The sequence below is a fragment of the Anopheles nili genome, chromosome 3, assembly GCF_943737925.1.
Source record: "Anopheles nili chromosome 3, idAnoNiliSN_F5_01, whole genome shotgun sequence".
Lineage (NCBI taxonomy): Eukaryota > Metazoa > Arthropoda > Insecta > Diptera > Culicidae > Anopheles > Anopheles nili.
The window spans coordinates 57,857,600-57,918,996 of record NC_071292.1 but is presented as its reverse complement, the minus strand read 5'-3'; the positions used below and the strand labels follow the sequence as shown (position 1 = coordinate 57,918,996).

Genomic DNA, 61,397 nt, shown 5'->3' with positions numbered 1-61,397 from the left:
CCTGGTGCGAGTACGGCGACGTACGGTCTGTTGCGGTTGGTGGTTCCTTTTTTTTTTGGTGATGAGGACCCGTGGCTTATCGGAGTGGATTTTTCGGAACCGGTTCGGTCTTAATTTTTCCGTCTCCTCTCCCCATCGTGCTTTTTCCACTCTTTCCGGGTAATCGCTTCCCGGCTCGACGCCATCATGGTCAGCGGCTCCCGTGCTGCTTTGGGCTTTGAAAAGGGAGGAAAATAGCCAGCCACTGCCTCTGAAAGCACGGATTCGGTGTCGGTCTCGGTGGCGGAAGTGTTAAGAAATTGATTTTTAATGAGAATAACGCCCCCACCCGCGTGAAGACCGATGCCGGGCCGAGTCCTTCCTGTCGATGATGATTTCCATTTTTGCTTGCACCCTTTAGTTGGGGGTGGTTTGGGAGATACGGCCACTTCCGGGTGCTGGGTGCCGTCCCGGTGCGGGATTTCTAAAGCGGATTAGTTTCCCGCGGATTTGGAATATTGAGTAACACGCCACGCAAATTGTATTCAAATAAGTCTCACCCGAGCCCCTTGCTGTGGATTTTCGAAACGGGCGCGTTCCGGGTTTTCATTTTTCTTTCTTTTCGGAGTTGAGTAAACGTTCCTTAAAGCGCTCGGGTCTCGTTTTTTATTGTTGTTGTTGTTGTTGTTGTTGTGAGCACCGTTCCAGCCGGTTGGACGAGTAATTCGATCACACAAATGACAAAAAGACCGACCGCTTTGTCGCATCGAATCCGCTCCATTTTGCTCCATTTCCCGGCATGACAGTTCCCATCCCCACGACGATCCTCGCCGATATGCATGCCACCCAGCCAGCCAGCCAGCCAGGGAGCGTACGCTTACAGCTTGGCCGACGGGGTGGAAAATCTTCTTATGTAAAATTGCGAACCGCACCGGTACCGGAGGACCACGTACTCGGTGGCCCATTGGGCAACGGGGGGGGGGGGGGGGGGGTTGGAAAAATCGCCCACAACCCGGACACAAAAAGAAAAAAAAAAGACGGACGTGGGACGAAGGATTCATTTGCGCAGCGACACCGGCGGCGACGTAACAGCCCTTGGGATCGCATTCATCTCAGGACCGGCCTGTCAGGTGCAGCATATCCAGTGCTTCGGCGATGGCATTGTCGTGGGTTTGTACGAATGTGAATGCATGTATCGGATTGCAGTCCTGCGTGTACGTGAGTGAGCTGGGAGGGTGAACAATTTGCGCGTGCCGATAAACTGATATCCCGCTCGCTCGATAACCATTGCCAATTGGATTGGGTGGCAATTTCGTTTCGCACTCGAGTGGCTTGAAATCCTTTTTCCGCTTGAAACCACCATCGAAGCGCTGCGCGAGCACCAGAGCGTGGGGGTTTCCTTTTTTCCTCGGAATTTCACCCTTAACACTCAAAAAAAAAAAAACAAAGAGCTGCATCTTCACGCCAGGAAGCAAGCATCCGTCTTGGAAGCCGATCCACTTCCGACAGCGAAAGATCAAAGCACCGGCCACTCTGGTGAACGCCGTGCGAAATGCAAAACAATCCTGCCAAGTGGATCGTGTTACCGGTGGCAATAAAACTTCGGTTCGCTGCGCACATCGCCCCCATCGCTGGTGGGTGTAATAAATGATCTACCCGGCGGTGCCACGATCCTGTCCTCCCTTTCTTTCTATTGTTTTGCGCGAGGAGAGTTCTTACGCTTGCTTCTCGATCCCGCTCCACAATCGACCAGCTAACGATGATTCATTGCACTAATCATCGCCACCGAACGCGCTGAAATGTGCCGATGCACCGGCGCCACCGGTCCCGGGACAAGCTGCTGGTGATGGCTTACGAAAAAGCTTTTAAGGTAGGGGGTGGAATGAAATATCATTAATATAGCTGACATTTATTTAACCTAATTTCTTTTGCAACCCCTTACGCTTGCTCACCCACCGTCTGCTTTATTTCTCTCTCGCTCGCTCGCACGTACGTTGTTCCCATAAAACGGGTTCTCCAGCGGCTACATCAAAACTCCGGGCTCCGATACACGCTTAAGTGGTGGATGTGGCCGAGCGTCGAAGGGCAACAGTAGTCCCTAGCAGAAGATAGAACAAAATAGTACCCAGGGTTTTTTGGGTGGACAGTCGGGTGGGTGGGTGGGTCGAGGCGGTTGCCATTTTCGTCCGTTGGCTGCACATTGTGTGGTGTGGAGGGCAAAAGTTTTCGATTTGAAACCTCCGGTTGTGGGAATATGCAGCAGCAACAGCAGCAGCAACAGCAGCTGAGAAGAAGACTCAACAGCTCTGGCAACTCCAGCAGCAGCATCAGTGGCAAATAAAATGGCTTCACGGGGTCAAAGGTGGGGCGCACGTGGGAGGAGAAAGAGTGTCAAGTGAGGGAGAGAGAGAGAGAGAGAGAGAGAATGCAATGAAACATGAAGCGCGACGTGGCAAGATGGATGCCTTTATGCGGACATCGAGGCAAGTCGAGGCGGGCCACTTGCCATCCCTTGCCTCATCCATCTCTCGCTCTTGCCTCCCCCCCCCACCAAAAAACCCCTTTCTCTAGGATGGTTCGGGATGCGATGAAAAATAGTGTTTTGTATATGATGGTTTAGCAGCTTCCGCGAGGTGGAAGGATGGGCACAAGGTTGATGGGTGGGAACAAGCGAACAAGACAGTCTGTTCCAGCGTGAGGGTGAACAAGCGAGAGAGAGTGAGAGAGAGAGTGGGTCGCAATAAAGGGGAGCAGGAACGGGGAACACGCGGAAGGTCGATGATAAATGCGAACCGAAAAGCTATCCATTGCTTTTTCGTTTCAGCGCTCCGCTTCCTGCAAGTGTCCGCACCGGAAGCTGGAGACTTCCGTGGCGTCAGTTTTCGCTTCCTTGGCTCAGGAGAGAGTGGCTTAGGGCTTTTGAGGCGGGGGGGAAGGTAAGGGGATACCGACGCGGCTGGAAGGAACTGGGGCGTGTTTTTATCTCTCCGTCGCCTTCCATCAGAATCGAACGCGAGATCGAGATCGCCGTTTGTCGTCCCGCTTGCTTGCGATGAGTTCCACTTTTTGCTTGAATTTTCCCACCGACCGACCGGAAATACCCCCCCCCCCCCCCGAACTCGTTCCGTAGACGGAGAGTTTGTTTTCGCCCAACCGATTGACCGAAGTGTTTCCGGCTCGTCCACCCCATCGGAACCTGGTTCGCCAGACGGCGGACGGGAAAACGCGCGGGAAAAACCCAACCTCCAAAAGCACGAAGTTGTGTTTCGTGGCGACTTGGCGTTTTTTTTTATTTCCACCACGGACCACTTATGCCGTCGCTTGTGTCGCCGTGGCAAGGTTGGGTGCGGTTGCGGTTGGATTGGTTGAGGCGCCTCGCAACATCCGGAGCACGGCGGTGACGACGGCAGCAATTAGGTAGATTATCGATAGCACCAGGAAGTAGCCACCGTACACTTTGAACTGGTCGCGGGGGTCCAGCATCAGGCCGCGCTCGGAGATCGTCGCTAGGGTGAGCAGCGCCTGCACGCCGATCGCCACGAACGTGTTGATGCCGAAGATCAACCCAAAGCTGTCCTCTTCCAGGTACTTGGCCACGATGGCGCTGCATGATGGGGAGGGAGGGGAGCAAAAAAAAAAAGAACGAGAAAAACAGTGAAACGAATCACACGTGAAAATAGGGCTTGCTTTTTTTCCCACCCCCACGACACGGACTGGGGTGCTTTTAATTCCAAACTCGAAACGTGCCGAATACAGTGATCGAGTTACGTCTGTTGCAGTCGCTTTTAATTGATTTCGAACAGTTTCCTATTCGACCGGAGGGGCCATGGGTTGCATGAAGTGGTTTAGCTGCCGGGCAGGAAAAAGCATCCGCTTTCCACGGGGGTTCTACGGTCGGCGGTGATAAGCGAACGGTTTTTGGAGTCACGTTTGCACCGGCTCGAATGGCGTTTGAAACAAGTGATTCACTAATTGGAATGCCGTTTGATGGATGGCGATGGGGCAGATAGGGATTTTTGTTGAAAAAAATGGGCAAATGTCATGTTACAGGCACTCTATAGCAATAAATTTGTTAATTTGCAGTGAACTGCAACGGTTCGGTCGAGCATAATTAGTGATTTATTGATGGTTGATGAGTTGCAATAAGATCTACTGGATGTTTGATCCGTTTAATGGACCCCAAAGGGTGTGTGGAAAATAGTTTTCACTCTGTGAAAAGGGTGCACTTTGGGAAACTCGAAGTACTAACTTGAGCTCTATGGTACTCGGAAAGCAGTGACTGTATATCAATGGAATTATATCTCTTTCTGCATATAAAGCATCAGATGGGTCCGTGAAAACCGAGCTCGTTTCATCTTCGGGTCTCCAACGTCGGCGTTGGCAAAAGTCGCGAAGAAACATTTATACAGGCATCGTAATGAATGCAAGATTTGTTCATATTTTGCTCGCATTTTTCATTTGTTTGCATTCGTCAGAATAATTCCGTTGAATAAATGGAGATTTTTTTGTTCGCTCCCCATCGTTTACTTGTCGCTCTGTAATGACCTACGTCTTATGTATTCTCCCCCTGCGTTACCAGCGGGGAAGCAAGTTCGCAAAGCTTCCAATTAAGAATTCGGGAAAATTAACTAGGCCCGCTCGCGCCATGTCGTATTTGCGTGGCCGAGGCGAAAAGTTGCGGAACGATTGCGAAAACCAAGCGCCTTAAATTAAAACATTCGCCTCCACCGGGACCATTTGGTGACGAACCGGAGTTGGTGGACGGATGGTTCGGGAGAGTGGTGCGGGGGAGGAAAAAGGACAAAGCAATTTGCATATTGCTTACGGTTTTTGAGCGAAAACGCTTTTCGGAATCGCTGGTCATTGTGGATGTTGTTTTTCAATTGAGCGAATGGTGGAATGAAAAATGTGTGCTGTAGACCACGACGCATTTTGGGAATGATTTTTGATCCTGCCTTTCTGCGTGGGTGTGTTTTGTTTGCTCCACCAGAACACCGTATAAAAAGTACTAAGCCGATGGTTCCGTGGGCGATTGTCGGCCATTTTCGTGCATCAGGCTACTACGATGCTGTCAGAGCTGACACTGAAGACAGATGTCAGTGCCATGAATTTTGACAGATGATCACAGGGACATACAAGTACATAGAGATCCGCTGGCCAGATGTATTTTTATAAAACACCTCCGGGAAAGATTGCTCACACGACCTACCTTGCCATCGTAATCATGAAGAGATACAGCGTCCCGAACAGGATGTAAAGCGCGTACGCGACCCACACGTTGGTGGCGAACCCGGAGTACAGGATGAGGCCGCCCTGCAGCCCAGAGCACACCGTCAGAATCCAGAGGGCCCACTGTTCGAAGATGCGATTCGCTACGTACCCGGCCACGAGGGCACTAAGTGCCCCAAGCAGGGTGAGTAGCGCCTCGGCACCGCCATTAAACAGCGTGTCCTGATCCTGGTCGATTTCGTGCCACAGCAGCTGCACGTACACCTGCACCTGGATAAAGCCAGCCATCGCTAGCGCCCACCAAAGGCTCCACTGGACGACGGGCAGCTGGCGGTAGGCACCGATCAGATGTCGCCATAGCAACCGAACGGCTCGGGACCCCGAGAAGCGCACCTTTGGCCGTAGCTCTGCATTATCGGCGTTTTTTGCAACATCCATCGTGTCGGTGTTCGTGTCTGCAATGGGAGTTGTCACCTGACTGCTAGTGCTGGCTAAAATATGGCCGAAAAGACGAACCCTTACCCGTGGGTGCACTGTTCTGGGCTGGTTCCGGTGCACCACCATTCTCCTGAAGGTCCTGCCGGTGCGATGACGTAACCGAAGCACGCTCAACCGTGTACGGTTTTCCGTGCTCCTCGACCGCCGGTTGTTTCGCCGACTCGCGGGAATAGAAGTAAACACTGGTCTTCACCGGGGGCAACAGAAACGACCAGAGCAGAGAAAATGCTTGCGCTGCAAAAAGAAAGCACTTGTAGCTGGAAAGAGGATAGTGAAAAGCAGCGGGGCTGCCCGGCTGCAAGCGCCATTCACTCGGGCGAAGTACAATGGAACCCTGGGTCGAACACAAAACAGATTCCCTCGAGCTTCCTGAGCGGGGGAAAGGATGAGCATTCGCCGAGGGTTGGAATAAAATGTTGGCCGCAGTCCACCGGCGCAACAAGCGCGAACAAGGTGGTCGGATGCAGCAAAACACACGCCAGGAACACACTTTATCACGTTCATCACCGGCAGGCGCTGCGGGTTTCTTGTCCCGGTGTTGCCCCGTGGGATAGGTGTTGACTTGGCTCTTATTGCGCGGCCCGGTCCGCGAGATTACGGCGCGTGGTCCGTTGAATGGGAAGCGGTTCCTTCCGCTTCACGACAAGGGCGTATTAAAATCGAACAACAGCCACCGCTCTATTATGCGGCGTGCGCTGCTCCGTTTAATTATTGTTCGTTCTCGCGATCGGCTTACGAGCTCCCGAGTAGTGGTGCGGGAGAACTGTTGTTACGTTCAAAGTCTAAATATTTTAACTTCCAGGGAAACTATCTTGCTATAAATCTCTTGTAAGGGTAATTTTACAACTTCTTAGCGGAGCAGCTGCACCGTGTTAGGGCACGGACATGCCACCGGAGTATGGCTTTCGTGAGACCGAAATATTTCTCGAACCGCATCCCAAGCTGCTCAGCTATTTACTCGGGTGGTTTTTCCATTCATAATTTTCAACCGTATTGCTGGCTCACTCCCTCATAAGCAAAGCACACTGAAGTGGAGTGGTTTTTTGTCTTTTCCCATCAGATCGGTACCGATTTCTTTATGATGAAAACAAAAAAAAACTTAAATCTCTTTCCGGGCAGGACACGTCGGTTCGCCTGCGGGATGAAAATATTGATTTTCTGGTCCGGTGTTACACACGAGAACCGCAACCGGGCGCGCACCGGCTGTGGAGCAATCTTAATCTTTGATGAAGACATCAAAGTGACATCGGACGGAGTGGCTGCTGTCGAACGAACTTAGAGTTGATTGATGGCCAGCGGTTAGTAGCAACTCGGCTGGGGCATGGGAGCGTTTGCACGGACGGGCGGGGTAGCAAAGATATCGATCAATCAAGAAAAGATTGGAATAATTGTGAAGTGCTTGCGGGCATCGGACCGGATGGTGCCACCGCTGTTGGAAGGAGATTTTGCGGATGGGAGAGAGTAAGAGCTTAGCCGGATTCGGAGCCGTCGTCGGTGAGCTTAAATGGATATAAATGAATGGGATCTCGTGTAATGGTGCGTCCATTAGGGATGCAAACTAGCCATTGGTTGTGGCCATGTCCAGGGGCCGATCGGACGTTGCATAACAATTGTTGTACGCTCGGTGGGAGTGGGCCAAGCGGGACGCAGGCGAAGCTGCAGAAGAGTTCCATTTGATTGGCCCAAACGAGGTTAGGTGAAGCACAAACCCGTCATTGGGTCGAAATTGTTATGTGGGGGAGTATGATTGAACGTTTGACCTCGTAATGGTTCACCCTGAAGAGTCTTTTCACGTGCAATTATGTGTGTCTGACCCGTGCGGCAATGCAAACGAATCGATACAAATTAATATGTAATCAATAAGGGTCGTCTTTGGACGTTGTTCGAGCCACATAAACTCCACCCATATTGTGTGCTCCTTGAGGCCATGTTGAGGAGCTACGTAGATGTAAACAATGGAGACGCCACTAATCTCAACTTAATCTAAGTAGGCATAGAAAGCTTTAACTGACATAAGCTTTCTAAACAAACCACTATCATTGCACTCTTTGAGTGAGGCGTATAAACTCCGGGGTTGTTTTCAATCCACTAGGATATGCTCAAAGTTTCACGAGCTAAAATTTACAGTTTTAAAACAATTTGCTACCCATAATAATCACTCTCTGGTTCGGCTGTGGTATAAAACCCACAGCATATTTGCTACTCCTTGGCTACCCGGCGGCCAACATTTCCCACCTGTTATGGGTTTTTGCTAGCGGTCGTCGGTGGCTCGGAAACCACCCAAAAAAAACCCCGCGCACTACTTACTGCCGAGCGTAATGTAATTCAGGTCGCGTACATTCATGGCCCCGGTAGAGACGAGCACCTGCGAGATGACGCCGGACAGAAAGCGCCCGAGCAGGATGGCGGCCCGCGTGTTCCCGGTCACCTGTTGATACTTCTCTCGGCTGATCTTGGCGTAGATGTACGTGTAGTAGGCGACCTCCGAGGCCATGTAGGCACCGTACAGCACTTGCACAACCTGCCGCGACGGGGGTGGATGTGGTCGGCATTTTGCGAGAAGAGAAAAAGGAAAACCACGATGAGCGATGGCGGTAACGATGCACGATTCACAGCCCACCGAGGCGGATGTGGTTGAGGCTGTGCCGAGAGTTAATGTACCGAAGCAGCCAATCCCTTCGGGATGGAGGCTACAGCTGCTGAGCCCAACCGAGGGAAGCATTTCGGGCTCGCCGATCGGCCAACATGACGGATGGGTCGTGCCAGGTTCGCTTGGCCCACTTGTTGCGGTTGAGGACGCTGTGTGGTGCACGCTTTATGCACGCTTATTGACCATCATCGAACCGCCCGTTTTTGGGGGGGTGCACCCGGGTGGAGGGCTGGTAATCAGACGGGGGTACTAACCTGCAGGGCTGCTAGTGATTCCGTCCACAGCAGCAGCGACCAGATGACGATGCCCAGGCAGGCGGAAAACACAATTATCGATTTGTATCTGGTTCACAGGACGCGAACGCAGGACGAGAACAGGATCAGGTGCCATTGGGTGGCGGTTTGGTCGAGAAAAGAGAAAGCAACTAGAGTGTCAAGAGTGGGAAGTAGTCCGGTGGAGAAGAAAAGCTATTACGCACCGCTGAAGCGTGTGCGAATGGGACAGGGACCCGTTAATGAAACGTTAATGTGATAAAACGTGCGCCTCTCGCCGCATTCTAGGCTTGGGGTTGAGGTTTGCGGGGTGCTGCTACCCGTCAAGTGTCTAAAGAAGAGAGGAAGATGGCCCCATTTATGCTCCCCGAGTGTGCTAATGAAGGTTCGTCCTCTTTGCGCTGCCTCTCTGGCTCTCCCTTCACGCCAATCGCCGGTCACCATCCGGTTTCGGGTGGGAAAGAACGTTCACCAGAATGGCTGCCGGAGCATGAAGCCGTTAGCGCAACGGTTGACACCGGTAAAAGCTGTCCAAAGCCGCTGTCTCTGGTTCTGGTTGCCGTTAAAAGCCGTCCTCCCGTCCCCCCACGATCGGGAGGGTAAATTGAGCGAGGACTTTACACAAACGCACACAGGACGTAATGAGTTCGTTCACGAGGATGGTTTTTATGCGCCAAATCGGGCAATGAGACGCGCCAGCCGGACGCGGGGTGGGTTCTATCTCTAAACTCAGTGGTTTTACTCCAACTCTCAAGGTCACCCGAAGAACTGGTTGTGCGGACGTGGTTTTTAGTCTGTGAGCTCGGAAGCTTCGAAACCAGCAATTTACTGTTGCAGCAGCGTTCGGCTGTTGTGTGGTTTGATTTTTAATTTCTCCACCAACGGTTGGGGGTTGGTTTGCTACGAGAAGCAAGAGCCTTGCATACGGGGTTTGTGAAGAATCGGTTGCGGAAAGAATTTTCGGCAACCATTTCCCGCTAGCTTCAACGACAATACCCCAGCTCAAAAGCTTTTGCCCCATCCCGGAAAAAGGTCAACCGAAAGCCGGACACGTCTACGACGCGTTCGGATTAATTTCCACCCTCTCGAGGTGAAATTCCTCGACATCGTTCTCACCTCCCCCAGTACAGGCCAAAGCGAGTTGAGAAGGGGTTTCCTTGACACACGCTTCGTTACGTTGCGATTGTGGCTGAAATTGCATCAACATTCTTGCAGTGAAATTGATTGCGTCTCGAGTGGACTTCTTCCCGTACCGAGTGGGCCAGGCCCGGCGTTGGTTCACGGACCGGCGGAGAAAAATGTCCGGCTAACCTATCACCCCCTGCAAGATGGCATTTTGCTCTGACAGCAAGTGTTGGCTCACCGGAACGAACCGGTTCCATCTCGCCTCGACGTGGGCCTTATTCATTTTCTTTTTTCGCCAACACTTTTCTCAGCACCCGCGCGAAGTGCTGCGAGGCGAAAGAAGCGCCGCTTCATGCTTATCTTAAATATCATAGCTAATCATTATCAAAAGCACTCGGTGGATGTTTTCCCACTTAAGCGCGACGGCCACCCCCCGCGCGGTGTGACCCAAGTGCTCTCAATCTCAACCGTCTGGCACTTTGGCGGAAAGTTCTGAGTGTGTAATTAAATAACTAAATAAATTCGACTCCATTTGCGGGCGCTGGCCGGCGCGCCGTTCCGCTGGTCTGTTTGCGTTGCATTTAACGCCCTTGGCCTTAACGGCTCGAGGGGCGTGTGAATTGGACGGGAATAAACGATGCTGCTGTCACCGGAAGGGAAAATCAATTTATTCTAGCTGCTTGCTGAAGAGCGACTGCCCATCACCGCCGGGCGTTTGGGGGCGCGTCGCCATATCGGGCGCTGGCATCGAGAAAACTAGCCCCGAAGCCGAAGACGAGATAAGTGTTGGGGAGCGATTTACGCCCAAACCACCCACCTCCTATGGCTGTTTGTGCCATCGAGTCGCGTGGCATCGGAAAAAAAACGAAAGACAACAACGGGGGAAGAAGAAAACTACGCGAAAGCAATCCTCAGAGTTAGAACTTTGTTTACGTTGGTTGGTGGTTCGTGAAATTATTTAAAGAGTTTATGGCTTGAAGTGTGTTACGTCTTGTCTCTCCCCCCTCCCCCTTCCCCACTCCCACATCACTATCCCTGGGTGGAAGTTTTTTGGGCTCGCTGAGAGAGAGAGAGAGAGAGAGAGAGAGAAAGAGAGAGAGCGAGAGAGACTTTCATGTGTCGGGTTTGAGTTTGTTTCGCCATTTTCCACACCCGCACACGGTGAAGATTTCCGTTTGCCTCGGAAACGGAAGGAACTTCTCTCCTTTCTTGCTGCTTCCGGGATGGCACACACACACAAAAATTCCCCCATCCCACAAGACACGCACCAGACTCCCCACACTTTAGTTTATGACATTTGGGAAAGCGGCGGAAAAATGACGCCGACCCCCTACCGGTGGGGTGAAAGTTGTCAGTTTAATTTGGCAGTTTAAGTGCTGTTTTGAAAACTGCTTCAATCGGTAAAATGGCACTGGAGGGTGTTTGGCACAGTTTTGGGGAGAGGGACCGACAAAAAGGGGCATCGAAAAAAGCGTGTATGCTAATGGAAGTTCGTTGCGTCGGCACGGCGCGTGTGAGTGTACGTATGAATGGTGCGTTTTTCGCCAACCCCCGTTGCGAACGTGGTCACCACGCAACCGGGAGTGAGTGTTGTGTGTTGTGCGCATTTGAGGCACGAAATTTGAACTTCCGGTGGGTGGGTGACTAACTTTCCCCATGCGGCTGAAACACGCCACCAAAGGGGGACGGATGTGTTGCAAATCTCACCGCCTTCGTCCTTTAAATCAATCCCGTATTAATTTGTTTATTAAAGTTAGCGGCAAGTTTACTAGAGGCCGTCCGATGGAGGGATCGATTTGGAAGGCATTTTTGTGTGCTGTTGTTGTTGGTATTGCTTTTGCGTGCTGACAGGAGCGTGCTGTTGCCTTTCAATTTGTGTTATTGCATCACAAGGGTTGGCTCATGGTCAAGCAAAACGGTGGCCTGCTTAGATTTCACACAAACTTTTCCGTACTGTCACACTTCCCTTTGAACTAGGTGGCTCGAAGTTCCTTCCCCGGTTGCCGGTTGAAACGAAATTGAAGCCCCGTTCCGGCCGCAAAAGTCCGACGGTCGAGTTAAAATGATATTTTTGAAGTGTTTTAAAGTTTTCGACCCATTTTGCGAGTAGCCACCACGTCCCGTGCCGTGCGGTGGCCCGTGAGGCTGACACAGCGTTGCCTCGAAGCGCAAGCAAATAAATCGTGTTTTCCACCACATCGTGTAGGCCAAATCCCTGCGAGTGGCATTTATCCACCACAACGTCGAGCCATCGCGCAGTGTTTGCCATTTTCCCGGCCCGCGCACATACCTGAGAATATCCGTGAGCAGAAACACAAACACCAGCAGCGCGACCTGGCTGTACGTGCCGATCGGGTAGACATCGCGGTTCAGCTGTTCCGGCTCGATGTCCCGCCACTCGCCGGACAGAAACTCGGTGACGAACGGTTCGGAAACGCGCAGCTCGCGGAAGAACCCAAACACGCACAGCAGCAGGGACACTCTTAGCCACGGTTGCATCCCGGTTCGGTTCCGGGACTAGCGGCCCGGTGCATGCGGTCGTGGATCGTGCCGGAGATAAATTCCGATCGCCGGAAGTGCTAAGAGTGAATTTGCTACCTCCTAGCGACCGGTTATGCCGTGGGGCCACGTTTCACCGTGGTGGTTTGGTGAAGATTTGTGACCGTGGGGCGAAATTGGATGGCTGGCACGACCGGGTAAATGGATGGGCGCCCGGATGGGAGGAATTTTTGTACCGGTTCTGGTGTGACGGCACCGGCGAAATGGCGGACCACAGCGCCCACAACCACGGGGCACGATTTGTGACTGAGTAGACCGTGGCCATGGTTCGCCCGTGGATGCGTTTTCTTATCGTGGGTTGCCGCAAACCCCTGCCCGAAGCTGGTTGAATGTGTTTTGAATGGCCAGAAGAGGGGTTGGATGGAACGATCGCGTGCTAATCATGTGTCGGGGAGGAGTGTTGCATATGAGGCTGAAGGTGGCGTTATCTAAAATGGCGGTATCTTGGCTCTTGCTGTCCATTACCGTGATTACTTTGCTTGCTCTGTTTTTTTATGATTTCTTCTTCGACAAGGTTTTTCTCACGCTTGGCCCACTTGTCGATCGAGGGGGCAAACTGAATAAAGCACGTATTTGCATCGTGTGAGAGTGTCGATTAGTGCGCCCGAGAAGATCGCGTACCGTGGGGTGGTTTATGAGCGCGAAAGAACCCATGTGTGGCAAAAACATCATCTCCATCGAGCCAGCTAGCACCTCCATCGCTTGGCCAGTATACAGTTGTGAAATGAATCCCTTAAGCCGGCACGCTTATCAGCGTTGGGTGTATCATCGGGCTCTAAACGATGGATAATTGAATTTTTAGCTCCACGGTAATGAGTGTTTACCCCACGGTGGTATTCGATAACGAGCTGCATTGGGCGGTGATGGCGTCCGGTCGATAAGATAGATATCTCGTCGTGAGCCGTCACATGTTTTAAAGGAGCGTACAATCGCCATGCCCTCTGTCTGTGTTTGGAGAAAGTTAGATACAATATCTCTTGTTTCATTGTACGCGGGGAGGCACGAAATTTAATTTCCGTTTGTTTTATTGTTCAAAAATGTACACCAGCACGATTGTGCAGTGCGTGTGCAATGCGCTTGCATGGAACTCAAATTCACGGCGTAAATGAACTCACCCGACTTCGAACTCACCAGTGGTAACTCACCGCTCGAAAGCTCACCGGTGAGATGCTTTTGTTTGGTTCAAGCTTGCACGCAAGCCGCTCTACGATTGTACGCAAGAAAGTTCGTACTTTTGTTGCAACGAAACCGTTAGTTTGTGTGCGCAATACAGTTGATTTTGAAAAGAAGGATATTTGATTGAATGCAGAAATCCCAATTAAAATAACCTTCCTTCGCAAATGAATACAACATTGCGAGTGCATCTAGCTTTATGAGTCGTTCGGTTTATTCTTGCATTTGGCATTAACTACCAGCCCAGCTGTTTTATGACCACTTGAACGATCGCTGCAAGACCAAAAGTGGCATTTCTGCTGTCTTCAGCTAAACCCGGATCGTTAAAAAGACTACCGGGGTGTCCCGAACACGACCCCGCGGGGAGTCGATTAACGAAATATTCTTAAAGCCTTAATGACTCGGCGTCTTGGGGTCGCATAAGTCGCTGCCGGAGCCTATCACGTCGTCTGTATGCATGCAAATCGGCCATTCTACACGCCCCACGAAAGGGGCACGCGATCGCAAGCTGACAGCAGGCGGGCGGGGGCTTCGATTTATGAATTTTAATTAATCACTTCGCGAACTCACTGCGCTTTTAATCCCCCAAACGATCCCAGACGGTTGGGTGGACGCGAACCGAACCGTAGGAAGCATAAACGGCGCTGCTGCGCTTTCGTTTTGGACGATCGCGAAACAAGTTCCAGCCTCCGGTTTTCAGTTGCGCGCGAGAACACGCAAACGTGAGCGCGCGCGCTCGCGATCGATTCGCGTGGTCCATTTTTATGAATTTATGTGCGACCCGTCGCGTGAGGTGAACATACTGCCTCGATTGACGGACGGGTTCGCGTCCAGCGCGATGATTGGCACAACAACAAGCCCACGGTGGGGCGCAGGCAGCTCAGAGAGGAAGTGGCACACTAAATTGATTTTAATTCACCGCGTCACCACGGCGCGATTGCATGCAAATTGGTTCGTCAGTCGCCCGGTTCGGGCCCAGTTCGATTGGCTTATTTTACTTTCTAATTACGGTTGTTGGTTTTTGCTGGTTCGCTTGCTCTCGTGCCACCGTTCTCGCACGCCAGCGAGATAAATGATAAGATCGTGTGTCATAATTTAGTGGCTGTCATGTTTGAAATGTCAACGCTTGTCTGATACTACTGGCCGGAGACGGTTTTGGCCCGCCGAGGGAACTTGTTTGCACAAGGCCAACCCGGGGCAAGATAAACGGTTAAGCAAGGATGTCTGGGAAATTGATTCATCGAGATATTATGGTAATTGATTGACAAGCCGCAAATGAGACGAAACGATATAGTCTGTCTGGGAGCATTTTTAGCGCTTGCTTTACGAGGGCCGGAAATGATAAATGGGATTATTTCGTCCCTCTCAGGAGATCGTTGTCACCCGAAAAAAAAATACCCAGTGCACACGTGACGTCATGTTTAATGATCTCTTGTCTTTCTTTCTTCCTTTTCAGACGATCGTTTCTTACGCTCGAGATCCACACTAATCAGTGACCCTGCTTCGAAACAACCACGATGCATTCCGGCAGTTCCGGGCGTCTGTAATTAGACGTCTATTTTAGAAACCCGACCCGACGATTCGTCACCCTCCCAATTCCGGAGGCGAGTTGCTCCGGGTTCCGGTGAACTAACGAGGATCGCGCCCTTCCAGACCAAGATCAAGCACCCCTCGGTATGGAGGACGTGTACGAAAATGAAAACCGCTCGCCCGACGCGGACGGGCAACCGGGAAAACACTTCAACGGGAACAGCGGCAAAAGCGTATCCTTGCGCATCCTTTCGATGCCATCATCCCCGTTGCCACCGTCACCCGCGGCGGGTCTTCGTCCGTCCTCACCATCAGCCGTGTCCCTTTCGTCGGCACCACACGCCCGGGACACGCGCCACCGTCTGGCAAAGGATCGTGTGATGCGAAAGACGCCCAAAGTCAGCACGATCGGGGCCGGTGTGGTGGCCCTTCCAGGGAGCTTTCCCACCGTGGCCACTATCGGCGAGGGTGCGAACGAGTGTCCTACGAGCCCGACCGAGAACAATGCACTCGCCCTGTGCGGGAACACCGCCGTGAAGAAGTCCAAGGTGGACTTTGTGCGGTTCGATTCGACCGAGATTCACTACACCGAGAATGAGGAAGTGCGCAAGAAGATTTCCGACGAGATCAAGAGGTACGTGTGTGGGTGGGCAGAAGAGAAATGCAATTTTTTTAAACAATATTAAATGCGCTGTATTTGAGCTTGTACGCTTATCCATCGGTCGTTAGTGGGCTCCAGTCAAAAAAGGGGTAACGGAGACGGGCTTGCGATTAACACTTAGCTGATGATCTACGGATCCACCAACGTGTAGGTGGACGCCTACCAAACGTGCGCGATGATAATTATGAGTGTAATGGTAATGAACGCGTAATGCCTACCTCCGAGGGCCCTTAGCGCGCGCGAGAGAGTAGAAAAATAATAAAAAGGGTTATGTGACATGGGCCGAAACGGACAGGGCTGTTAATTTGCTCGGCAAACACAGTAAACGTGGTGCGAGGCCCGATGTTTTTGTGGGCTTTGCGTTGTGGCGTTTAAATGACGCATCACGACGCTGGCGTTTCGTTTGTGATGCGATTTAAATGGCCGACATTCCGATTGCGCGCTCGAGAAGTTTGCACATGCTTCAGCAAATGTTTTGTGTGCTTTCTCGGTGGCTTTCGCAAACAAAGGCGGGTTGGGGGGGGAAAAAAAAACGGGTGCTTAACCGATGAAGTGAGCTTTCTTAGCAAGGGTGCTTTCAGATAATTGCTTGCGTCCAATTTGCTTGCGTCGTTTTGCGCTCATTCTCGTGCGATGTAAGAGCGGAAATTTGGTTCCCGCAAATCGAGCAAGGGAAAACATGCTTTGCATCAGCACAACGACACTTACGACGAGCGCCGTAGCAATCGATCGCGGCTTACCGGTTCCGAGGGACAAAAGGGAGAAAGTAACACGAACAACGAAAAAAGAATAGACAAACATCAGGGAGAGGAAAAACCCGCTGGCCTGCGACAAAAATACCGTTCCAAATTTAGGATCTCCAACGGCCACTGTGTATTTTTACCCGCTTGCCGGTGCATTTGCCGGCGGGCAGTCGGATGGAAGTTGTTTGCGTCTCCCCGCGCACGGGGTGTTTGTTGGGCCTCGACCCCGAAAACTCCACCCGGACCCATTCTTCCCCACCCCTTCAAGCGGTTCCGAAGAAGTGGTGAGGAAAAATCGAGCGGAGGAACGAAAGCAAGCAAAACACCGTGCAAAAGTGCATTCTTTGCCGGGAAGTTTCTCGTGACCTTTGCGCAGGTTGCCGGTTGGTTGGAAAGCGTCCGGCGCTTAGCTCGACCAACAGGGCCGGCGATCCGGCTCCATAAAGCATTCCACGGATGGATGGGGCTAAAAATTGCACCCCAAAGGTCCCGTTCGTGGTGGGGTTTGGGTTGTAAAATAAATTTCACCGCTCAAAGCACCTTCGAAGCACCGGACACAAACACACACACACACACACACACACGCGCGCGTGGTGAGTTCTCGGTCAGGTGGTTTTTTGAGAAGCGATTTCGCATTCGCGGCACCGACGAATGACGTCACTTGGGAAAACATTCCAACCCGCGAGCGCGATGCAAGCCGGACGGTTTGTCTGCCACATGTGGTCGGGTATTGAGTTTCTCTCGCCTAACCCAGGGTGCACGGGGGGTGGGAGAAGGTGCACGCGGGGGAGGGTAGCACATGGCCGTTGGGTTTAAAAATAACCGCCCGGAGAATGCCGGTTACCATAGCGAGTGGAAAAGCAAGCGACGAATCGTGAGAAGTGAGTGAGCGGGAAAGTCGATCGAGGTGTGAGTGAGAAAAAAGAGAGAGAGAGAGTGAATGAATGAGCAGACAAAGTGGATGAAAAAAACAGCGTGAGACCGCGTGCGTTTTGTTCGATCGGGAAAATGCATCCGAAAGGGAAAACGCAACGCGATCGACCAACGTGAAGATTCCGCCGCGTTGGTGTGCGAAAGGTGAACCACCCTGTACCGCACGGGGTAGAACAAAGAGAGTGTGTGCGAGAGAGAGAGAGAGCCTGCTCACCGAGGAAAATCCTCTGAATGGAGAGCGGGAAAACCGAATACACCGGGTTATGGTGCACTGACACGATTGCCATTCCTACGGCGGGATCGATTGGACGTGTAGCTTAACCGATTGTTTCGGGACGCAAATTGCATGAACAAAAATCAAAGAAAACACTTCGTTAAAAGCCTCTTGAACGGACAAAAGAAACATGGAACGGTTGCACGAAGAAGGCCTTGCCGCGATGTTACACGTTCACACATGTGGCCTACTTAGCTGGATGTGCAATTTTCGATTCACCGCGACAACTAAATCAACATGACAAAGAGAAAGAGACAAAGCGGAACGTCAAAGAGAGCGAAAAAAACATTTGCGTGTCTAAAGCCCGGTTGCATGGTCATTTGAGGCGATTCCACACATCGCTAGAAGCTTTTGGCTACCGTCCATCCTCCCCTGAACCGCGCGAGGAAAATCGAATGGAAAACCGCGGGAGCACGCTCACAATCTCACCCTCCGGAGAGCGCGCGCGCTCTCTCACTCTCTCTCTCCCTCTCTCTCGCACGCGGTCTCTCTCTCTCGCGCGCGCGCTTATGCTTCGTGCTGCCGCCGCCACCAGCGTGGTGGGCTTTTGATCGGAGAAGGCTTCGCCAGTTGGCACGCAGGATCCGCGCAATCATTCGTATCGGATCGGTTGCCCAGAAGACGCGGTTTGGCTGTTGCGTGTTTGCCGAGCGCGCGTTACCGGTGCGTACGAGCGTATAGAATGCGCTGCAAGGACGAACTCGACGGCGTTTGCAAACACTCCGGTTGAAAGTTTGTTGGTTTGTTTGGTGCTACTGAGTCTGGTGCCCGCTGTCCTGCCTTGCCCCCCTGTGCCAGCAGGTTCGTGTGGTTCCGCTCCCGTGTCCGGTTTTTCCCATTTCCGTTCCGCGCGTTTCCGATCCCACCCTCTCCCTTGCATCCTCTCCGGTGGTGGTGCCACCCACCACCGTCAAGATCGCTCTGTCTCCGGTCTAGACACTAGCAGGCTTTAGGTTTTCGTGCCACCGGTGGTGAGGTAGGTGAAACGGGGCTCGGAGAGGGATAGTGAGGGGGAATACGAGAGTGAGAAATGGAGTGACAATGATCACTTGAAGATCGAGATCAACAAAGAGGAGCGTGGAACAGCGTTTCCATACAACTCTTTTACCCTGCTTACTCTGTGACTCTCTCTCTCTCTCTTTCTCTTACTCATACTCCCTTTCACCTCGTCACCGTTCCGATTCAACTGACCCGATCCGTGTGCCGTGTCCGCCTGCAGCTCTTAGTGCAATTCTTTGCTTCGCAGGAAGAAGCAGGCGCCTCCTTTCGGCGCGATTTTCGGTGGTGGTGTGCCACGTGTGCCGCTGCGTGCGTACTGCTGCCCGGTGTACGTGTGTCCCACGTGTAGGTGTGCATGTGTTGCCCCGTGTGTGTGTGTGTGTGTGCGCGAGTGCAGGCAAGCGAGTGTGTGTGGGCGTGTGTGCGGGTGAGCTTCAGTTCAGAGGTCAATGTGAGTTCGCCCTAGAAGCGGAAAAGTTGCAAGCAACCACGCGGGGGCAAGTGGAATGAAAATTTTCGGTCCCAAATCTATCACTTCTACTACCACTACTGTTACTACTGCTGCTGCTGCTGCTGCTGCTGTTGCTGTTGTTGCTGCTGTTGTTGCTACTGCTGCTACTACCACTACGATTGCTGCTGCTGCTGCTGTTGCTGCTGCTGTTGCTGGCGACAACGCGATCGCCGAGTGTCATCTTTCATCTCAGCTACCAAGCGAAGGTGTGTTAGTCTGTGGCGATCTGCGAATGTGTGTTTGGTTGCGTATGTGTGCCGAAGGATGCTCTGTTGCACCGGAAGAACGTAGCGTTGCGCTCGAACGCTTTTCTTCTCGAGGCCCTCCTCCCCGTTTTCGGTTGACACAAATCACAGCCGCGAGTGACGGGGAGACAAAAACACGAAAAGCTATTTACACTTTCATGCCCCAAGTGTCCCGAGAATGTGTGTGTGCGTAGCGTGTGCGTGAGTCATTGACGCTGAATGTGGCGAGGGAACAATACCGGGCCAAAGTCGAACACGTCGTCGGCCTGAGCGAGGACGGGGAGGACTTATTTATTTTTCTTTTCTTTCCTTGTCTCATGCGCGAACGATGGATGATCTTGCATAATACGCGAAAACCGTCAATATTCCCGGTGGGGGAATTCCTGGCGCAAAAAAATAAAAAAAACAAGCGAAACCCCTCCCGAGTACGATGGGTGGGGAGGGAACCATAGCGAAGTGGAAGAGTGGGGGTGGGGGGCAGTCGTGTTTAACACCTGTTCGACCCCATTCCCTAACGCAACCAGACGAAGTCGTAAAGCCACCACCCAGGGCTCCTGATAATCGTACAAGTACAAGTACCCTCTTGCGCCCGCTCTTCGAAATCGCAGACGTTCTCGCGATCCAGTATGGTGAGCTGCGATCGAACTTGATCGTGACAGACCCGAAGCCGGTACGTGAGGTAATGCCGGCCCTGTTCCGGCCCCTGGGCTGTGCCCTGGTGGAGGACGAGGGCACTGTAAAGACGGCGAGAGCGTGCGCGCGGTGGCTAACCTTCAACTTCACCTGCCAATTTCGAGACGTTCGCCGTTGCGAAACGGGTTTACTGTCGCTCAGCTGGTAATGACTGCCGCCAGGGGTGGAGGTGCCTTAAGAAGGGGCGAGACCGCGGGCCGATTACGCCCTATGCGCGGAACGCGAGTGTTGTGTTTCACCCTTGTGCGCTTTGTTTCTTCGCGCAGAGGGCTGAAGTTGCCGAGCCAGCCGAGAACTAGCTGGCGGGGCAGATTGTGGGTCCACCGTGTCTGCTGTACGGTGTCGGAAATGGAATGGAAATGGTTCACTGGTGGTGGGGAGTTGAAGCTCCAGACGCACGGGATGGGGGATGAATGGTTACCGCAACGCTGCAAAAGTCTCGACAATGGTAAAATGGCACGATGCGGCACGGGCGAACACAAGCGATGGTAAGATTGCTTGCGTTCCCTGGTGTTTGATGGCCCAGGAGCGATTTGGAGCTCTGCGGAATGTTTAGCATACTGTGGAGCGGATCACGTTTCAATGCATTTCGAATTATACGGAGAAACGATCGGGAGAGACGATCGTGAAACATTTTGGATGTTGGGCGGGTTGCATACACTCCAGGGGCCATGGGAGAGAAGAACGTTAACTGATACGTTTTGATACGTAATGATTTATCTTATCTGTGTTGTATTCTTGATTTTATATACACGACAAACGGACTTTAAATGTTCTAATGTGCTAATTGTAATAATTTATACGATTGTACGTCCGAGCTCCTTCACGTGGTTTGCCACAAGCAGTTCGATTCGCATCATTGGCACAGTGATGGTGATAAAAAATATATAACCCTAGATAATGTGTTGACCGATGTGAAGAAACTGTTGGGTATTGCTTTTTTTATTCACTCTTTCGAATATCGAACGAACGGGCTCGTTGCTTAGTCAATAAAAAAACCCCACACATCTGGCAATGATCATTGAATAGCGAGTGAGCTCATACCGAGCGGGCATCGAACCTTTAGGCAGCAGTAACGATATACATTTTTTTATAACAATTTCGTTTCGTTGGGATGAAAAATTGCGGCTACTAATGAATGGTTCTCTTTTTAGACAAAAAAAGCTGTGCCGTAGTCGTAGTGGTATTCGTGAGCGTAAGCACCTCTAAAACCATGCTAATCTAAACGCTTCCGGGCACTCACCTTTAATTATATTAATATTAATAGCCCTCGATGTAAAGCATGAAGAGGTCAAACTTTTGCTGTTAGGTCGTGAAAACCGTAGGCAAAATCCATCTCTCATACCCAGTATCTCCTAGATTTCCGAGCCGGTTGAGCATGGAAGGAAATTTTCAAAAGGTTCCTAGAACATTCCATCATCCTTAATTATTCACGGCTGGGCATCGTGTTGCACAATAATTTCGAGCCGATATCCAGTCGTTGGTATGCTAGAGTTTTTAATTATGAATGTTTTGCGTTCGCATAGGTATCGCAGGAAAAATATCTCCCACTGAACCTCTCTCGGTAAACGATAAGGACAGCAAACAGACGCTCCCACCCGTTACGACGAGATGGTTTAAATTAATGTTTATAGCACGAGTGAGTCATTCGGTAGTCACGGGCAACGTCATGCGTAACACGATGCTTGCTATGATTATTTTGCAGTCGGGAGGATGTTTCTTTTTCTGAGATGCTAATTTAAAGGCTCTGGAGTGCCAGACTGATCATTGTGTAGCAAAAACGGAGCCAAAAAGGGAATTGCATTAAAAGTATGCGTCACTTAATATTGAAATGGCACTACCGTGCGTATTGTTCGAAACCAACACTCAGACGGAATGTAATTCTCCTTACTATTTCGCATTTCGCTCAAAAATGGTGCTGTATTCGTGCGATGAGCCTTATCTGTCGGCGATTTCCAAGCGAAGATCGATTCGTCCCGCCTGCTCTAAGGTACCTCTTATGTTCCTGGGTCAAGTCAGCATGACCTCTGCGTTGCAGCTTATCAGAAGGAATCCCCCAGGGAACTGGGTGGTTCCGCTGCCACACGTTCTCTGTGGCGTTTGGATTCAGTAGTGCACGAACGTCGATCGAAGTAAAACGGTCCAGGATGGTGTTGTTACGCGCGTCTCAGCTAGCGATCGTATTGATTTGGTAAGCGTGATCCTCGGGCATGTAACACCGACCGTTACTGTGTTCAGAGTGCTTATGCATATCTTAAATCATTCTTGCAGCATCGGTGCCTTCGCGCTCGGGGAGATCCACGAGGTGAAGCAGATAACCGCGCACAAGTACAAGATTGAAAAGGTGACGGACAGCAGCCTGAGACAGGCACTGAAAAGTATCAGCCACACGAACGTGAAGGAGCTCGATCTGAGCGGCAATCTGCTGAGTGTGATAAACGCACACGATTTTGCTCCACTCACGAATCTAGAGCAGCTAAACTTGTCCTCGAATGTGTTTTCTGGGAGCGTTGATTTGCAACCGCTGCCGAAGGTGCGGACCATCGATCTGAACAACAACTTCATCACCGATGTGCTAGTTGGGGCGTCCGTCGAGAATCTGTACGCAGTGAACAACAACATTTCGCGGGTTGACTGTCAGGAAGCGGGTGAAAGCTCGAACCCCAAGAAGTTCTTCCTGGCGAACAACAAGCTCAGCTCGTTGCTCGATCTGAGTGCCGCCTGCCGGGTGCGGGTCGAAACTTTGGACGCGAAATTGAACGAAATCGACACCCTGAACTTCGGGGACTTAGTCGGTTCGAGTGACACGCTGCGACACCTGAGCCTGGAGGATAACTTCATCTTCGACGTGAGCAACTATCCAAAGGTGGAGTTCTCGCGGCTGGACACGTTGGATCTTTCCTCGAACAAGCTTGCCCAAATGAGCGTGGCGTTCCGAGCGGTGGCTGCTGCAAAGTCAATCAATTTAGCCAACAACAAGTTCGTGCTAATCGGCAACATTACGTTCTCGACCAGCGTCACCAAGTTCGATTTGAGTGGTAACGGTTTCCAGTGCGAAACGCTGAAGAAGTTCTTCGAGAAGAACAAACACCTGCAATCGTACACGATGGTTTCAACGCGGGAGACATGCACCGGCACGACCAGGCACCAGGGCCCGTACTGTTGCGAGGATCTCTCGGCGCCGTACGCCGATCGGCTCATCAGCCTGAAGCAAAAGGAGCAAAGCCTCTACTATGGCCGTGGCTCGGAGCAGAACCGGGTGGAGTGCGAGCGTGAAAATCAGGCTCGCCAGGCGAAGATGAAGTCGATCAGGAACAAGTACCACGTCACGGTCAACGAGGCGACGTATCGAGAACGGAAGAAGATCATGCTGAACCAAGAGAAGGCTGCCCTGGAACAGAAATTGCCTTTGGTGTCGGGGAGAGTCGGTGAGATAGAAAGTCTGGTGAGGGAATCGGCCGAACAGCTGAACCTGACGACGGAGGGCCAAAACCCGCTGCAACTAATGCGAGCGATCGTGCAAACGTTTGAAGATCTGCACGCGGACGAGCAGACTATACAGGACCAAGCCATCAAGGACTGGGAAATGCACAATCAAAAGGATGCGCCATTGTCCGAAGAAAACGCACGGCTTAAGAAGGCGGTCCAGGGGGTGGACGAGACGCTGCAGTCCACCAACAGCACGCTGTTGGAATTATCTGCCAAGGAGCAGCGTTTGTTGAAAATTCTAAAGATGGACGGCCAGTAGAGTGCGCCGTCGTCGATTTGTTGAGCTTTCCCGTAATAAACGCACACCTACGAATCGGTGTTGAAGCTTAGCAACCATACAAGTCGTTAGGTTTACCATGACAAAACAAAAACGATGTTCCAAATTGCTGTCCGAGGCTGTGCGAATGTGTTTCGCTTTGGCTGGTTCCATCTCCTAAATCGCCACTGTAAACGCGCACTGTGCGAAACGTAGCAGTCCGATCACTGATAATGGGGTGGTTTTTGTGTTTTTTTTTATTCTCCTCCTCCTCCACCGACGCCATGCGAGATCTCGTTGGGCATTCTCGCCGGGGATTGATTTGTATTGTATTTACGTTATCTGCTGGGATTCCCCTGGCAGTATGGCTGAACAAAAACATACACTACGGGGAAGCATCCACCGCCTAAAGCGGTACATCGGATGAAAGATGTCGTGGATGACCTTCGCCGAGTGTTTGGGTCATGTTTAACCGCTGACCGATGATAAAAAGGGTGAGAGAAAAAAAAACTGCCTAAACGTAAACCTTCCATCTTCCCCCAGGCCAAATGCTGGGTGGGATACGTGTGCCCCTTCAGGAATGGGCCGGTCCGGCGATGGGCAACTACGATTGTGGTTTGAATGCGTTTTGCGCTTAGAATATCGATTGCTGCGATCGATACCGAGCTGCTCTACATTTGACGAGTAAGGGCACGATTGTGGATAGCACCCGGTTGAATGGGGATAGCAAAAAGAAAAAAGAAACTAGAGAAAGGGATAAAAACGAGCTAGAATTCGAACGTAATAAAAATATTTTCTTACGGGTTTTATTATACCATATCAAAAAAAAAACAATGCAACCCCGTCACAATCGTCCTGCCACCACCGTATGCAAGGAGTAAACAATGCTGTCCGCTGTTTGTTCCCCGGCAGCAGTTCCGCCGTGCCTTGCCGTCAAAACTGCCCGAACTGCATTATTAATTGAGATGCGGAGCGGTCGATCCGGATCGATGCGCCCTGTAGTGGTGTGTTGGTGTGAGAATCCACCACAGCTGCTAGCAGTTCCAGGGCGCTCAATCGCGGAAAGTGAATGTACATTTTCCACTCACTGTCATCCAGCCAGCCTTCACCTTCGAAGGGAGAACCTTCGTAATTGCAGCGCTATTCTTCTGCAATCACAATAATTGATTTCGAATGCATCACAGATGTTCACGTGTGTGTGTGGTGCTGTCTATGGTCGCAGGTGCATAGAACGGACCTCAACGGAACCAGCACCTGGCTCATTACGGTATCGTTTACCATTTCATTCATGGGCAGCGAATCGATCTTGTCCGAGTATGTTTCTATTCACCCTTCGAGCAGTAGCATCGGCCAGCATTTGTCCGCTTTTGCCACGCGTCACAGGTTTAATATCAGCCCTTATAATTAAACTCGTTGCAATTGACCCCAATCTGTGGAAAACCCGTTCGCGTGGAACGAAGATCGTTTCCGGAAGGAACAAAATGCACGAAAAATAAATCCGTTCACCAGCGCCGAACGAACAAAGCTGCGGATAATGGTGCTTCTGCGTTCAACAAGTTCCTGCTGGTTCGGCCGATTTGGTATGCAGGAGAAGGCGCCAGCATACGTAACGCTGGCATCCCGCATTTGATGGAACGGGTCTCACAAATTTTGCTTTCTTGATTCATTCTCGCTCCACCCTGATCCACGTCTGGTTTCATCTTGATGCTGTATATTTTGTTCCCGCTGAGTGAGAGCAAAAAAAAAAAAAAAGAAAACCACCCTTAATCCCTCGCAAGGTCAACCGGGGCGCCACTCGGCGCCGCTATAATGCGTTCTGGACGCCGCCATTGCGATGCTCCGTAGCCGATTTAACCTTTTCGCCTTGTACGCTTAACACTGCCAGCTGGGGGCTCGTCCTGCGAAAGAACGACGGAATGCTTCGAGAAGCGGGCACGGAATTCGCACACCCGGCACAACATTCCATTAGGCAGCGCGTCATCTTTATTCAGCACGTTGGCTGCTTGAGTTTCGGCGCCAGCCGCCTGTTGCATGCGAAATGGTTTCCGAAATGGACCACCGTTGTGCTTCGCATGAGGGTGCAATCAAAGGGTGTCGGTCCGGCTAGGCGAAAAGGGTCGTTGGAATTCGATGAATGTCACATACGCGATACATTCGGCTCAATTCAACGTCCCAGCGGTTTGCATGATACGGTGGAGCGATCGAGCCCAATCAACATGCGGTCCTGGCAAATCAACAAGCTCATGGAGGCGAGTTATTGGCGTATTTCCAGCTAGCCGAACAGCCGGACACTCGAGCTGTTCAAAACGGGATGGAAGTGGAGCCAAAATACAGAGAGACAGAACAACGGTTGAACGCGTGGCGCCAGCACCGGACGAGCGAAAGTGAAAAATGGCCGATAGATTATTTGCATTCCCGGGACTAACGATGGTGACGATGACGACGATGGGTGTCCGGGAAACTCCCCGGATACTCGAAGCCGTAGCTGATGGATTCAATCAGGGAAACTCACCAAGCCGGTGATTGATGTCGAAGAGGGTGGATAAATTATTGCACAAACCGGGCAGAACCGGCCAACGATCGTCGTTTGCCAGGTGAAGTGTCATCGAGGCTTAACGTTCGCGACCAGACGACCTGACGGAAGGTGGTATCCTTCAGGATCCGCGGGATTCCGCATTTGATCCAACCGCCATCGATTTGCTGCGACACAAGCCGATCGATCCGTGGAGTGATTTATTCGTGTTTTCACTTGTCGCACGCACTGAACACCGAGGGATTGGCAGGCTTTTGGAAGTGAAATGCACGGGCGTGCATTAGTTATTTCTAATTATCTCTCGTGGCTGGAGGCGAACTGTTGACAGCTCGTTGAAATGAGCTTATCAAAGCCCAAAATTAATGGTTTGTGATGAGGCGGATCGGAATGACGTTTCATTTGTCGCTGAAAACCGATGCGATAGCGCGGGAATTCAATACGCCCCCGTTGTCACGTGGTGAGTAATTACGGGTCGCACAATAATTCAACCAGGTTTGGCAGCAGCAAAACCCGTGCCCAGCCAACAAATGGGCTCGGGACTTATGTATCGCCTTTGTTTTTCTGCGTCGCTTTCCTTCGAGAACTTGCCCGCGTCGATGCGTCGTAAGATAAAAAGCACGGGGCTGGTAGAAACAAAAAAAAAACACACGAATGGCCACCGAATTCCTCGGGGCGGGAAATAAAATATTCAAATCGATTTGCCCCGTCATCCCCAGGATATCCCACACTACCGCACTTCCCACCCGCCACAATCGTTCATTAGAGCTTATCCAACTGTCGGTGCGCGTGGCCGGGACCCGCACTAACGAAATGTGGATTTATGGTAATGCATTCATTAATCCTGCGTAATAATGCGCACCATCGTTACGTTATAAATTCCGCCTTCCATTCACTCGACGGAGATATGGGTCCGCCGAGAGAAATTCTTCTTTGCCCTCGCTTGCTGCCTCATCCGGTGGCCGCTCGTCCAGCGTCAGGATGAGTTTTAAGCTCGACATCGTCCTGCCAAGCGGGAGTGTTCGGTCATTGGCTTCAAACCCGAAAGGACCTCGGCGTGCTTGACGCCGTTATGTGGCTTAAAACCTCAGCCTCAGATATTAGCACTCGGCTCGATTGTGACGCGGGAACATCCACCAGAAACCAATCGTTAAGGGATAAATGACACATAAATTAGTCGCAAGCCCTCGTATCTCGAAAGCACTTAGCAACGGAGCGCTCGAGATCGTGCGCCCAAAACTGCGTTCTAAGGCGACACGCGGTTGAGTTCGAGTCGAGCTCGAATTTCGGAAACGGCCACCATCGAGCGCCGCCCGGGTGCGGGAGCGGATTTAAATTTATTTATGCAACATATTGAACACGAGGCGTTACTTACCAACCCGGTGGGGGAGGTTATCGCACTCTTGGTGCTCGGTTTCAGCTCGGATCCTTTCGGCAGGATCCTGTCCTGTCCAATATCGCACCGAAAGCGCTCGTCCCAGCGCCGCCGCAATGGCAGGCGGTTTATATAGACATTAGCATTTCGGAAGCTTTTCCGTAATGGATTGGTTTGCGGGCGCGAACGATACGGGGAATGGTGCCCAGGGGATGGTGCAAAGGGCTCTGAGAAGAGATGGTGATTAACTTCGCAGATTGGCACCAGATGTCAGGAGTTTTATGTAAACATTTCACTTCGACGGGGAATTCGTATTTAATAGGATAATGATTTTGTAAAACCGTCCTAAACTTCAAACTTTGACATTCTGCGTGTTCTGGCAGTTGTCATCTAGTATGCCGGCAGGTTTGGTACGCCATATTAATCAGCCTACTTTTCTTCTTTCTTACATTTCTTCCAGGTATGTCATCGCTGTCATTCCTTAAAGCATCAGGTCTCGTAAGTGGGTAACGTGCAAACGGTCGAACTGCAACTGTCTCCTCAGGGTCCCCCCGTTAGCGGTAAGACTAATTTATTATTTCGTGAAACTTCTGCAAAAGGACACCGAAGGTCAGCAGCCGGAGCCATTCGTGCGTGTCATGATGGCCGCTTGGGGCAGCAGTAGGAGATCCCTTCAGCCGTCTCTAACGATAATATTCCCTCGGAAAGCGCGGCGTTCTCACGCTCGAATGCTCGTTTTTATTTTCAATTTATTAGAAAAAATAAAAACCAATCGTTCGGCATCGCCGCCACTAATGCTTCTTATGGGCCACGGTGATCGAATCGGCAATGGGGCGCGTACTGTGCTCCCCACCCGCCGAGAGCTGGTTTTCCGTTCACTTGAACGTTAAATTTGCGTTTAATTTAATATTCCATTCGTCAGCCGTGCCAATGGCACCGATTCCACGTTCTTTGGCCATATCTCTCTCGCTCTCTCTCTTTTTCTTTCTTTCCGCCAAATCCCAGCTGTGCGTTTTCTTGCTCCCACCGCAATCGATGATCCGTATCCTTCGCCAGGAAGGAAAACGTTGTTCTTGCGGATGGGAAAATGTCGCACGCCCCGGTTGGGGCGGTTTTTTTTTTGTTACCGCAGGCATTTTGATGAGATTCATCCGCTTTTCCTTCCGCCGTTAATGTGGGCCAACCGGGAGGCAGCAGAATGTGCGCAATCAATAGGCTTTTTATGGGTGAATTTCTTGAATGATGAACGATGAGCGATAAATGCACGATAAATTGGAGCTCATTTGCGTCCGGTTCGGTTCGCAGTATTTCCTTTCCGTAGCGTTTTCCTGGGAGGTGAATAAATTATAACTAGTTGGGATTTAATTAAATACCCGCACCGGGAGGTGGCAGTAAAGTGAACAGATTTTCAAAACCCCATTTTACGTGGGTCGAAAAGCTCCCAGCTCACCCGAAGTTCCACGTTGCTGGCTTGACACGTAATCGACTTAGCCCCGGAAGCCTGCCATGCTAACCGATATGTTGGATTTGCTTGCGGTTACCGGTTGGGTAATGAGGTCTGGTACGTTTGCGGGTCACAAAAAAAAAAGCCGAACCTTAACACGAGCAACCGTGCAAAAGGATTATTTCGCAGGTGAAGAGAGCCAGGATTTCAGGGATCTCGGACTCCCACGGGCACGTGTGCGCGTTTCAACCGCCCACTGCATCAAAGGTGGCCGAGTTCGGTGTGCCTAGTGCTGGCCGTTCGCTCCACCATACCTGGTTGGTTTGGGTGAGTGGGATTAAGTGGCGAGTATGTGCTTGTGGTCGCGCCGAGCAGTAACTTTAGAACAAAGATGAAGAAATATTATTGCCACCCTTCGTCGGGTCGGATGGCTCGGCTTGTGGGGTTTATCTGGCAACTATGTCGGCCGCAGATAGAACCAACCTGTCTGCCATCCCCGACTCCAAGGGCTAATGTCCATCCTGGCATTTGGTGGGGAACCACGGGGTAGAGCAGCGCGTGGAAATGCACGAGGACCTCCGGTACGGATGACGATAATCCGCTTCTCGAGATATATAGCCATCCGATGCTCAAGCGGTGGCTCATTGTCTTGTGGTTGGACTCACCCCAAAAAAAGGGTACAAAAAACGGGCTGTGGGCAGCTTTGGAGAACGGAAAAATTGCTCGAAATGGAACCGAGAATGGAAATAGAAATATCATATAACGTTTCTTTTTTCTTCATCCAACCTCCGATGGCAGTGTGTGCGTGGTAAAGTTTTTATCCATAATGTTTTTCCTCCCAAACAATCGGTGCAGGGAGCTTAAGAAAATATTTTTCCATGGCCAGCCTTTTCCACCCGTTTTCAACGCAACGGGAAGCTGCAAAGCGGGAGCACAAAAAATCATGCACCATTTTTCACGCGCTCAGTGGAAAGAGTTTTCGTTTGTGATATTTTTTGTTTGTTACCGGTTCCGGGAGCTTTCTTTCCGCCACGCATGCAACAGTTCCGAAACAGACGGATAAAAACACAATACTTGGCAAAGAAGAAGGGCATCCTTGGATGAAGGCATGAGCGGGATTTTTTTTATCACACCCCTGCCTGAGCTGCGAACGAACGGAACAGCTTGCCGTAATCCGAGCAGGCGAGGATTTCACGCAAGCTGCACCACCGTGACTTGTTGCATCGTGCTGATGATGACTCAGCAGCCACCCGTTGCTAAGCATCTGAAAGGGTTGAGCGCCAAGGATGAAGCACGAAAAGGCGAAAACAAGAAAAATACGAACGTAATGGGAATCTTTTCATCGTTGTGCTTATTTTTGCGTTTTCCAAGCGGCTTAAGAATTGCAGGCCGTCTCGTTTTGGGTGTGTTTTACTTTTTTGTACCGCCTTTGCTCGAAGTTGAACTCAACTTTGATTCCTGTTTATTAGCAAAGTTGGAATTAAATACCCTATTGTGCTTGCTGAAGATAGTGCATAATTTCAGGCATATGGATTTGGGAGCTAAGCGAAAACGCTGATGTGCTAGATTTGATATACAGACTGAATATGAATTTAACGAACAGCACAGCTTTAGCACGCAGTTCGAACTGTTTATCAGATTCGTTTTTCGGGGCACCACTCGACACACCGGGCAAAGCTCGTACCACTTCAGATGGTCATTACAGATAGTCCGAGTTTCGTGCCGAGTCGAGCCAATCAATAAGGGCTGTAAATCACACCCACATATTTTCGCCCACACCTGTATACCTCGTGTTTCTCGCCCACGGTCAGGAATCCTGTCCTCCATTGAGGAGAAGCAGTCGACCATCGCCCCACGGGTTCGATACCGTTCCGGATTCGCACCATTCGCCCCGTCTGGCCAGCAGCAGGGAGATCAATAATTCAGCGAAAAAATCCAAAGAGTAAACAGAAGCTCATCCATCGCCTCCGTAATGTCCGCCCAGGCCAGGGACACTATGGGTAGCGCTTCGAGCTCGATGTACTCGAAGGTACTTGCTTGTCCGTGGGCTGAAAGACTGGGGTTTAGACTCCCGAGGGTTATGGAGGACACTACGAGTGGGTCTTCACTTGCTGGCCGGAGTCCCTTTGGAGTCCCTTTCGGACGGCTCGAGTTTAGCGGACGAACAAAAACATTGATCACTATCTTTTATTCATGATCCTCGACCCTCATTCAATTTCCGTCAACAATAAGTGACCGCGTCCGAGGAGAGGTGCGTCCTTCAGGACGAGGTCCTGGTTGCTGGTGGAAGGCGCCAAAATGGTCGTTCGCAGCCGGCAGTCAGCAATTTGGGCCTCGAGCCCCGGTGTGGAGTCAACGATGGCGACTATCGCTATGATGAATCACGACACTCCGTTGGGTGGACCTCGTAAAGTCTCGCTTTGTTTTCCCAGCAGACGACGGATGTCCTTGTTTGGAAGGAGGAAACAAATCGATGCGGCGATTGTGAATGCACCATTTGCCATAAAACCATATGGATCGTATTTTATTAAGTGAAAAGGAAAGTTGTAGAATGCATGTAGAGTGTGTAACTTTTTGGAAAGAGGAAGCTAAATCACCTAAAACCTTTTTCTAAACTTTTATCGATTCTCCTACGCTCACTTTTATGGTTATGTGTTTGAAAAGTTTCCTTCCGCAACTAATTTGTCACCGTATCTCCACAGGGAGTGGACAGGACAGTCACACCGAATAGGGGATTCGTGTGTCAGCAACGATTCGTTTTGATTCGTTTATCATTTTTTCGCGATCAGCGGTATTCGTCCGCATTGTGTCGCAGGACGACATTGCGTCGCGTGATGCTTCCCATCGATTGTGGCCGTTCAAGAGACTCAACTCTCAGGGGCGATCTATTAACCCCCTGCTGGAGGTCACCCTGCACTGTTCGGTTCGGTGCTATTAAGCTGGCTGGAAAAGAATTAAGTAAATGGGAAGGCCTTAACCGGTTAGTAGATACGCACCTTGGGTGGGAAATGCGGTGACAATGGCCATGCCACTGTTAACTATTTTGGGTTTGACCAACCGAAAAAAAAACCGAATAGAAGCGTGAAGCGCCACTCTGAAAGATTAATTGCTCGCTGCGGTAAAAGGACCATCGGAAGGTCCCAGGTGTCACCTTCTACGTGAAGTTGGAAAAGCATGGGTAGTGGATTTTCCGTTGCATAATTTATGTCGATTGATCGAGACCGATCGGTGGTCAAATGGAGAGCGAAACAAAGGCATGACATTATTCACCGCGCTAAAACGATGGCCGCAGAAGCGCATTGATTTTAATGAAGGCCGCCAAAGGATTCATTAAAACTTTTGCGTACATGTTACAGCACCGTGTGGACGTACACGGGAAACAATTTACGGCGTGGCCAGCAGAAGCGATATTGGAAACTCATCTCGCTCGGTGCAATCGGTCACGGGTACATTGTTCTAAAAGCGCGATTGAAATACGAAGGGAACAGAAAAAAGAAACAACGTAAATTTCGATTCTTTCTCTCAGCTTCGTTTCGCTTGTTGTAGCCTGTTTTAATTAAAATTCGGCAACGCTGGCAGGGAAGTACAATTGATACCCGCTTCAACTTGGGCCCCTGTTCGCTCGCGATGCACACAGCTGGAGAGTCGAGCAAGAAGCCGATGAGCCGATGAGTTACGGAAGTTTTCACGCCACCGGCAAACAAAAGTACACGGAGCAAACCGGACCGAGTGGAAACAATTTCAATATCGCACCAAAATCGTTCGCCCTTTGCCAGCCCGTCAGCTGGGCCGGAAGATTAATTTTGCGTTACAGGGCATCGGGTGTTTCGGCGGGAGGTTTTGGGAGCCGGAAATGCGCGAGCGCTCAATGAGAATGTGCGCACTTTAGCGGTGGTAAAGGGGCTGGGTAAAAATTCGACCAACCCAACGTTAGTTGAAAGCGATACATAAATCATGCTGCATTTCGAAGCGTCGTAGCATTGCGAAGGAAAGTGTAAGATTTTCGCGAGCTGAGCTCGCATCCTTGAGCAGATGATCGGTTTGGAAGGCAGATTCGGAATCCATCGTGTACCCCATTTACGGCCACGTTTACACTGTTGCCGACCACAAAAAAAAGAGCGAATCTCGTCGCTACCCGGTTCGCGATTCAACAAGTTCGCTCCACGGGCGATTTAATATGCGCTGCACCGCGCCAGCCAACATAAAGACATTTTCTTTCGCGCTTCTTCCATTCGAGGATGTTTTTTTTTCGCCCTCTTTCGAGACCTCTACCGGCGATGGATCGTGAGCTGGATCGGGAGAGACGGATTTTTTTTAGCGATTCGCTCCCTTTCGCCCCACTCCAATCCGTGGGTTTATCCTTCCAGTGCCAAAGCCGGCACAAGGTCGCTGAAATTGCCGAGCCGGAATTGCGTGCCCGGTTTGCACAAAATGGACGAGCATGTGGCGACGTCCGTGCTGCCATTACTTAATATTCCGAGCATAGCAACGGCCGGTGAAAGCCTTTCAGAAATTGAAAGCGACGACGTTACCACCGAAGGATGATGCAACGGAGAAGACTGGCTTCACCTCGAAGAGGGCGAGACGAAGCAGCACACACACACACACACACTCGCAAATATATATCTAGAGCATAAAGAAAGAGTTGTGTGTTTTTTCTCTGCAGCGCGCCACGTTTCACGCGCTGCTTGTTGCATCGCCACGGCGGAACACAAGACCTCTCAGAAGTTATGCCACAGATGTTAATCCGTGACGTCAGCGAGGTGGCTACGGGTACTGGGGGGCAAGATGGGTGGATTGGTGCGGTAGATACCCAGAGACCCAGAATGTGTCGTTTCACTCGGTTGAACGTGTGCCAAAAAATGCAAATCGCGCGTACACGCGAGAACCGGCGTGTGTACACATGGCCGGGTTGCCGTGTGACAAACCGAGCCGGGGTTGTTTTCGGGTTTATTTCTGCAATCATGTCATGCTCGTTTGTGGGGAGAGCCGTGTACGATCGAGACCCCCGGGGCCATCTGCCTGCGGTCCTGGCAGATCAACAAGCTGCTAGTGGTGACGAGTTTTTGGCCCAGCACCAGCAGGTGGACTGGCAGTTTTGATACACGCTGGCCGCTTGGTATGAGATGGAAATGGAGCCAAAATATGGAGAGACAAAGCAACGGCATCATCGGTTGGACGCGTGGCGCCGGTACCGGACGAGCGAAAGTGAAAAATGGCCGATAGATTATTTGCATCCCCGGGACTGGCGATGGTGACGATGATGATGACGATGGCTGTCCGGAAAACTCTCGTAGTTGGACACTCATAGCCGTAGCTGATGGATTCAATCAGGGAAATTCGCCAAGCCGGTGATTGATGTCGAAGAGGGTGGATAAATTATTGCACAAACCGGGCAGAACCGGCCAACGATCGTCGTTTGCCAGGTGAAGTGTCATCGAGGCTTAACGTTCGCGACCAGACGACCAGACGGAAGGTGGCATCCTTCAGGATCCGCGGGATTCCGCATTTGATCCAACCGCCATCGATTTGCTCCGGCACAAGCCGATCGATCCGTGGAGTGATTTATTCGTGTTTTCACTTGTTCGAACTGTATTGACGGCTTTGCGAAACGAGAGCCAGCGTGCATTAGTTATTTCTAATTATCTCCCGCTGAACGGAGGCTTAACGACAGCTTGATGAGCTGGCGAACTTTGCTGGGGAGAACTCCACTCGAACAAACGAGATGCTTTGTTGACGGACTCCAACCCCACAGCGTGCTTATATTGTGCACGAAGTTCATCACTCGTGCCCGCATGGGTGTGATGAAGCTTTAATTCGCTTTTTATAGTGATCATAAAAATAATCCAATCAGCTATTGAACACGGAGCGGTAATTCGAGACACTGCACGATAAGTGCTCGCGATGGGAACAACTATAGAAAGCTATTTTCACAGTAATCAGAGCCCACGAGGAACCAGTTGGCACACGGTTTGCTCCAAAAAACCAATCCGTCCGCTTGTTGGCACATAAAAGCGCATCGTTTTGCCGTTGAAATCGTTCTTCTAGCGTTTTGGCACCGCGAGCCTTACCAGCTTCTGTTCGGTTTGAGTGTGCGAAGATAAGTGCCGGGTACGTGCTTGTGGCCACCTCATGTAGTAACTTTAGAACAAAGATGAAGAAATATTATTGCCACCCTTCGTGGGGCTTGGCTGGGATCAGCTTGTGGGGTTTTATCTGGCAACTCTGTCGGCCGCAGATAGAAGCAACCGGTTTCTGCTTGCTGCCTCGAGGGCTAATGTTCATCCGCTTTTGGCGTGGACTTACGTAGAAAGGCAAGAGAACCTCTGGAAAGGATGACGATAATCCGCTTCTCGAGATATATTGCCGTACGATGCTCACACGTGGGCCTCCGAGTGCCAGTTCTGCTGTCCTCATTGTCTTGTGGTTGGGAAAAAAAGCAGTAGAAATGAGGCAAAAACACGCTGGGGTCGTCTTTAAGACACGAACAAAGCCGTCGATGCTGAAGGACGCAACGAAGAATGGAAAGACAAATATCATCCTGCTCAAATAGTGTGATAGATGTTCGTTAGATTTTCTTAAAGTCTTGATAAGACCCAATTAGTATAACAAAGGTATATCCTTGTTTGTGTTTTATCATGTTCGAGCACAAAAAACATCTTTTTAAAATCTTAGTCTAAGCTTTCTTGCGCATAACAAAGCTATTCACTTTGTGATCTCGTACTGTCGTGAACTTGCGTAACAATATTGCAAAAATAAGTCTCCTAATAAGCCACCGTCTTCTCAGCCGTAGCAAAAGCGTTTCGAATTGCAATCAACAACGTGACTTGTTGCATCGCGAGCTAATGATTCAGCAAAAGTATAAAAAATAATGCTCATGGTGTGTTGCTGCGAAGGCGAAGGCAAGCTTTTCCAGCTCCTTGATTTTGCTGCTCCTTTTTCATAGTTTTGTTTTCCCGCTGGCAGCAGCTAGGTGACGATGAAGACGCTACCAAGTCGCGCTTTATTTTATTCTATTTTCTGCTTCTCTGCAAGTAGCGCTCGTTTGAAGTGAACGTTTCCACGAGGATCTGTTTACAGCTAATCGCTTCGCATTTTATGGCTACTTGGATCATTATTTTCATGGCTACAGTAACCAACAGCTTCGCAATGTGCTTTTCTTGTTCGATCGAAAAGCCCAGCTTGAAGCATTTACGCTGTGATGTAGTTTTTGATTTGGGAGCTCGTCAATAAATTTCCCATTCTTATTTATTTTAGCGCGATTTTTCTACTAGCTAGTTCACACGCACAAAACGCAACTTTAGATGGTCATTACAGATAGCCTCGAGGTCTCGTTATCGTCGGGAGAGTCCATCAAGGGACGCACAGCCAATCAATAATGGCTGTAAATCACACCCACATATTTCCGCCCACACCTGTCCTGTTCACTTTCGACCAGTTCGGTAGTAGTTGACCATCGCCCCACGGGTTCGATACCGTTCCGGATTCGCACCATTCGCCCCGTCTGGCCAGCAGCAGGGAGATCAATAATTCAGCGAAAAAATCCAAAGAGTAAACAGAAGCTCATCCATCGCCACCGTAATGTCCGCCCAGGCCAGGGACACTATGGGTAGCGCTTCGAGCTCGATGTACTCGAAGGTACTTGCTTGTCCGTGGGCTGAAAGACTGGGGTTTAGACTCCCGAGGGTTATGGAGGACACTACGAGTGGGTCTTCACTTGCTGGCCGGAGTCCCTTTGGAGTCCCTTTCGGACGGCTCGAGTTTAGCGGACGAACAAAAACATTGATCACTATCTTTTATTCATGATCCTCGACCCTCATTCAATTTCCGTCAACAATAAGTGACCGCGTCCGAGGAGAGGTGCGTCCTTCAGGACGAGGTCCTGGTTGCTGGTGGAAGGCGCCAAAATGGTCGTTCGCAGCCGGCAGTCAGCAATTTGGGCCTCGAGCCCCGGTGTGGAGTCAACGATGGCGACTATCGCTATGATGAATCACGACACTCCGCTGGGTGGACCTCGTAAAGTCTCGCTTTGTTTTCCCAACGTGGCCAACCAGCAGACGGTGGTGTGTGTCCTTGTCAGGCAGTGTGGGATACAAATCGATTCGGCCCCCGCAGACCGGCTGTTCGGACTTGAGGAGGCGATTATGAATGAGTCAGCGTGCTTTCGGAGACAAAGAGGCCGGTTGATAAATAATCTCTCGCTAGCGCAAGGTTATCGGGGAACTCGCCGGTGGTGATCCGCCACATGGTACGTTTTAAATTGACCGTCCACCAAAGCAGACGCCTGAAAGAGACATGCTGTGCCCGATAGGCGATCACCCCGGGGAGGCTGCCTCGGCTGGGTTAATTATTTGCACGCGCTGTTGTTTATTTGCAGTGGATTTGCATAACAAAATGCAGCTTTGTGGCGCAAGGAGCACTTATCTAATTCGAACCGTTTTGCCTAATTGCCGGCAACCTCCCCGTGAGCACGTGCCACTTGGTTTTTCACAGAGGCCAACTTAATCGAGAACCACCGCAGGGGACACCCGCTGGTGTAATTAACCGCAGCTTAATTTTACACTTTGTTATTGACCTGGTAACGCCACGCACCGGACTGGGTCGTTTGCAAAAAAAAGCGGCCAGGTGTTCGAGTTTCGCGTACGTCCACGTGGACAAGGTGGAAACTCGATGGTGCCATCGGAAAAGTTGAAGCTTTCGAGCATCTCTGGGGTCGACTTTTTGGTGGCACATTAGAGCTGGTTATTATGGTGATTGAGCGGTGCTAACGAAATTCTGTTTGATTTAATCATCATAAATCATCATCGGGATTGTGCCTGCGGGTTGCGAGCATTAAGCGGAAGATGCCTTTTGTGCCTTTGCTGCAGGGGATGGTTTTTCCGGAAGTCGGGTCACTAAAACCCCTACCGCCCACAACCGCACGCATCCACGTCGATCGTTTGTAATCTAGCCCTTAGGGGAAGAAATGGGACAAATTAGGCATAAAGGCCCGCATTGTGCCGCAGGCACCTCTATCGGGTCGCGTGCTGCTTCTCATCGATTGTGGCCGTTTATGGGCCACCCCAACCCCCAGGAGGTGGTCTGCTGACCCAGGGGCTACCCAGCACTGTCCGGTCGTATCGTTAAGCAAACGTGAATTAAGTAAATGGAATGAATTAACCCGCCCGGTGGCTACGAGAGCACTCTCCGCCCCCCGGGAGGCGCCTTCTTCTTCGGGCGGGAAATCCAGTGACAATGGTCGTGTCACCGTTAATTATCCTGGGTTTGGCCAAAAAAGGGATGAAGCGTCCCCCGGAAAAAGATTAATTGCTCGCACCGACGCACTGGTTGAAGGTCTTCCGTGGCCCCGAGCGAACCATCCGGGTTGGTGGGCAGGTTGGGTTTTCCCAAAAGGAAGCCACTCGGCGACATTCGGACAAATTTGTGTGGAAATTGATAGTAAATTTTATGTTGCATAATTTATACCGCTTGCTGTCCGTGGCCTCGTTGGCCGGGTAGTGGAGCAACGGGATCGAGCTAGGGTAGCGTGGAAATGAACCATTGGAGCGCTTTAACGTCTTAGCAGTGCTAACAAAATCGGACAAAAACCATCGAACGGCTTTCGCTTGGTGCTTGCGTTGGCATGACGTTTCTACGAAGCAGCTCCACGGCCATCTTGGATGTCCCGTGACGGACGTTTTTCCCTTTGATGTGTGGCCCCAAAGGAGATAAACAATTTTCGTAGATCACGTAAATAGCATTACTGCGAGCACGCCGTGTACCGTGCAATCAGGTAATGGTGCCTTTTTTTGCTCCTAAAAATAAAACAAAAAACGCAGCTCGCAAGCGTGCTGCGATTTCTGCGAAGCTGCAAAGTAAATCAAGCACCAAGGTTGCTCCACACTGGCGGACCATTTTTAGGGAATATGTTGTTGGTGGATTGATAAACCCGTTAAATGTTCGCGCACCGCGCGTTCTGTAAATGTTGCGTGAACATGACGGCTGAGCCGTGGAAAATCACCGCAGGAAACACCACGCTCCGAAAGGATGCCCCCGTGTACGTGGAATACAAACTCACTCACCTCCATCCATCCATCGGCTGATCGGTTCCATATGCAGATGTTGTAAGCCAAACATTTGCATTTCTTCGTAACGCAGCCACGCGTGCTACCGAAGAAAATCACAGGCCACCCTCGGGCGCGGCTAATGCTCGACTTCCGACTTCACCCCCTGCTGTGGGGCTTTTTCGCCGGTAAGTTCCAACCCTTATCGACTTGCGATCGATTTAGCCCACACTTCATAAAACGCTCAACCGACACGCGGCTTATCGGAAGGGTGGCAGAGCATAAATCTTTCACACGGTCGCCTCCTCCTGCCGGTTTTTCGGGCCGGCAAAAACCAACACGGTCCAGTGGCGCCCGGAACAATGGCTAAAGTTAAACAGTTTTCCTCGTCCTCCAACCCTGCGGCCTTTTCTTAGACTGGCCCGACTGAGGCCCATAAATACGCTCCTTTAGACGCCCTTTTCCGTTCGGTTGTGTAGTCCGCTCACGGGTGCGCTCCCATTTTCAGGTGCAATTAATCGAAGGGAAAATCCCTTCGCCTCGGATTGCGGCAACCACCGGCGACGTGTCGAGCATTCGTAATTGAAGCGCAATTCAGCGAACGTAGCACGTGGATGTGTGCGCGTGAGTTAATCCTTTTTTTCTGCTCCTTCCTTTCGGGGAGCTTTTGATGGTTTGCCAAACACAAACAGCCGCTGCCTTGAGCTGGGTGGAACTTTTTCGGTGCGTTCGATGGTCGATGGTTTTCCATCGCTTTCCAACACTCAACTTCCGTGGCTTATGTTTGGCTGTATGGCGTTGTGCTACAACAAATCCCATCCTGCCTGTCCAAGCGAACCCAGTGTGAGTGTTTTATGAGCTGTCAGTTTGCGCACCGCGTGCTGGGAAGCCCCACTCTAATCAAATGGAAAGTGTGTCAATTTATATTTGGCAGGTGCCCCAACCGAGCCTTCCAGCCCTTCTATGTGGGCAAGAATTGAACGATGTCACCTCGAATGCACTCCACTCGAAAACCGGGGGGGACCGCGATTGGCCAAAAGGGAACGATCGGCTAACACGGCGTCCTTCCCAACCCGCAATCGATGTCGATGATTGAGACATAAATATAGCACCGAACTTGTCGCCATATTTTACCCGTTCGTTTCGAGCCCTGGCGCGCTAGCTTTTTTTTTGTTCAACAACCGGGGTGCGGCCCCGGGAGCCACGGGAAATAGCGAGCGAAATTTATTAGGCAACCGGTCTGTTACCTTTCCACTTTACGTGACAGCGTCGGATTCGGTTTCACTTTCGATTGATGGTACGCCTTTCGGAATGGGGCGTTTTTTTTTTGCGCGCGCGCTCGCGCAACCCCGAAAGCGATCCGATCCGGGTTGGGTTGGTGCGCGGTGGGAGCTTTTTCCGTCGAGGACACGTCGCCGCAATTCGCTCGGCTTCGACACATTTTAACTCTTGCATCCGATTGCCGTGGCGCGCCTCCCCCTGGTGGAGTAATGGAAATCGGTTTTTCGGGAGGAAGGATGGCAACAACAAAAAAAAAAAAGAAAGGGACGTCCGTCCCGTCGGGCAATAAATGATGGCGTGGAAAATTTATGATGTCAACGGCACCGTCGTCTTCCATCACCGGGTGCGGTGTTGTTCGTCCCGCGCGTGGAAGGTGCCAATTTGGTGAGCTTCGGGTTGCGAAACCCCTTTTTCGGAAGTCGTAATTTCGGATATGTGAGCGGGTTCGAGTGTATGTGCTAGATTTCCCAAAACCCCGCGGTGGCATATTCACGTCGGCGCTACGCCACACGTGTCGACGTTCCCTTGCGCACACGTACTTTTGATGAGGTTTTTTGGGGCGGCGATGGAGAAGCATTAAAAAGCCCCGGTCCCGGGTGCTTCTGCTCGTGGCGAGCCACGCGTCACCGTGGTTACGGTGGAAAGCCAAATTTTCCGGCAAAGCTCGCACCACACGCATTCCATATTCCGCGGGCGTTTCATTAGAGCGGCGGATTTCAATCGCAACGGGAAGCCGCACATCGGTGGGCTGTAGCGTGGAATGGAAATATTGTTACCTTTTGCGGGCACGGATAACATCACGAAATGGGCTCCAATTCGACCGGAAGCTGGAGGTACAGGCGCAAAAGTATCCGCGAATGTGTTTGTTCACATTTTAAAGGGGAGGGAAAAAAAACTTTCGTACCTTTATGAAAGCGACCGGTGACCCTAAGGCTTTCGTACTTGAAATTCTATTTAGCCCACCCCTCGAGGACCATGCTAATATACATAAATACGTAATTAATCAACCGTCCTTCGCGTTTTTGCATTAAAATAATTTATTATTCCATTATCAGTCAGAGGCATTTGCATTTTTCGGTTGGGCGGAGGGAGTTTGGCCGTTTGTCGGGGTCGAAATGTGAAATGGTACCCTGCCTTTTCCCACGAAAGGGCGAGAAATATGCCGTGATTATTAGCGTACTATTGGCGGCTCCGAAGCGAGCTAGTTCCCCCCCCGAAGCGGAGGGACAGCAAACTCACTAACGCTTCCGTTTCCCACACGATATAGTTTGGTGGCGTTGGTGCTTTTTTGTCAATTAAAGGGAAGATTTATTATCATTCGTGTTCGCTAGCCCCGCGAAGGCAACCGCCAAGGGACCCTTCGAAAGGAACCCGGACTAGTTGTGTTTTTGGTAAATATTTCCTGCCCGTGAACCGGTTTCCATAAATCACAGCTCCCTTTGGCGACCTTTGGCGCCATTGTTTTTCCCCCGTGTGGGTTTTCCACCGTAGCAAGGGAAGTAAACCGAGTTTTTCACCTGCCCCAGGCTTGATTTACTCGCGCCGGTTTCTATCGTCGCCGATCGCAGTTAGTTTCAATGTCACTGGCAACTTGTCGGAGCGAAACCGCGCATAAAGCTCGCCGTAATGTGATTTGAGTGCTGGCCCATTAGCGGGAAGCGGAGTGCCCGGAAAACCCGACCGGCGGTTTGCTGTGGAAAATTCGTCCACTCCAACATCAAAGCCGGCGCAATCTCATCCACTCGAGTACATCTAATTTCCGGAAGTGCCCGCGTCACGTCAGGGTTCCCTTCCTCTTTTCGGGTCTGTGCATGTGTTGCGTGTCGTTTCGCGTCCGTTTAGCCCTCGGCCACGTCGTCAGAGCTTTGATTGGAAACAATTTATCACGGGCGTCGGTGTTCGGGCCGGGGTTTGGCGAAAAACCGTCGCATCATGCTGTCCGCGTCATGCAGCGGCACTCGAGGCACGCGGCACGATTCGCCGATATCCGGTTTCCGGTGAACTCGCTTCGTAGGGGGTTTCCATTTCATCCATCCGTCCGTTTGCTTGCTCGCGCAGCTCAAGCGTTGATGAATGGTCGGATGTACTGACGACTCATGCTCATCGAGAGAGAGAGAGAGAAAGAGGTCGACGTGTGGGTTGGATTGCAAGTGGGAAAGGAAAACCTTTCTCCGGTTCCGGTTGTTCTCTTATGCAGGGTAGTAGGGCGATTCACAAAGGACCTCAATCGTGTGCTGTAGGGTCGTTCGTCCTGCAGTGCCTAAAGTGACGCGAAAGCGACCCACCTTAATCGACTGATCGCATTCTTTCTTTTTTTTTTGTCCAACCCCCCACCTCAATGCGAATGCTCTCATGTGCATGTGTGATAGGCGCGTGGTGGATAGGAAAAGGCCAAAAAAAAAAGCCACACATTCACGCGTGCAACAAGGATACGAAAAGAGGAAAGAGGAAAAAAAGGGCCGCAAAACCAAACGAACGCGTCGGCATAATCTCCCGGGGGGGTCATCCATCATTTTCCAAAATTTTGGCTCATCACTATCATTATCTCTCCGCGCTGCCCTTAATCATAACCAGCGTCATCGTTTTCCATCATCACCGTTGTCGCCGTCATAATCTTTCACGTGAAGATTGGCACTAGTTATCGGGGTCCGCATGGAGGTCCGCGATCGGCACGAAACCGGCATTAGTGTGGGACATATGCTCGGCACGTGCCTACCAAGCGCCAAGGGGTACCGAGAGCAAGATGGATGAAGTGGCCCCCAAGTGCGGGTGGACTGATATGTGACCCGGCGGGAAAGCTGCACCCGTGAGGGGGCGCGCGGTGGGTGTCGCATACGTGGCCACTTTCGGCATCAATCACACTCGAGCGGAAATTGATGTTAAATCGCACGTTATTTGCTCAAATGGCCACAAAGGTCAGTGCCAAGGGGTTGGACAATTTAATCACACAAAAGGATCACCAAGTACCCGATTCGTATGGATCAAGCGGAGCTTCCTAAACGTCGGAGCTTGTGTTAAAGTTTCGCTCTCGTGCGAGTAAGTGCTTCCACCGAAATGTGATTCGTTTAACGTGCTGCAGCGTGCTGAGTTCGCATACACTGGCCCGTGCGGTACCCATTTTCCACGAACTTTTCCTTCCGCCCACGGCGTGAAGTGCATGTTTTGTTGATCATGCCCGACTCCTCGAACAATGGGAGTAGGAAAAACGAATGAAAAAAAAAACACCCACACATCCACACGCGGTGTGACGCAACGCTGAAGGTCTCACGACATTCACAACAGCCACGATACTTCTTTTGCTGCTGCTGCTGCGGTTGTTTGGCACATTAGCTCCCGAGAGTGACTTCTCTTCCGCGGGTCCTTGCTTTACCACCCCTTGGCACAGTTCCTCTAGCCGGCCTGTAAATGATGCCGTCATTCTGGCAGCGTATGTGTGCACCGCGGGCCAAGATAAGTGCGCCCGTTGTCGATAATGATGTATGGGGTTTTTCGAAAGCAAGCGCTGTTCACTTCAGCTCCCGTCCCGATGCCCGTTTGGCCTCGAGAAAATCGAAAGCAGAAAAAATACACCCCCCCGGAAGCGACCCCACTTTCCCCGCGGCATTTGTTGACATCTTGGGAGAAAAAAAAAACGTGGATCGATAACCCCAACGCCAAGCCAATGGGGTGCTCCCGGCTGTCGAAACTGGCCCTGCGTGTCGTTCCTACCGTGGTGCCATATGGCCTGTGTGTGGGTGAGCGGTGGTGGAAGGGAGAAAATCGCGGCGTTCTAAAATTATCCCACCAACCTGGCCGCGGTACCGGGCACCCTACCTGGCCTGGACACGTTGGCGTGGGTAAAAATAAAGCAACCGACAAACCATTACAACAACCTACTTGCTCGCTTAATGTTTTCCGGTGCGGTGTCTTAACCCACCAACACACACACGCGCGTAAACACACACACACACTATGCGAAAGTTCCCCCAGTGGGTGGGTGGATGGAAAATGGTCGTTGTGGTGGGTGAAAACTCGAAACACCCCGGCAAACCGTAGCGTTCCAGAGACCCGAACCAGAAGCCGCTCATCAACGAAAGTGGAACAATGTCAGCAAACGTGTACGCGTCCACGGAGAACCGTTCCGGATCCGACCGGCGAAGGATTCCGCGGCACCGAAAGGGGTCGCATCGTCAGGATTAATTAGGTTAACCGGTTTTCTTTGCTTCTTTTCGTTTCCACCGCTTCGCGCGTCGTATCGCTTTTCCGGGCATCTCGTGCTCGAACCATCTCCGGTTGAAGCGAGGGTGGTTTTTGTTTCGTGTCAAGCTTTAATTCGTTCTCCTCGCTGGACACAGCTTTACACCCACACACACACACACACCTCCATACACCCACAAAGGTCGCACCGAAATGGCGGTTTGGCCTTTTTAAAGCTTCCCGCGCCGCGGGGGCTTTGGGTCGAAGCGAAAAACTGGTCGGCTGGTTTTGTTCGGTGTGCCGTGGTTAAGCGGTCGAAATGGGAATTTAATTTCCATTCTGAAACCACCCACGTGCGGTAAACGATTGCACCGCGTAGGTGTGTTTGATTTGCCGAACACAAATCAATTGCCACGTGTCAGCACACTTACGCACACATTTCGCGCTGGGTGCGTTTGATTTTTGGTGCACTTCCACCGACCGGAAAAGCGGTAGTGATGTTTTTTTTTGTGACTATGAATTTATTTGCTCACGGGAAAGCATGCATCAGGCTGGCTGGGCTAGGTTTTTGTGGTCCACCGCGAAGCTAAACATTTTCAAATCAATTATCTGCTCGCGATCGGGTGGTGAGCTTTCATTTTCAGCACCCATGGCTCATGGGTTTGTGCAAACATGGGCTCATAAACCGTTACGATTAACTCGCACAATTGGATGCATATTAATTAGAGCCCTCCGCTGGAAACAACAAGCCCCACTTCAGTGGGGTGCATGTGTTTGCGCGCAAAAATAAATCCCACCCATTGTCGGGCGGGAAATGAATGAATGTGGTATGACAGGTCATACAATATTCAGGCCGCTTTCGGCGAAACCAGAACTCCTAATCGGCATGGCGCGAATTCAGCCGCGAATCCGTTTGTCGACTCGCGAAAGAATAATTCTTCCTCCCACAGAAAGAAGGGGTGATGAAAACCGGTGAAAATTTTGATAACAATTTACATACTACCCCGGCCACGATGGTTTACAAGGAAAAGTTCGAAGTCAACCAGCATGGCAGCATCCACGGCAAGATGTGCTGGTTGATACGGTAGACCCACCCATTCGGTGCTCGGAAACTTCTGCTTCCCGGGAACGCACGCGCCCGTACGCTTGCGTGTGCAATTAAGTCCTTCTTTTTTTTTTTTTTGAAGCCCTTTTTGGTGGATTCTTTTTGCGGCTTTGCCAACCCGGCTGGTACACGGTTCACGGTTGATAAAGCACGTGGTGTACCACGGGCGGATTTGAGTGGGGAAAATCCTTCGGTCCGGGCACTTCTTTCTCATTTTTACGCACGCATTTTCACGTGCTCTCGCGAGCCGGCTACGTGGATCCTTCCTTGCTGCGAAACCAATCCCGATGCGTATCAGAGCGACTATTTTTGATTTCACTGCCGCCTTGCGGACTGAGTGCTTTTGCAACCCGTTTTTTTCCGCTCGGGAGCGCGTTTTCTGCGCGCAGATTTCAAGCATCGATTCTGCGTTTTTACGAGATCTTGCGGTACTTTGATTACATCGCCACCATCCGGGCACACAAGCACACACATACACACACATACACACACGCCCGTATACCGGCTTCCATCGCAAACCTGGCGTTGGCTCTGCTTAACGTCTTTGGGCATCTTGCCTGGCGCGAACAGTGCGCTGGTTACGTGTTTGTGTGTTTTTATTTGCGCACACATGTTCAGCAACATTTTTTTTGCTCCCTCCAACAATCCAGCGTTGCTCCCACCTCCGCCTGGCTTTTCTCCTTCAAAGAAAATCGACCCAGCTTGAGCATGTATGTGTGTGCGATAATTTGAGTTTCGATATGTGAATTAATCTTTTATTTCATCACTTGATCGCACCGGTGTGTGCTTGGTGGTTACGCGGGCCGTTGGCGGTTGGGTGGGCGTTTACACGGGGTAAAATCGATGCTATTAGCTTGTAAGAGCCGGCTGACTACTGTTCGCCAGCCCGCCCGTGGTGTGGGAAGAGTATTGTGATTTTCTTTTCGCTTCATAAGCCAATTTTGGTGCGCAAAATTCGGTGTAAGGTTTCGATGGGAAAACTCTGTGCCCATGTGGCACGAACACACACGCGCGCGCACGCACGCACACTTCCGAGCACTCGTATTTCGCGTGCGTCGAATGATTTTCCGAATTGAATGGAAAATGATTTTCTATTGCGTATTTTAAGCGCCATTGAACGGAATAAGTACACATTCTGGGAGGGGGTTTTCGCGCTCGAACGAACAGGATCAAAATGGCTTGCTTGTGCTTTTCATCCTCGCCGGGTGGGCGGGCCGTAGCTGGGAGATTGGGTTAATTATTCAAAGTTGAAATAGAGCGAACGAACGCTTTACTACCGGGTCCACCAGGTGCCTGCTCAATCTGAGCCCGAGAAAGAAAGGGGAAAATAAAGGCACAAGGCGCAAATCAGCGTGACGAAAGGAAAACATCGCTTTTATCAGCCCAGCCTGAATAATTCAGCTGCTATACGTCACAAACTTCAATGGCATCGGATCGGAAGTTCGGAGCCCTCTTTCAGGGATCGTTCTCTCCCCCACCGGTTCCGTTGCCTGCTTGCTGCCTGCACTCCCATGGGACCGCAATCGGTCCCCGAGGTGGGTCGACAGAAAGTCGTTAGGTGTTCGGTTGAATTTTTAAAGCAAACCAACGTGACAATCCCGCACACGGCACCAGAGCTCCTTCCATCGTCGCGCACGTTTTGCGAGGTCCTGGGAGACCCATTGGTGCCAAACATCGGCCAACGGTAGAAAAGGGATTCGATAACCGGGCTTCCGAACCCTCTCGGCGCTTTCGTAGCGCTCCCTTGGCTCACAAACGATTCGCACGCGCCACAAGGGACGCATCGGGAGGCTCTCGTGAATGTTTTAGTTCGAGGGAGGAAAGCGCCCACGTGCGAGGCAGCAGCGTGGAATGGGTGCGAAACGAGCGTGCAAATAAGCAGCGAAAAACTGTGCCAACAAAAAGCAACACACGCTTCACAAACTAAAAAGCAAAAACAAAAAATAAAAAAGGGAAAAGAAATCACACTCTCCTTTCCAGCCACCGGAGCGAGCAAATAGCTGTGGAAAGAAAAACTTTACGAATGAAATGGATCAATTCGGGCACGATAACGAGCGCCAAGAGAGTCAATGGGAAAGAGAGAAAGCAAGTGAAAGAGAGGCAAAGAGAAAGCGGCCTAAGAGAACGAAGTAACTTTGCCGGAAAACTTCCACAATGGCCGATAATGGTTCGCCCTTGGATGTGGGTTGCCACAGCAGGACCCGGCCGGGAGCCTTTCGGCGCAGCGAAATTAGTGCCATTCGGTGAGCGATCCTATCGGCGCGTTCGGTACTCGGCGGAAAAGTCGGCTTGACGGCTCGCTGGCACGTCGATACCGGGGAAAAACCACCCACCCAGCAGGGACCCTTTGGGATCCCTCGGGACCGGCGCTTGTCAGATAGTATTAGTTTCCGGAATTGCGGTACCGATCGGTATCGGGAGGACCATTGAACGGGTTTTCCGTGCCGAAGCAGGGATTGATTTTGGACGTGCCGTTTTACTGTGCATGCAAGCGCTCAGTGGTGTGAAAAGATGAAAGTTTATTGAGTCGGTAATAAATCGAAACTGTTTATTTGGACAGGGTTCTGTTTGTTCATTTCCAGGCGAGTTTTCTTGTCTTGGTGAATACATTTAACGAACAATCAACACTAAATAGGGAAGAAATCATCTTCCACGGTAATCTCAGTAGGCTATAAATCGTACAACTGTCCCATTTGTTCTTTGAGTAGTGAATCAATTTGGGTACAGCGGCACCGAGAAGATACTAATTCACCTTACATTTTGAGAAGCGTTTGCATACAGCGGTTGATTACTCTCGAAAATAAGCTTGTCGTTGGTGGAGAAAATAATGAAGTAGAAGTTGAATTTTCCAGATGAGAGATGTATTCCGACCAGCCCGATAATACATCGCCCGTCAGGAGGAACATCCTGCGGCGGAACAACCGGACGTAGTAGATCATATCGTGATTAATTTATGCCAACTTGCCAGCAAAGTCGCACACAAAACAACTTCATCTCATCTGGCGGCTGGGGGGATTTGTGGGCAGTGCACAGTCGGAGCACTACACGTACACTACTGTTTGTTTGCCTGGCTGGATTCGGGTGATGGATGGTGTGCGGGAAAACTTCGTATCCAATTCCTGTTCCATTGCCCTCCCAGCGTTCTCTCGCTCTATCTCTCTCCCCCATCCGTTCGATCAAATATCATTTACTTCGTGCAGCTCCCGGAGCAGCTTGCTGATTTATCTGACGCTCGGCATCGACGTCTTCTTAGCCAGCCTCGTCCCGTGATGTAGAGGGTGTATCTAAATCTCCGAGCCCCGAGTGATGCTTCCCAATTGCTGCCGGGCCAGTCCGTGGCAGTAAAAAATCGAATCATCGCAGTTACAGCGTGAACCGATGTGTGGAAATATCCGGGAAAACCTTCCTCACCCTCGCGAGGGAAACTCGAGTAGTTTGTTTGGGTGGATTGGCGCTACCGACGCTGGCCGGGTCGGGCCAACTGTTTTCTCACCCCGACACACGGACCCCACCATTTCGCGCGGCAAGCGATGAAAACTCGCTCGATCTCGATCAGAGCCGAAATGGGCCCGAACCATTACCCACTGGTGACCGGACCTGGGCAGGGAAAAAGTATAATGAATCAGTTGTGGCGCGAATCTCCGACGGAACGCGTTACGCCCGAACCGTGCCGGAGCGATTCTCCGCTAATGGAGGCGCCCGATCGTTCGTACTAGCGAGTGGCGAAGGAACTGTTAATTCGAGGGGATTTTGCCTCCATCCCCGATTCGGGCTGCAGTGCAGTGAGCCGACAGCCGAACGCAAAGAAGGTGTTTTATTTTGTGCCCTTTGCCTAGACAGCCGTGATCGGTGGTGATCGGTGCCGCCTAATTAATAGTGTCGGGAGTTTCACCGCCAAAGTGCCAATCAAGCGAGTGGATGTATTAATTTTCACGTACCAAGCGTACCGCCGTTGAGTGATGTCGTTTTCTTGTCTTCCCGCTTGTTCCGTGTGTCGGTTTAGCTACGGTACAGGAGCGCCCTCGAATCGTGCCCCGTCGATCGATGTATCAAACCCACACCCGACCGAATGTACGTCGGAATGGAACCATTAGCGTTCGACAGTAAAATTAGTTGCCCGTTAAACCGTCTCAGCAGGGTGCTTTTTGGGGTGAAAACAAAGCAGACAAGACCCGGGAGCGGTTGGAAAATCCATCCCACTCGCACGCTTGCGCTGTCAATCGCGCTAGCAACAGCAGTGTGGTTGCGCGAGTAGGTGACGACGTCTCTACGCCGCTTCATACGCGAGAGCGCACGAGCGCGTCTGGCTGCGTACGCAAACGGCGTTATCGTATCCGTGGAACGCTGGGTCTGGGACTGGGTTTTAATAATGAACCTTATGAAACTCTAAACAGCCGCGGGTCGTTTGCGTCTCGTCAGAGCAATATATGGGCGGCTGTGTTTCATTGCTGCGTTCTTTTTCCTTTCGATTCTTCTTGCTTTCTTCCTTGCTCGCTCTCCGGCCAGAAACGAGCCCCCGCTTTTGGCGTTGAACCACCACTCGTGGCGGTTGGAACGAGTTATGAGTCTTTAAATTTTCGCAAAACCACCCCCGCCTGCGGTTTGGTGGTGCCACCCGTTCGCGCGCGGGATAGTAATAACATGCATGCATGTGTACAAAACAACGAACCAAACATGGTGCCGTTTCGAATGCCGACCCAACCGCCATGGGCGGTAAGCCAGTGGGTGAGCTGGGAGTTATCGATCGTGGTGGCGCAACGAAAAGCAATTCAAAACACCACACAAAGGCATCTCAAGTTCGGTTTCTCCCCAAGCGACCGCCAGATGCATCTGCTGCATGCTGCAGGCGTCAAAGACCGACGAAACGGGAACGTGAAGTGTTAATGTCATTATTTGCCTTGACGACGTTCCGTGCCAGTTCTTTGGTTGCCTTGGGCTTCTCTCGCTATCAGCGTGCTGCGAGAGTATTCGCTTTCCTTCCCTCAGATCGATGGTTGTTTGTTTTTTTTTCCTTCCACCACTCGGCATGTTTGATGAAAATATTATTGCCTTTTCCGTGCGGCTGCGACGGGGCCATGTTTCGGAGGAAGCCACTTGCCGAAAGTGGTTACTTCCGATTATCGACGTGGGTCCTCGATCCGTCGTTTGTTTGTTTGGTCTAGTTGTTGGTGTGAGTTGGGGTTTTTTTTACTCTTCGCTCAACCATTTCCCTGCGTATGCTCTCACCCGTCGTGATCGTGTGTTTATAAATCATCTCCAACGCTGGCTGTGCGCTGAGTTGCGTGCGCTCGGTTGGGCGTCGTTCATGGGGAAAGCCATTAGTGGTGATGGGGCGTGGAACGAAAGCGGAGGTTTATTTTTCTTCAAATTTTAATTAACGCTTAATTGACGTTTCGTGATCAATGGGCGTTTGTGTGTCTAAATTTACGTTGATGATTTCTTAAATCATTTGTAAGCAGTGCGCGATCGCTCTTCATTTTTCTCCTTGCTGTTCCGCTGCTTCCGTTAATTGGAGAATTTAAATTCAAGAACGCGTTTACGGCCACAAAGAGCTTTAAAAGCCGTTAAAAGTGAGGTGTAAACCTGGTACGGCTTTATCAGCATCATCGTCGTCATCGTCGTTTTGCCACTCGAAATGTGCTCGTAAAAATCGCTCGTATCGTGCGCGTGATGTACGAATTTATGCTTACCCACCACCGGGCCGCGAAAAGTGCACTTTATCGTGTCGTTATCATGAGCATCGTCTGCAAGGAGACCGCTGCTGCCGCCACACGTCGTTTTACTGCATTCCATAACGCACATTTGGAGTCATATCCAAACTCGTGGGAGATCTTTCGTTTTTCTCTTTTTCTTCTATAAAACATGCAACCACGACGTGTAAGCATGTGTTTTGTTCTTTCTGACGTGAGTCTCTTTCCACCGGCTCCGTGAAATCAAACACGTCCATGAAATTTTAAGGGGCACGGGATCACCGGCCAAACAACACCAAACAGAATGCACATCAAACAAAAAAAAAGAAAAAAGGAGAACCGTCAGTAACATGAATGCTTCAATAATCCCGGCGCGCTCGAGTTGCGAATGGCTCCCTGCTACTACCCTGCTGGAACGGGTAGCAGTGGTGAGGCGATCGTAAAAATGTTAAGTGACTGTTCGTTTTGCATTTTTAAGCGACCCACAGTCGGCATATGCTCGACAAGAGTGCGCCTCCTCTTTTTGGGGGCACGTGTGTCCCCTTCCCGGCATCATCGACGCCACTTAGCATAACGGACGTACGCCCTGAATAATGGCAACACCAAAAAAAAAACCGTCACTTATCGCATTGTTTGCGCAGGGACAGCCTGCAATGGGAGCTTTTTGTTTTCGCAAGTGCCGAATTCATTAAACACCGCCCTGCGCTGGGGCTCACGTTCACCTTGACTTCGTTTCATGGGTAGTTCTCGGCCATCACAGGCAACACAGAGCTTTCATCGGTACCATGTTGGATGAATTTTTATGACGAGAGCTGGCCTTTTATTTTGATGGCTGCGCGACATATGCGCACTCATTATCATGCACCCGGTGATGGCCGGACGTTGCGAAATGCGATCACCACCGGTGGAGTTTCTGCAGATGAGGCGGAACGTTGCGATTTCGTGGGCTTTTGTGCATTTATTAAAACGAAAGCGTTCCGTGAACAGCTGCACTACGTCCTAGATATCCGTTTCGACCCGGAACAGCAAGGCTACCGAGTGTCGAGTGGCGTACCGATTTTGCAATGACGCACACCGGGATGCTGTGAAAAGCGAGAGAGAGAGAGAGAGATCGAAGCAGCATGAGCAATTATCAAAAATCGACAATCTATTGCTAAAAATAATTTCCCTCCCGTGGACTGCGAATATCGCATTTCCCGAGGGGGCCCAATCGTCCCTTGAGAAAGTGCGACTGTTAGCGGCACTTTCGAAGCCGGTGATTTGCACAATCTCGCCGCTAAACCAAGGCCTCGCTTCGGTCGGCTCGAATAACAACAGCCATTCAATTAGTGTCATGTAGCGAACGCGCTGCTCGTCTCGGGACCGAAAAATGGAGCCTTCCCCGTGGTGAGGTATTTAAAATTTCATGACAGCTCCTGGCGCAGCCTCCCGAGCGAGCGAACGAAAATTTGCCAAATTATGGGCGCGTGTTCGCACGACTATTGAGCAGGGGGCCCCGGCTGGGGAATAATTGCGCTCATCAAATCAACCATTCTGACAGACAGCTGACAAATGCTGGAGGAAAATGCGCATAATTAGCCGAAGCGGGAAAAGCCCAACCGTGCCGGTTCTGGTGCGGCTGATTCGCTCGGCGAAATTGACATTCGGTGGCGGGAGGGAAAGCCTAAGCTGCTAACAATAATATTTGCCATCTTTTGAGCGGTTTTCCGAGATGTGGGTGGCACTGTAGAGAGTGATCGTATTGTTGCGAAGATTTTCTTTTTTTTTGCTCCCCACCGTTTAAATTGCAATTTTGACAGGTGACTTAGATGGTGGGCTGTTACGTTTATAGCGCACCATTGAAGAGTGCAATAGCCTGCTGAGAGGAAAACTGCTCGGTGTGTGGTGATTTTCGCTCGCAACTTAATCGCTTTATGATGGATGAGTTTGGAAGGCCGCATCTTAAATTTGGCACATGCTTCCGGCTTTTAAGGCAACCCGACGGTACCGGAAACGCGAAGGTAAACAGAATGCTCGGCAACGGAAGCCGTGCTCCACCGAGCCGTGTCGTCGATGGTGGTCTTTCGCGCTAGCTCCGTGCGCTAACGTTCCCGGGATTCGTTTCATGGACTGAAAATAAATATTATCTCCCTGGCTGAGGGGGATGCGTGGAGTCGAAAATCGTGAAACAAAACGGAAACAAATATGAAACCGTTTGCGAACCGTGTCGATGAGTCACAGCCGAGTGAAAGATGAAACTTTCCCAAAGTGAATGCGAAAAACGCACACTGATTTTCCAACGTCAATGACGATCACCGTGAGATCTCAAGGTTCAACCGCTGTCGAACAGCACCGGACACTTCTAGGCAGTGAAATCCATCCCAAACTGGGCACAGGCACTGTCCCATCGAGCGCGCACACCCCGGGAAACGAGATAACGAGCAATTAACGAGCAAATCTTTCCACGCCGAGGACACCCCACGGTGCTGCGACTGTCCTTCGCCGTTGGTTTGAGAATTGTCGTTTTGTTCGGCTGTCGACTTTCGTCTTTCGCAACCGGCGCGTCCATTTCGGGAGGGCGCATGGTTTTGCCGTTTTGTTTCCACCTTTCTACGCTTTGGCGAGGGCTTACGAAATTCGACCCTCACCGCTGGTCACCGGGTGCTCATCCAAAACTCATCGTTCTCCATCATAATCGTTATGCTGGCGGGTTGTTGATGATGTGGCATCGCGAAACTTTGGCGCTGTTGATGAGCAACATGCCCGACGCCCCGACTTAATGAAAGGAATATTTGTTCTCGGTTCACGCAGCACCCAGCTCTCGTTGGTCCGGCAGTGATGGATTTATTTTTAACGATTGCCTTACCTCTCGTCCGATTCTCCCCTTGGAGGGGTAGTGGATGGAGGGTCCGGTGGAAAAACCTCCGAATAGCGAACCCAGCCCGCGCCAATCGCGCGCATCAGACGAGTTGTCGAGCTCGAGTCCGGTTCCCTGCGTTTGTCTGGTGTTTTGCTGCTGGTGAGGTTTTTTTTTGCCACCCGGTGCCGGACCGCTTGCTTAGCCTTTTTCGGGGTGCGCTCAAGTGGCCGCGCTGATGGAAACCATTTGCCACGATACCCGTGCGTGCGTGGCCAGATTAGGGCAGAAAGGCGTCCAAAACCCCTCCAAAGCCGCGCACGAGAATGGTGCGTATTTTCGCGTTGTTTATCTTGGAAAGTAGACTCGTTTTCCACCAACCATCGGGTCGATCGGGGATTTGGGGAAGCTGGAGCGTCGAGGATGCATCGTAAGATTAATGAGTTGCCCCACCGAGAAGGGGTGAACGGGTGGCTTCCTTGTTCTATGCATGTATGTAGGTATATTTATCACCTTCAGCATCCACCAAGTTGAAGGTTACAACCCCATCCAAACCCGACCGGCTGGCCGGTGAGGCACGGGAACAGGTGTTAGCAGCAACACACAGCGACCGGGTGATTTAAGCGCGAACGCAAAAGCGTGTTTGGGTGAAAAATTAAGCCGCACATCGGTTAGCGAGCGGCGTTTTGTTTCTTTCTCTGCTCTCGAAACTCGGCGGCTCCAATCGTTGGCTGACGTTTAGTTAGGGGAGCGAATAAATCTTACATGTGTTAATAATCGGTGAAAATTAGGTCTTCCGGTGTGGCGTGTATGGATGTTCTCGTTTTCTCGGTTACGCATTTTTCACCCATTCTCACTGCCAAAACGTCATTGACAATTTGAGCTACGAAGGGCACGAAAACGCTATCAAACAGCAACGCCTCATGGAAGCGTTTTTTCCCCACCATCGCTGGAATGGCAGAATAAAGACATAATGAAAGCGAAGTAAAAGCGTCAACTCAGCGTCCGTTTTCGATCTTTATGTCCACAATTTCACCTCTCACCACCACCCCTCCAAGCTTCCCACCAACCCATCTATCCCACCAGCTTTCCGGAAGCACCCCAAAAGAATCCATTTTCATTCACTCGAGCTCTGCCCGCGCGTGAAATATCATCCCCGGTGGCCCTTTCGCGGCGCTATTACGCGGAAACCCGGGTGCGCATTTTGCACGTCCCCGGGAAATGGGTTTCCTGAACCGGGCTTAGTGTGCCGTTAAACGGCAAGCATCGTGTCGACCTCCGATTCCCGGGCTTCCCGTGCGGTGGGCACACTCCCGCGAAATGATGCGCGAAGTCACGTAAAGAATTTTCTATTACCCACGGGGATGTAAAAATAATCTAAAGTATCTCTCACTTTGCGCGATGTTAATCGGGAGTTGGCGCGCCCGGCGCGCGTAATGAACTGGCGCTGTCGACAGGGCGCGAAGCTGGAGGCGATGCCCGTTTTTAGTGTCGTAGAAGGTATTCGCTTTGTCGCTCTGGCGGCGGGTAATCTCAGCGAGCACAAGCTCAAGCACAACGAGCTCTAGTACCCGCAAGATGTATGCATTTTCCGGATAGCATTTACGCGCTAATGGTTTGGGAAAATGGGTCGCAGCATGTTTCGGTGCAGCATCCTTACCGTGGGTCACGCGGTGGAAAAAGGGGGGGGGGAGGGGCTGATAAATCGCCATCCATTTAATAGTGTCGTTTAAAGCCGTCCGACGCCGTGACGCTGGAAGCACTTTATCGAGCGCGTGCAAGTAACCGTAAAAGCTCGAAAAGGATAAAGTGACGGACTAAAGTGTGTGCGCGCTTCTGTGTGAGTGTGTGTGAGTGTGTGTGTTTGTGAAGCTACCTGCCACAATGACATCACGTAGAACATCAACCGCCGAAGGTAGCCGAGGAACCGCAGGCGGCAATTGCAGTAATGGGCACAATCAAAACAATACCGAGCCGGGCGGTCAGGAACAACCGCACTTTCCGCAAATTAAAATCGTTATCGACGAACCGGAGCCACCTAGCGCGACCGCGGCCATGCTGGCGTTGCAGCCATTGCGGCGCCATTCCGTGCGGCGGTCGCAGCTTAACCCGAACCAACTGGCCACCGTCGGTGGGAAAGGGTTAAATCTGCCGTCGGCATTCCTGACCATTTACGGCAGCCCGACCTCGGGCTATCGGGGTGGTGATTACACGGACGAGGACGAGCGGGGTGAAGATGATGGGACCGAGGTGGAGGAGGACGACGAGGCACACGGATACCATATGTTGCCGAGCCGAGCCTCCGGTGGTGTTCGGCGGCGACGACCGTCCGATGGAGACTTCAACGAGGACGAGCAGGACGGTGATGAAACGGGCGAGGAAGAGGACGACGACGAGGAGCAAGATGTGGAGGAAGAAGAAGAAGAGGAAGAAGAGGAGGAGGAGGAGGACGATGAGGAGGAGGACGAGGATAACGGGCGAGATTACCATAGGTTTGCCAGATAACGCCATCTCCTCCCCCTACGGGCTATTCGCGCACGTTACCGTAGCGTGTTTGTTTGTATGTGCGCGTGTGCGTGGGGGGTTTTAATATCGCCATTCACCGTATTGCTTGTGCCACCTAACCAGCTGACACCGTTTCGCGAAAGGCATCCGTGAAAGGTCCGCTAATCACTTTCCGCTTTCCGCTGCGCCGAAGCCGGCAACACAATTACTAATTACTTCGTGTTTATGCAGTTCGAAACGGGTAACTTTCGCTTACGAGCCGACTGGCCGCTTGGTCGCACTAATGGCTTTTCCGGCTCGTGTCCTAATCCTTTCTAAACACCGCTCGGTGAAAACGCTGCAAAACCCGCACCCTCGCGGGTGGCCGGTAATCCTCGCGTCATACAACCATACGCCCTTCTGTACGGCTCCATTCGATGGAGGCGCCTGGTTGTTTGGTTCGAGACGCAAATTGAGCCCAATCTGCGAAGCGATAGACATCAAACGGGTACTGTTGGTGTGAGTTTTAGCTTTAGTCACCTCGAAAAATGAGCCATTTTGTAATGCGCGCTCGTCGGAGCGGAGGAATTGCGTTTGCAAGACTCACGTATCACTGCCCCCGTTGGGCGGTGTGCCAGTAAGCGTTTTCTAACCGAAACCGTTCTTTCGTTCCCACGTAACTAAACTAATTTCCTTTGATCGAATGCTGTCGCCCGTCTTGTGCCGTCGCTGTGGTTTATGTGTTAATGTTTCCGAGCACAAACGAGGGCCGCATGTTTCCAACGCACCCACCCCGTGACGTCAGATCCACAGGGCGTCCCACCCATCAAAGCAACCGTGGCGCGTGGATGCTGCCGACCACATCACAGCAACCCGCGAGGCAATGCTCGTATGCTGACGGGAACGCTTTTATTGAGCACGATAAATTTTCATTTGTCACCGACTCGGGGCAGACCGTAAGGGAAGGAGTGTGTGAGAGAGATAGAGAGAGAGAGAGCGAGATGGGTGGAAAAAGCCAAACCGAAAGACTGTGTGTGCCCCTCCCCCAGGGGAAATGTGCTGTCGATGCAGTCGGTCCTGTTGCTCGTCCGATTGGCACAATTGGATAGTGTTTATTTGTCATTGTCTCGGTTGCGGGCCACCGTCACATAGGACCTCTGGAGGGCACACGAGGACCTTACGGGTACGCAAGGACGTTCGCACGCATTGCATTCCGACAAAGCAGAACAACGGATTGCCGTGTAGGTGCAGGCGCTTTTGTGCCTCTCTCTCTCTCTCTCTCTGCTCACCGGTCGATCGACGTTTTATGATCCTTGACGGCAAACACATGTCTTCGTCGACTTTCAGAAGACGACCACGTGTGTGTGTGTGTGTGTGTGTGTTTGCTTGGGGATAAGTTTGCTCGAAAATTCAATTTGCTAACAGTTTCCGTCTGCAGCTTGCCGTCCGAGGGTATCGGGCTTTGGAACGTCGCCGGGGCTCGGGCTGTTGCTTGTACGCGTTGCCGCAACAGGACGTGGGCACGACGCCGCAAAAGGACCGAAGCAAGACGGTTGCGGTTATTTGATGCCCGGATGCGGAAGGATCGCTTGCTCTGGCGGGCTTTGTGGCCGCCGTGCCCAGGCCGCCCGATGATTCGATTTTGGCAGACTCCAATTTGCACTCGTAATGCCATTCGATATCCTGTAGAGATTGGAAAATGTCGTAGTTTGCCCCTGCGGGCGCAAAAGCAGGCGAGCGATGAAAAGCGCCAGTTTCACCCAGTCTCTGCTGTGTGTGTGTGTGTGTGTGTGTTTGTGGATGTTTCTCACCAGGACTCTCTTTCTATCTCTCTGTCTGTTTCTCCTTTTACGCCCGCTAAAGAGCCTAAGGGTTGTTTCTTAACCGTGCGATTTTTTGCTCCTCCTTCTCTGGCGTGCTGCGTCATTGGGCAACCTTATTTCCACCCGCCCCAAACCCGTATCTCATTTCTCTTCTTTTAATGATTTTCCAATTCCAACGGCTTCAAGGATCTTCCTCCGCGCACGCTTCGTGTCGATACGAACCGCGAAACCGTAACCCAATTCAACAAGTGATGCGTGCGGCGTACGCCTCCAGAACCGACCCGAAATAATGTGATTGCTTTCCGGAAAACGATATTCGATCCAATTCGTGGGGGCGTGCGTTCTCGAATCCTTCCTGCGAGGGTTCCCTACTGCCACCCTCGACTTTTCCTCCCCTTTTTGCGCTTAATAGGATTGATTTATCGACGATAGATCAGGTGGTATTGAGCTGGGCGATAAATCATAGCGCAATGGTGAAGTAACACGATTGTCTAGCTGATTAACGAGGCTAAACGAGAACCGACAGCTGGCCGAAGGAGCCTCATCCGAGGATGTGCGTGGTTGTTTTGCCTGCATCCTGACCGTGAGCGAGAGGGCGTTTAAAGCGAGTGTTTCATTTCCAGTGGGACTGTTTGGTTTCAAAATCCATTTTACAAGCGCTGGCATAACCCGCGGTTGGTGGTTGGAATGGTTTCATTCCGGTGGCCGGTGGCCGGTAGCGGTCGAAAACAAACACAATAATCCTTGCTGCTTAATCTCGCCCGGTGGACGAATTGCTATCGCTTCCGTTTGGTGAGATCAAAAGCGATGCGGTGTCCTGTGACCTGCGCGTGATGCTCTGGCAGGATTCGGGTCGATGCCAACGTGTCCGCACGTGTCCATTCATCGCAAGCGCAACATCGCCAAGCAGCTTAGTGGACAGCGTGCCGGGTTCTTTTGACGTAAGCTGACGTGTTTCGGTACTTTTTCCACCCATCCGGTGGGTGTAGCATGAGCTTCTGCTTTCTTTAAGCTCCTCTTCACGCAAGCACACACACACATACACGCGGGTGGGAAAAACACGTCCCGCTTTTCCCGTGCTGGGAAACTTTCGGAAGCGAGGGCTTCTCGGTGGCACTCGGGGTGGCTTCTTCCCGTGCGCAAGAAGATCGTGGAAACAATCAAAGTCTCGTTCCTTGCACCGTTCTCGCTTTCCACCTGTTATGCTCGCCCACCCACACACACACACTCACACCAACGTTCACGAGGAAACCGACGTCATGCGGCAACAAGACAACGAGCATCCGGTACGCCCCGAAGCCGGATTTGTTGTTTTCAGTTAGTTAGCAACAAAATAACCTTAACACGACCCGGCAGCCGTTAGATGCTGGTGAAAACTAGCCTGGCACGTTTTACGGGCGTCCTGCTGATGGCCGGGGCGGATCCGAGGGCATTAGAAAAGTAAATATAAAAGCACCGTTCGGGTGGGAAAGGAGCGGGCTTTTTGCTGCTGGAGCCGCTTCCCTTCCGGGGGCATCCTTGCCGAGGCATGTTTGCCGTTCTCATTTGGTTGTAACCGGCTGGCCGTGGACGAGTGGGGCGAATGGTGCAAATAAAAAAAAAAGGAAAAAGAGATACGAAGCTCTTTCCATCTCCTCGGGTCAAAGACAAAGAGGACATTCCGCGTGCTTTCCGTATGCTCGTGCTTGTGCCTTGTACAGGAGCCGACAAGAAGGACACATTTCAGACTGCGTCGGGACATGCCGACAGTACGCCGAGCGGCACGGTACAAATTGCGAGCAGGAAGGTCAATCTAGGATGAAGGACACTGAAGCTTGCGAATGGAGCGGTGAAAAGGGACGCGAGAGAGCGAAAGAAAAAAAAATATTGGTCCCAGAAAAGATGGGCGAACCTTTTGCGCAAATGCGACGGGAGTGATGTAGGTTTCACGGGGCGCCATTCGTAAAGTAGCCTTTTTAGCACATATTCACATTTTCGTCCACTTTTGCCAGCGCGTTAGCAGGTCGGTTTCGTACGTCCCATCGATCGGCCCATGCTTTCTGTCCGCCAGGTTTATAAACAAGCAACGCAACATTGTTTCCCATCTGCAATAGAAGGCGTGGAAAAAATTGCTTCCCTTTTAGGTGAAAAACAAGATCCAAAAAAGGATAATAAAGTTTTATGCAAAAATTCCATTCCCCTTACTCGGACTTCGCAGCATCCAATCATGAACTGCAATGTAATATCAGCATTCGTGGCCATTATTGAATCCAGTTCGCTCGCTCATGCACTATCTTTGCTGTCTGTTTTTGTTTAGAGCCAGCCTCCCGGACCTACCGCGCGTGGGTGGGAGGTTATTATTCTTTGCATCAGAAAGTTTCCCGAGCCGCCGTAATACGAGTATCACATTACGGATTCGCCGAATCGTCCGCCACCAGAGGGCGGATGGATGGAGAAATAATGTGGCCTGCTTCGGTTGCGCCCACGGGACCATTTGCTCCCTTTTGCAACCCAATGGGTGGGTGTGTGGGTGTGTCTCTGTGTTTCTTCAAGGCTGCGTTGGGGGTTTTTCTTCGCAACCATAAAAAATGAGCGTTTACAGCTAGCTAGGTAGAGCGGAGCGGAGCAAAGAAAAAAAAATAGCATAAAGGGTCTCGAGCGAAATGCGAGTTGATGCAGCCTGCAAAAACGTCCATCTCGACGGCACGACATTACCAGTGTGTGGAAGAGGTATGGAGGAGCACACACACACACGCCCACTCGCCTACACTCTAAATCTGCTCCGTGTGCGCTCTGTGGGAAATCCTATAAA

The 61,397-nt window shown here is 51.2% G+C and overlaps 3 protein-coding genes across 3 annotated transcripts; 2 read left to right on the top strand and 1 right to left on the bottom strand.

Moving 5' to 3' along the window:
* Positions 1–3,288: 3,288 nt before the first annotated feature.
* LOC128724685 (thiamine transporter 2-like) lies at positions 3,289–12,252 on the bottom strand. Its single transcript, XM_053818406.1, has 6 exons — positions 12,044–12,252; positions 8,611–8,698; positions 8,014–8,227; positions 5,743–5,940; positions 5,189–5,663; positions 3,289–3,583 (listed from the first exon to the last, which is right to left on the bottom strand). The coding sequence occupies exons 1-6, from the start codon at positions 12,250–12,252 to the stop codon at positions 3,289–3,291; spliced, it is 1,479 nt and encodes a 492-aa protein (XP_053674381.1).
* Positions 12,253–22,215: 9,963 nt separating this feature from the next.
* Positions 22,216–23,896, top strand: LOC128724131 (uncharacterized). The gene is made up of 2 exons (XM_053817896.1): positions 22,216–22,265; positions 22,346–23,896. Exons 1-2 carry the CDS (start codon positions 22,222–22,224, stop codon positions 23,820–23,822), a joined length of 1,521 nt encoding a protein of 506 aa, XP_053673871.1. The 5' UTR covers positions 22,216–22,221; the 3' UTR covers positions 23,823–23,896.
* Positions 23,897–56,183: 32,287 nt separating this feature from the next.
* On the top strand, positions 56,184–56,876 carry LOC128724684 (proline-, glutamic acid- and leucine-rich protein 1-like). Its single transcript, XM_053818405.1, has one exon. The coding sequence runs from the start codon at positions 56,184–56,186 to the stop codon at positions 56,802–56,804; it is 621 nt and encodes a 206-aa protein (XP_053674380.1). The 3' UTR covers positions 56,805–56,876.
* Positions 56,877–61,397: the final 4,521 nt, after the last annotated feature.

Coding starts and splice junctions, on each gene's coding strand:
- LOC128724685 (XM_053818406.1), bottom strand. CDS start 12,252: ATGCAACCGTGGCTAAGAGTGTCCCTGCTGCTGTGCGTGTTTGGGTTC. Junction 8,228..8,610: donor AATCACTAGCAGCCCTGCAG/GTTAGTACCCCC, acceptor CCGTCGCGGCAG/GTTGTGCAAGTGCTGTACGG. Junction 5,941..8,013: donor GAATTACATTACGCTCGGCA/GTAAGTAGTGCG, acceptor TTCTTTTTGCAG/CGCAAGCATTTTCTCTGCTC.
- LOC128724131 (XM_053817896.1), top strand. CDS start 22,222: ATGGTGTTGTTACGCGCGTCTCAGCTAGCGATCGTATTGATTTG. Junction 22,266..22,345: donor CTAGCGATCGTATTGATTTG/GTAAGCGTGATC, acceptor TCATTCTTGCAG/CATCGGTGCCTTCGCGCTCG.
- LOC128724684 (XM_053818405.1), top strand. CDS start 56,184: ATGACATCACGTAGAACATCAACCGCCGAAGGTAGCCGAGGAACCGCA.